Source organism: Diplotaxodon limnothrissa, linkage group LG13, assembly GCF_057381915.1.
Source record: "Diplotaxodon limnothrissa isolate DT_005_m linkage group LG13, D_limnothrissa_male_GT1.1, whole genome shotgun sequence".
In the NCBI taxonomy this organism is placed as follows: Eukaryota; Metazoa; Chordata; class Actinopteri; order Cichliformes; family Cichlidae; genus Diplotaxodon; species Diplotaxodon limnothrissa.
In genome coordinates this window covers 855764-916711 of record NC_140608.1, presented here as the reverse complement: position 1 = coordinate 916711, position 60948 = coordinate 855764, and the positions used below count along the sequence as shown (strand labels likewise).

Below are 60948 nucleotides of genomic sequence, written 5' to 3'. Positions count from 1 at the left end.
GAGAAATCCTACCAAGGGCTGGAAAAAGCTGAACTGAAAGACAGCACAGAGGCACTAATCATAGCAGCAATGGAACACGCTCTGAGTATAAGGTCAATAGAGGCTGGAGTCTACAACACCAGGAAAGACCATGGGGTCTTGCCTGGTGGGGTCCTGCCTGGTGTTAGGACATGTTTGCAACTGTGCAACGTCCACTTGTTCATGTCCACTTGCCTGAACTTGAATTAATGTCTAGTAATGTGACTCACTGATTATTGTGTGTGTGATAAAACCATTTCTTTTTCTTCTTCTTCTTCTTATTATCATTATTATTAGTAGTAGCGGTATTTCATCAGATTTTGTACTGCTATAATGGAGGGATTTTCCAAATATAGAATCTATAAGTATAAGAGCATAAAGTATAAGATTGATTGATTTATTTTCAAAGGAACAATCTTTATAATATTTAATGTCAATATCATGATATCAAATGTCAAATTTAATTTAAAATAACTGAATAAGCAAAACTAAAACCAAACATTTTAAGGACACAATAAAAGTAATGACTCCTGACTGAAAACTATGACTACTAAAACTAAAGCTAAATATACTGAACTACAAATACAAATTAAAGTTTAACAACAACAAAAAAAAAACTAATTAAAAAATGTTGCAACAATGTCACAATTATAATGAGCTAAGTCAGTCATTCAGACTCTTTGTCCTGACAGAAACTAGCCTCGTTAGGTTAGATGGTCTGCTAGCTAACTGTTTATTGACCCAGCTACTAAGCCAAAATGAGTTTGGACACACTTTTTCAACAAATTCTTTTAACTGAGCAACAGTTAGCAGAACAGACACAAAAAATCAAGGATGGTAAGTTTTGTTTATTTCTCTGAATCTGTTTTTTTTTTTGCTTAATTATCACTCTTCAGCTAGCAAATAAGCTAACAGCTAAACGCTAGTGACAATGCTAAATATGTATCTATACAGGCTACTGTATTTTAATGTTTAATGTTGCATCATGTGATGTTTTTTCAAAAATGTTTTTTAGTCAAAATAGCCATCATCAGATGCAATGAGAAGATAAAGAGTGTCACTGAGCAGTATGGAAAGAGCAAAGAGGAACTTGATGAAAAGGTGAAACTGTTGCTAGTTGATGCTAACGAGTGAATTATATATATTTTGTGACCAGAGGCAAAGCCATAGCACTGTTTTTAAGATGCTCACATTTATTAGATTTTAGATATAAACCATTTGGTTCTTCAAATAACCCTTTGTGTGATGGTAGCCGTAGTTTACTGAGCTTAAATTCATCATATATAATGTCTTAAATGATCTTGAACTGTGTTTATTAAATATTTACACACTAGCTGTAAAATCATGTCACAGGGTGATGGAAAGTGTTCACTTGTTGCACTGTATTTTAGAAGGAGCCCCTGTAAATTGGTCTGTTTCATGGTACTGTGATTTATTACATAACAGCTTTATGTTTACACAGCTCAGTGCAAATTTCAGAGGTCCCATATTATTAATTTTCTAATAAAAATTAGTAAAATGTTGTTCCTGGAATGTTTTACCTGGGATGTAACATAACACATGTGTATGTATAACAAAAATAATTAATATTTAATTTGTTGTGGTTTCCAAAAGGAAAGAGGCCATTCTACTCATCATCACCTTTATAAAACTGAAAAAATACACACATTGTAAAATATGAATAGAAACTGATTAATTAAAAAAAAGCAGACATTGAACTATCAAAGCAGCACAATGCCATATTGAGGAGCTGATCTAGTTTATGATTTAGAACACTTAATCTCTACATTCAATGGCTAATTTCCCCAAATAACATTACTGAGACCTTTAGTTTGTGAGATATAATGCCCCATTAAAAATAATTTAAAAAAAAGAGGCTCTTTGGTTTTTTCACAAATATTGCAAGGATCACACCATGCCCTACTGATGATTTGAAACACATGGCAGTGGTATCTTTTTTTTTTTTTTTTTACTATTGAGACTGTTTACATTATGCAGATATGCAGGCTGTGTTTACTGCACAGTGTGTTTACAGCTCTCATGATGTAAGGTCTTATGGTTTATGAGAGCTGTCTTAAGATAATTACAGTGTTTATAGGACTTGGAAGCTGATTGTGCTCACTGAAACATGCTGCACTTTAGTATTACAGCAGAAGAAAAGCAAAGCTACTTTCTCCTCTTTAGCTCAAGAAACAGACTGAAATTACACCAAAAGTTATGCCCAAGGCAAGAATCTACCTTCCTACATAATCGCTCTTTCTTTATGTTTATGATATCGATTTAAAAAGAAACCTGAATTGTTGCTGAACTAGTTAACGAAACAGGATGTTTTTAGTTACAGTTTCAAAATAACTCCAGTTATTATGTCTGTCTCTAATAATCAGGTATAGAGTATATACTGATTGTTCCAAACTAGAACTTTGATCTCATTTCACCCCGTCTGGTATCAAGTGATATTGCTCACATACGAAGCATCACCAATCCATCTCCCTCGCTGTACATCTGTCTGTCAGCATGTGTGTCTTGATCATCTCCTGTATTTATGCTTCAGGCTCAGCAGTTGTCTGCAATGAGGCTGCGGTGTGACCTGGCAAAGAAATATGAGAACCAGATGTTAAAGCAAATTGAAGAGCTGCTCTGTCAGAAGAACCACCTCAGGGATCATCTAGTAGGTTGAAGCCTGGATCAATACTTATCTCTCAAATTAGACAGGTTGTATCCAATATGGATACCTCTTCAGCTTTAATAGCTTTAACTTCTTGATTGAATCACAGTACTATATAGAATGACCCGATCAATTAATCAGTGAAAACACAGATCAAAAAAGTGGTACCCTTCAGAGATGTTTGCATCTTCGTAGAAACTGAGTTTGACATTTTAGAATTGCTTGTTTAAAATTCCACAGGTATTAAACTAGGTTATGTAAAAAATAATGTAAAATCAGAGCCTCATTTTAGAAGCAGAATCCCACCAAAAATGGTGGGATTCTGCATTCTACACAATAAGCTCTTAGAGCAAAGATTTTCTTTTTTTTCCAAATGTTATCATAATTATACAGTAACATTAAGTCTGTAGTACCACAAGGTCTGTTAATATTGTTGTTAGAAGTATTTCCCATGATCCTCCTTTTCATACCAGACCAAGATAAAGATGGTGGCTAAAGAAGAGGAGGAAAACTTCCTTCAAGAGATCTCAAGGTTTAACAGTGACTTCAGTCTTAAGGCGAACAGAGAAACAGTCTTCAAGAGCCAAACTCACACTGTGCTCCTGGATCTGGAGAAGGAGGTGGAATCGATACACAAAGGTTGTAAAACACTTTACTGTAGTGTTTTCAGGGAAGACAGAGGTTACATGAAACAGATGTGGCCCTGAATGCTGCTCTAGAAATTATTAGTTATTTTAGAAATGGGCAAAATAGATCTCCAATGCCTATAATTCATGAAAAAGAACGTTTTCAAGGACTCCATGCAGCACACTCTTTCTGCTTCTGTGGGAGTTAAGAGAGTGAGTAGCAGCGAGGTGCTAGTAAAGAAATGCACTTGATTCACTCATCATTAACAAGTGTGACCACCTTAATAAAAACAGAAATTTTGCCAGCTTGCTCGTTTGGAACATTTACCATAATCTTCCCAGGAATGGATGTCCCAACAAATTCACGCCAAGGTCAGATCGTGCAGCGTTTAGAGCAGCGGTCCCCAATATTTTTTGAGCCACGGACTGGTTTAGGTCTGACAATATTTTCACTGAACGGCCTTTAAGGTGTGTCGCAGATAAAAACAATAAAATAAAACCAGTACCGGTACATAAAAAAAGACGATTAATTCATAACACATGAGAAAAGACCCAGAGAAACCAAGTTAACGATAAAAACCCTTAAAACCATAAATTTCACACCCGAGCCTCAACTCTCGCAGCCCGGTGGGGACTGCTGGTTTAGTGAAACAGCTAAAATTCCTACAGCTACATCTCAGACTCACTTAGCATGTTAAATGTTAAAGTTCATGGCAGTATAATTAGAAAACGACTGAATAGCTATGCCTATTTTGGAGGGGTGTCCTGATTTATCTTAAAGACTATGGCATTGAAAAGGGCTTGAAAAGTTGAACAAACTAAAGAACTTCAGGATCAATGTCCTTTGACCAAATTGTAGATATCTGGCCATAATGCACACCACCCTATTTGGCAAAAACCAATGAAAGCATCTCAGCACGAACACTGCAAACCATCTGTCAAGGACGGTGGTGGAGGGGGGGATTATTTGGGCTTGTTTTACAGCCACCAGCTATCTGTAAATAGTCACTAACATGTCAGGTCTAGTTGAGTATTGATTTAGTCCGCAAGTAAAAAGCCCTAATTTGGCAGATCAGGTGATCTCATTGCCAGCTCACTGCTGGTTGGGAACCAAAATCTCATATCCCGATATAAGATAACGATATAAATCACAAACGATATAAATCACAAAAATTTAACATTTTTTGTAAATTCTGTGAATCTCAGGCAGCTCGACTTGCGTGAAGTGTTTCCAGCTGCGCATCCTTTACCCGGAGCCGAGTGTTTTAACCAATGCATGAAACTATACATTTTTAGACATAAGTTGTAACGGCCGCCGTTTTCTTTGTATTTATTACATGGCGTGCTGTGGGGAAAAGCCTGTTCTAACGTTTGGGTCTAAGGTTTCTTTTTTAGCACCTGGCGGCGCTTTTTTACTCTCATCCGTAAATAATCTGCTCTTTCACGTGATTCAGTTTATTTTGAAAAGTTTCAACAGGATCTTGAGCTTTATTGTGAAAGGTTTAAGTGGAACATAAACAAGCGGACACGCGAAGGTGTTACCGTCGCTGTTGCTAATGACAACGCATAAAAACAGGTGCTTGTCCATCAGTAATGTGGTTATATTACATTTAAGAGAAAGAGAGAACTTTAAGAAATTAATATAGCCACTACAGTGACCATCAGAACGATGAACAAATATTGTCGTAAACAGTTTATTTTGCGACACCACGAAACAAACAATAGTGTAAAATGAAACGCTAGATGTTTTTATATCGTCATCCGATATATATCGTTATATCGAACAGCCCTATACCCTTCTACATATTCTGTTTGCAGATCAATGTCCTGTAAGATTTTCAGGATACTATATAAGCTGTTGCCACACAGCTGCAAGCTGCTTTGCATCCCACCTCCTGCCCAGCTTATCATTTTATAAGATAAGATAAGATAAGATAAGATAAGATAAGACTTTATTGATCCCACAACGGGGAAATTTTTGCGTCACCTCAGCTCAGGTACAGATATATTCTTTTGACTGAAGTGGTCCTGAATGAAATGAATAATTGCTACATCTACTGTGTATGAGCCCAGACATCTCATAGTAGTATAACAGTTGCCTGCTAAATATAGAAATGCAAGAAACTATATCTGTTTAAACACCCAAGATTCCAGTATAATCTGTGTTAAGTTGGTTAGTGAGCTCAGGACTTATAATAATTATATAAGCTCACACTCAAACACCTGGCGTTTGCTGCACTATTAATACTTGTGCTGTGAACATATATATCTATTAAAGTGTGGTTAGATATTTAACCACACAAAGGTAAAGTAAAGGTTAAATATCAAAAAAGGTTTTAGAAAACAAGTTTAATGTAACAAAGGTTTTCTTGACAGCCAAACAAAAACACTGTGTTCATGTTTTTAATGTAATCGTTAGGATAACTAACAGCTCTTATACAGGCCTAATATGAAGTGATTTAAACTCAGGTTGTGGCCCCTATGACAACCTTTGCATTATGTATTTGTATTTTTGTCCAGCAGTATACATTCATTATAGAGTTTCTGGTGATTATTACTCAATCCATGAGAACCTTTGCAGATTTATCTTTTCCTCTTCTATAATTTAGAGAAGGAGTTGATGAGCTGCACAAACAGTCACATGAGCTCCATTGCAGAAGAGAAGAGAGCACTCCTGCTTGAACTACAGAGTCTGAATGATATCGACGAAGGTGAGCAGCGAAGGTTCATTTTATGCAAAACAGACCATAGCCATATTTTTAAAAGGACCTCTGTAAGCTCCTTTAATTTTTCCACATGCATTCACACAGCCTTTAACCCAGACCAGCAGTTATTTTATAATTCAGCTGGTCTGCCAAGGCAGTTTAATCTTGAGCCCAGATGTTAGATCTTCTACAACATATTTCTGGCTCCATGAACAGGTTGAGCGGGTGTGCTTGCCGTGTTTTTTAAATCTGAGTTAAGGAGGCTGTACACACACATACTGTAATAAGTCCTTTCTAAGAAGAGGAGCCAAACATTCCATGTCAAAGTAAATCCAAAAGTCCACAACTTTGTTTCTGTCCAGGGTTTTACCACATAAAATCCAAAAGGTGAGGCAGAACAAAGTCCAAAAACCAGTCTGTACATGAAGATAATAAAAATGAAATAAAGACACTGGCAAAACAAAGCAAGAAGAAAAGCTTATACTAGAATTATAAGAAAGGGCTGGAAGTCTTGACTGCCAACAAGACAATCTGGCATGGAACCAATGGGAAAGTGAACACACACGAATACACAGGTGAGTAATTGGCTGATGTAGAACAGGTGTGAAAGAAAACTGGCAGCAGACTGAAAAAAGTTAGCAATTAAATAAAATGTAAGAAAACGGACAACAAATTAAAACAGGAAGTGAGAGAAAGAACGTAACAAAATTCAACGTACCATCAAAAGATTAAGAGTGGAAAGGTAGTTGGTACAGATGACATACCTGTGGAGGCATGGAGCTGAGCTACATGAGAGATTGTGTGAGCTCTCCAGAACCTCACAAAGTCTTAGAGAGTGAGAGGATGTCTGAGGAAAGAAAAGTGGTGTCAGAATTAATCATTTAAGATTGTCATTTATCCTTAGAAATATATATCCATTCGTATGCTGATAAAAATCATATCCTTATTAGGTCTGATAAGATTCTGTGTGCACTTGTGTACCATGAGATGAGAGGAAGCAGTCTCGATGTTATAATTCTATTATAGCTTTTGAAACCAGACTGTCCTGTTCTGTTTAAAAGTGCCAGAGTTCACACCTTTAAATGTGAGTTTGAGAGTTTGAGATATGACCTATTGCAAGTTCCTGTTTTTATAGTTTAGCAAGATGCTTACTTCTGCATACAATTTAAGTTCACTGAAAGGTCATATGTCTATGTATAGAATGGCTGGAAACACACACACACACACACACATACACCTGCACACACACACAGAATACAGACACTGATGTTGCTCAGATATGCCTGTTTTAAGAATGTCACGTGTATTTGTAATTGCATATTCATGAATGATTGCTTGCTGACAATAAAAATAACTGTAGCGAAGGAATCAGTTGAAGTTGGTCGAGTTCAGGTGAAGGAATCTTTTCCTCAACTTTGATTGACTTCCCTCGCGAGCCACAAACACAGAGAGTGCCTTCTTGCCTTGTTTTGTCGTGCAGTTGTTGGTCTCGTGTTCCAGCGGGGTTTGTGCCTAGATAAACCCAACAAGTGGTGTACTGGTTCAGGCTTTCAAGAACAAGGGTGCTGTAGCTGTAGCTACTACAGAGGAATAAAATTGATGAGCCATATCATGACGATATAGAATACAGATATAGAATATAGTTATGATATGGTCTCAAGACAGGAACTGTGTTACTCCATGAGTAAGTCATGTATGTATGAGAGAATGAGAAGCACAGACTGGCTGCAGTGGACAGTTTTTGTTGTTTTTAACATTTAGTTTCACTTCACTACAGAGAACTTCTTTGTCTTTCATGACTTTGGTCTTCTTTGTGGCAGGAGCTTAACTAAAAGATCGACAAACACAGAAGCGTAGCCCACATAGCTGTTTTTGGCACTGCCCTCTTGGTGAGGGTACACAGCTGCATGACAGTCTGCAAGCTCTGTGTAGGACCAACACACAACCATACCAGTCCCTTTAGAATAAGAAACTTTAACAGTTGTAGTGTTGTATAATCCAAACCTTGTTCTGTTGTTTTAACCGTGTAGCTACAGCATGTGTCTGTCTTCCCTGAGTGACGTCGTCTTATGTTTGATTTATTACTCCTGACTGCAGACCTGGATCGGCAGCTGAGTGAGGCTGAAGCAATGACAGAATCTCTGAGATCGGAGAGCCAGCTTGTCAGTCAGAAACCTCTCACTGACAGCTCCTGTCTGAGGTGAGTGCTGGATAACTGTCTGGATGCTGAGGCAGGTTTATGCATTTGGACACATAGATGGAATCTACAGTACCAGATTTACTTGCAGTTACATCATGTCACAGAATAATCTTTGGGAGGTCCAACACAGTAAATATTACAGATAAATAAGACATAAAAGAGCAGAATTACATAAAAACACAGCATTAGGCTTCTCAGCATTTCATTAACAATATTTCCACAGATTCCTGGCGTTTTAAACATTCCTTGCTGAGCAGCTGTGATTTTTAATTAGTTGAGAATTTTGTTTTGTGAATGCTGTCGGAGGACTCGGTGTTCAGAAGCACAACCGCTGTCCCCTCTCTGCAGGACCCTGTGGTTTTCTTTAGTGTAACTGCAAAAAATTCCATCTCAGTAGTGGTATTATCAGCTTTGGTCATTCTTACAACGGTAAATGTACTTAAGAAAAAGACAGACGAAAGAAATGCTGCAGAGCCAAGCATTCTGGCTTTTAAATTAAACTGTTTACAAATGGGAGATCTGGATCATACCAAGAAGGGCTGAATAGACCAGTAAACCCAGTTCTTGTCTTGCCTTTTTCTCCGTCTTGATCCTGCTGGGGAGAGTCCAAACATAGAAGTGTAAATAACAGCACATTAAGGCCATTTGGTTTAATTAAGGCTTTGATCTGGAGTTTATTTCATTTTGTCAGCAACTGGAGAAAAACAACCAACTGAGGCTATTGTGATTGATATATTTATTAATGATGACAGTGTAAAGCTTAGCATTCAAGCTAAGTGTTTAATCAGCTTTGGTTTTAGTGGAATAATAAATCATGCTTTAACCACAGACTGTATATAAACGATGGGCATAGTAATGCATCATGTTCATTTAGTAAATTGCTGCATTTACAGTAAAATAGATGTTAAATCAGGGTATGATGGATATTTTGAAATCTACAAGTAGGAGCCTGCAGTTTCCCATCGATCTCTGCTCACCGCATTTCACAAAGTGCTTAGCTCGAGGTGCCAAAATGGAGTCTGATCTCGTGTCTGCTGTCTGTGGCTTTAACTGGAATAATCTATAAAGGAATTCAAACACACTCATACATGTCACATGTAGAAAACCATGTTACACAGAAGTCTGTTTTTTTTAGGTCACTTCAGTAGTTTGGATTTCTCTAACAGTAGTTCTTTGACTTTCAAAGCAAATGAAAAGTATTGAATCTGTTACCATTAAGGCTCCTCAAAGTCAAGTCAAGTCAAGTCAAGTTGGCTTTATTGTCACTTCAACCATATACAGTTTAACAGTACACAGTGAGGCGAAACAACGTTCCTCCAGGAACCAAGGTGCTACATGCAACATAAATTTACAACATAAATTAACAGAAAACACTAAACTAGCTAACTAAGAGGCCTAGTTAGCTGGCTAGCAGAGACAAGACAGACTGACCTAACATAAATTACAACATAAATTAACAAAAAAAAAACAAAAAAAAAAACTAACTATCTAACTATCTAAGGAAGACTTTTTTTTGTTATCAGACAGCAGACAATAAAGCGCACGTGCAAATGTGCAAACAGAGCAGCAAAGTGACAGAATGATAGAAAAACACAACGTAACTTAATAATAAGGTTTTGTGATGATGAGTTGAGGTAGTGGAGGAACAGTAAACATTCCTTAGTGTAGCAGCAAAAATTAGGAAGTACAGAAGTTAGTGCAAAAAGTCCAGTAATAATATTGTGCAAAAGAGCATTTACAGGTTGGTGTGTACGATGGTTTGGTGGTGTAGGTCAGTGTGTTTGCGCTTGTGTTGATTAGTCAGTCCAGTCTCAATGTTTTGAGGTAGTTGAGTTAACCTGAGTGATAGTGTGTGTGTGTGTGTGTGTGTGTGTGTGTGTGTGTGTGTGTGTGTGTGTGTGTGTGTGTGTGTGTGTGTGTGTGTGTGTATCAGTCAGTCCCTTTTTGCTGAGGAGACGGATGGCTTGTTGCACAGTCTGGATGTGTGTGCCCGAATGCTTCGGTACCTTTTTTCAGATGGCAGGAGTGTGAAGAGTGTGTGAGAGGCCCAACAGGCTCAGCTTTCCGATCAGTTGTTGGGGGATGATCGTGTTGAATGCTGAGCTGAAATCTATGTACAGCATTCGGACGTGTGAGTCCTTCTTGTCCAAGTGTGTCAGGGCAAGATGGAGTGCAGTGGAGATGGCGTCGTCCGTTGAGCGGTTATGGCGGTATGCAAATTGCAGTGGGTCCAGTGAGGGGGGCAGCAGGGTCTTGATGTGTCTCATGACGAGCCGCTCGAAGCACTTCATGATGGTGGGTGTAAGTGCAACGGACGGTAGTCGTTGAGACAGGACACAGAAGACTTCTTGGGCACGGGGACGATGGTGGTGGCCTTGAAGCACGTGGGAACGACGGCACTGCTCAGAGAGATGTTGAAGATGTCGGAAACTTTAGGGAGACTGCTTTGTCAGATACAGTTATTTCATCATTCTTTTATCTTCTAGTGGGTATGAGCTTTATTGTCATGACTCGTGCTGTGGCAGGCAGAATGTAGGACCCAGATGCAGGACTTGAAACGAAAGGTTTAACTGAAGGAGGCAGCTTTAATGGCTGTGCAAAACTCAATACAAGAAAACATAAATAAAAATAGAAATATATAAATATAAAAATAGAAACTTTGGAACTACAAACTAAAACTAGAAACTCAGAAGAACCATTTAGTGATAAGGACCAAAAAGGCACAGCAAGACACACAGCAACATAAGGTAATGACAACACACGGACAGACGAAAACACAGGGCTTAAATACACCAGGAAGTGACGAGGGAATTGGAAACAGGAGGGAGACACAGCTGTGACTAATCTGACCAAACGAGACAGGGTGGAAGCTAAACTCAAAACAGTGAACACAGGACACGAGACCGTCAAAGTAAAACAGGAAATACAAAACAGGCAATCCAGACGCAGACTTGACAAGGAGACACGGATGACAGAGAAGACCGAGGAGATGCACGAACATAGAAACCAGGAAAGAACAGACAAGAAAACATAACTGACTTGACACAGAGAACACAAGGGAGGCACAGTAACAAAACCTAAGATCTAAAAATCACTAAAGTATAACCAGAAATCACTGAATCAAATAATATTAATAAACAAAAACATAAACACTGAGTCACCAGACTCAGGACCGTGACATTTATAGCATGACATATTGAACTCTGTTAGTATCATCAAATGTTATCAGGGCCTAAATAACAACAAAAGGAGGCACTGATCATAGTAATTTTCACAGCCAGAGAAAACAGTCAACAGCACAATATAAAATTGAGGGCTGACGAGTTGCTTGAGAACATTAGATGACTGTTTTAGTATCCTGTGTTCAGTTGGTGTTAAAAAGCTAACATTAGCTACTTGTTAACAAGTTGCTACAGTTAGCCAAGTCACTTGGACACTTTCAGTGTAAAATGACCTGAACACTCTCAGAAAGCTTCTGAGCTTAGCTTCCATGAATATAGCAGCTTAAAAGTGACATTTCCCATATGGAAAAGATATATATAAATCTTATAAAGTTTGTATCTGTCTTGTGTGAGACTTGTATGAAAAGCATATAAGAGTGAAAACAGATATAAGATCCCGTGAAAATTTATATAATGAAACTTGTATGTTTTGGATACTTACTAAAAAAATATATGAAAGTAATGAGAAAGTGGCCACTTTCATGAGTAAATCATGTAAGCCTTATATGATTTACTCATGAAAGTGGCCACTTTCATGAGTAATCACATATAAGTTTTTACTATCTCTTTTCCATATGGGTTGTTTGAAAGAGGACCAAACTCGTGCTTCACATGTAGGAAAGCTAAGCATCAAGATCCCTCTGTGCTCACTGTTTTCTCTGTCCGTTATATTACATTGTTAATAGTTGTTAATCGGTGCAGTTCAGTATTCAATTATAAATATGTGGGTGTCACAGCCCTGGGTTCTCTGTTTTTGAACTCCTAAGTTGTGTTGACGAATAATCGTCTTTAGCTTGATTCTTTGTTTATTTATTGCGTTGTCACTTTGGTGCTTCTGTTCCAGTTACTTTGGTGTTTATAGTATTTGTTCTGTCAGTTAAACGTGCCTCCCCTGTGCTCCCCATGTGTAGTAAAGTCTCTGTCACTTTGTTAGTGCTCCCCTTTTAGTTATTTCCCGTATTACTTTGATAGTCGTTTGCTTTAATTTTAGTTTACTTTTCGTGTCTCATTGAGCCATGAGCAGTTCCACGTCACCTCCTGTGGATTTAGTTCCTTGATATGTCATACTGTTTCCCATAGTTCCTGCTGTTTCTGATTTTTCGGATTAACCTCTAGTGTGTCAGATGGTTATTCATGGAGTTCCTGTCTGGACATTTTGTACCAACACATCCTTCTCCATTGAATAATCAGTCTGTGTTCATCCTGCTAAGATATTTAAACTGAAATCCATAGCCTTTGATCCATGTGGTTTTCATTTAGCCTGTCTTTGCTTTTCAGTTTCTTTATTCTATTTTTCATTCATATTTTCATTCAAATCTTTCTAACGATGTTGTTGTTGTAATTTAAATCTGTTTTTACTTTGTGCTGTAGCCGTAAAGCTACATGTCTTAATGTTTCTTATTTCTCAGTAAGTACAAGAAAAATATATACATGGATTTTTTTCCCCTGTTCTGTCTGACAGTGTAACAATCAGAATTGCTGTCTGAAGGCCAAAGAAAGGCCAACAGTGGTCTGCGTCATAGTTATATTTTATTAGAATTTTATTAGGATTTCTTTATTTTGGATTATTACGACCATAACTGACAAGACTGGGGATGGAAAAGAAAAAAAAAAGAAAGAAAGTGAAGTTGGAGAGAGAGTTAACATAAAGACTGAGAAAAAAATAGCAGGGAAGAAAAGAAAAGAGGAAAAAAAAATGACAGCATGCCATGCCAAGCGGCTGCCAGGAAGCAAACCAGTACACACCCGAGCACCCAGCCCCGGACACCGGGAACCACCAATGCAATGGCGGGTTGGGGCACTGGGGTAACCTGAGATGTGCTTAGAAGAGAAAGAGTCTTAGACCTGACCTGACACATAGGCATAGACAAACAGGCACCCACAGACACAAACACGCATTCCCTTCCTTACGCACACAAATACAAGAATTGTGAATACTTAAATATAAAACTAAACACTAAAAAGAAGCGGCAGAAAGCACCCGGAACGACATTTAGGACAGAGATGTGCTCCCATTGCAGTACAGATTGACAGTATACAGTATAGATGCATGGCATAAATTACATTCTTTCCTACAGAAACGTATTGAAACAGGTTCACCCTGTTGCTACATTGAGAGACGTCCTTTATTTAATTAAAGGTTGGAGATCAATAGTGTTCCAGGAAGGAAGGGTCATTGTTGTTGCTGATGCTGCCACTTTGGATAATGTCCTCTCCACAATACCACGGATCAGTTTTGTTTCAGGTTTTGAAATAAAGATATTAAAGAGGAAAGGAATAAGGGCATGTAAAAAAACATTTGCTTCCCTTTGGTGTGCTTTATTTATATTTCTCTATATATTAATCTTCATGTGCGCTTCCTTTTTTTGTTAGCCCACCTTTTGTCTCTCGCTCTCTCTCACTCTCTCTGTCTTAGTATCATCTTAAATCATGCATGTGCGTGGCATGTCCTGTTCATCCATCAGCCTCATTAAACATACTAGGTCCTTCATTACCGCTGGGCTTATTAGCCCCGGGAAGTGCTGAGGATGTAGCTTTGGCGGAGACACCCCCTCCTGTCGTAGCCATTCTTATGATCATCCATTCTGAACTGAAACCATCAATCCTGTCTTTAGCCACTGCAGCGTCTCTTTAAAACGCATATTTAACTCTCCGCTTATTGATTGTTGGAAATTGAATGCATGTCAATTTGAAAGAGTGCAAGAGTCATTTAAAAAGTGTTCAGTGTGCAAAACAGTGGCTGCTGGTGCAGACTGGACACTGTCACAATAGAAAGATACTTGAAATATGCACCTATGTGATTGGAATCGATTATATAAGAGCTGTATGTATTTTATTATGTGTCGGATTTTCTTCACTGACATATTACTGGCAAATTATTTATGAGTGTTCATTTAAAGATGTCATAGCTCTGTAGAGTTCCAGTAAAAGCCAGCAGAGACCACCAACAGCCAAAATGCCAAATGAGTATTGCTTTAGGGACATTATTGCGTCGATTGAAGCACAGCCTGGTCGCCTTAAAAATCGGATTTGTAAGTTCCAGAGAGAAGTATAAAGTTTAAAACGCGTCTGTTGGTTTTCAAACTGTGAAAATGCAATTTTAGGCAGGCTGTTTTATTGTTTCATTAACTTCCAATAAAAGCAGAAACGGTTCGTTCGTCTTCAATTCAGGTGTAGCTCAGTATGGATCCTCCACAACTGCCATAACAGTTCAATCACAGCCAAGGCGTCACGCTGCGTGGATCAAAGTCCAATGGTTTATCAGAGACAAACTGAACTGAGTAACACAATTGTATGTTTATGAAATTATAGTGTGAAATATTAACTCTGCTGCCATAAGCGCAGACTGCTTTTAAAGGCACAAGAAGAAGTTTGTTTCAGTCTGTAACTGAGGAGCAGCAGTCCATAAAGTTCACATATGTGATTACGTTCAAGTGCATTTTTGATCTGTCTTTATCTGATATACTTTATGTGATTGCTTTGTTTAAAACTTGTCATTGTTATTACATTTCTTCCAAGATATTGTTGCAAAAGTGCTAATTTTTAAAACTTTACAGTAGTAACAGCTTCTTTCTCCCTTTTATTCTAATCTTAGGTTTAATTAAGCAAACACTAGCAGAGCACGTTAAAACTTTCAGTTTACACATATCACAGTGAAACTTGCCCAGTTTTAATGATATTAAGGCAATAAAATCATCATCACAACTTCCATTCATTATATTTTTGTAAATGCATTTTTTACACATGATTAGGACTTAATATTATGTCCCCAATAGCAAAAAATGGTTCATCATCATCATCATCATCATTTATTTATTTATATAGCACTTTAAAAACACACCTGGTAGACCAAAGTGCTGTACAATACTAATATGCACATAGTAATAAAACCAGACATAGCAATAAAGTTAAAAAACAATAAAAAATTTAAAAAATTTAAAATTTAAAAATTAAAAAAAAAAAAAAATATATATATATATAAAATAAAATAAAAATGTCAGTTACCCACAGAGTTAAAAGCCAGGAAATAAAAATAGGTTTTTAATAAAGACTTAAAAACTGGCACTGATGCAGCCTGTCTAATATGGAGAGGAAGGTTATTCCAAAGCATCGGCGCGGCAACAGAGAACGCTCGGTCTCCTCTAAGTTTCAGCCGTGACTTTGGGACCGAAAGCAGCAACTGCTCAGCTGACCGAAGGGAACGAGTGGGGACGTGGGGCTTCAACAAATCAGACAAATAAACAGGTGCCAGACCATTTAGAGATTTAAAAGCCAATAAAAGGACTTTAAAACGGATCCTGAATTCAATTGGAAGCCAGTGTAAAGAGGCCAAAATCGGAGTGATGTGATCAAATTTTCTTCTACCAGTTAAAAATCGTGCCGCAGCATTTTGCACTAATTGCAAGCGTGACAAAGTGCCCTGCCCAACCCCTGTTAAAAGAGAATTACAATAATCTAAACGTGAGGTAATAAAGGCATGAATAACGCTTTCCAAGTCACGCTTGGAAAGAAAGGGCTTAACCTTTGATAAACGTCTGAGGTGATAAAATGCTGATTTTACCACCCCGTTTACATGGTCATCAAAGGTGAGTGCAGAATCAATTTTAACTCCGAGATTTGTGATCGAACTCTTTAGTTGGGAAGTCAAAGCTGCAAGATCAACATCCAGAGTATGAGAAGAACGATTTGGGCCAAATAAAATTGCTTCTGTCTTCCGATCATTAAAATTTAAAAAGTTGTTTGCCATCCATGCTTTGACATCAGTAAGGCAGTCAAGCAGAGGTCCAGTTGGGAGACTATCAGAATGACTAAGAGGTAAGTAGAGCTGGCAGTCATCTGCGTATAGATGGAATGGCACTTTATGCTTTCGGAAAATCGCGCCAAGAGGCAAGAGGTACAATGAAAACAATAACGGCCCAAGAATAGATCCCTGTGGAACACCCCAAAGCAGAGGGGCCACAGAGGATGAAGCCGACCCCAACTTAACACAAAATGTCCTATTTAAAAGATAGGACTTTAACCACAAAAGTGCCGAACCAGTAATTCCCACACCGTGCTGTAAGCGGGAGATCAGCAAATCGTGATCCACAGTGTCAAATGCAGCTGTCATGTCCAACAAGACCAGCACTGCATATTTACCACGGTCTGTCGTTATCAGGATGTCATTCATAACTTTTACGAGGGCTGTCTCCGTGCTGTGGAATGGCTTAAAGCCGGACTGAAAGATTTCTGACAATTTAGAGTCATTCAAGTAGTCCATCAACTGAGTATAAACAATCCTTTCCAGAATCTTACTAAGAAAGGGAAGCTTAGAGATGGGTCTAAAATTTGATATGACTGAACTGTCTAAGCCTGGTTTCTTAAGTAAAGGATGTATGACTGCATGCTTAAATTCCCTAGGTACTTGACCAGACAAAAGACTAGTATTAATAATGTTCAGAATATGTGGTCCGATGATAGGAAATACCTTTTTAAGAAAACGGGGAGGAACAACGTCATTTGGAGAGCCACACGGTTTAGCATTCAACACAAGTTTCTCTAAATCAGATAAAACAATTGGTAGAAAAGCAGAGAACAGACTTGAGCAAGAACCATGCATGGCTGGGTCAGCAATAGGTAGAGTCGGAGGTCTCAAACTAGCAACCTTTTCCACAAAATAATTAAGAAACTTATTGCACATAACCGCAGAAGAGTGCAAAAGAATATAGCCTTCCGGATTAAGTACAGAATTTATAGTGTTATATAGAACACGAGGGTTATGCGAGCTGGCAGCAATAAGTTGAGAAAAATAGGAGTGCTTGGCAGCCTTTACTGCTCTCTGATAGACTTTCCAGCTAGTCTTAAGAGCTTCCATAGAGACGCACAGCCTATCTTTTTTCCACCGTCTTTCACATCTTCTACATTCTTTTCTAGCGGCTCTGGTAAAATCAGTTAGCCAAGGACTAGCCTTTGGCTTGCATTGTCTGAATATAAAAGGAGCGACAGCGTCGAGGACAGATTTACAAGCAGAATCCAAAAAAGAAACTAATCCATCTGAGATGGACAACTCAGGAGGATAAGAAATAAATTGGTCAAACAATATGGAAAACCGCTCGGCAGTATCTGAGCCAAAAGCACGATAACATCGAGCAGGTACAGCACGCTTAAGAACAGGATTAAAAAGAACAATATCACATAAAATAGGCATATGGTCAGAGAACACCGCATCCTCGACAAGTACGTTTTGGACAGATAAACCATGTGATAAAACCAAGTCCAGTGTGTGACCACGTTCTTGAGTGGCACCTTTAACAGACTGAATAAAGTTAAAAGAGTTCACTAAGTCCAGAAAGTCCTTAGCCAGGGGCTTCCCCGGGCAGCAGACGTGTATATTAAAATCACCAAGTAAAAGGATCTGGTCATACCGTGATGCACAGTCAGCAAGAAACTCTGAGAACTCGGATAAAAACTCCTTGTTATATTTTGGGGGCCGATAAACAATCGCACACAACAGCGAAGACGAATGGCCCAGTTCACACAAACAGAGTTCAAAACTGGTGTGGCGTGTTGATGGGGATAGCTGCTTAAAGTCAAGATGTGCCTTAAAAACAACAGCTAGCCCTCCTCCGCGACCAGAAACTCTCGGAACACTAAAAAAGGCACAACCAGCCGGCAGTAATTCAGAAAAGGCACTTAACTCACCGGGTGGAATCCAAGTTTCAGTCAAGCAAAGAAAATCCAGTGCATGGGAAGCGAAAAATTCCTTCAAAATGAATGTCTTATTTGCCACCGATCTGGCGTTAATTAATCCCAACCTGAGAGGAATTGGCTCGGGAGCTTCCGAGGCAGCAACAACCAGATCCACAGGTCGGAGGTTTGTTTGGTCCACTCCACGCCAACGCAGATGTCGGAGAGGAGAGGGTTTTGCAGAACCCTTCTCGAGAGATCCCACAACAGGAACCAAGCAGGAGTCCACCGGGTCCAAAGCACGCAACGGCACCAAGAGTAGCGGGCAGGATCGACAAATTGAGCGAAGCTCATGAGGAAAACAAGAGATCCTGAGTCTCAGTTTGACAAGGCGACCTCCACGGTTACCTCGTCTCCTGCGTCGCTTCCGCACATCCAGTGGCAATGGTAAGGAGCGCCAGTGAGGTGGTGTTACTTCCAAATCGGGAGGCAGAAAGCCTTGGTTGTCATTTCCAAACCAAGCTAAAGCTTGGGTAGATGAGCCTATTTCCAATAATGTCTGGCGATCATAAAACAATGCAGGGCTGACATGTTGCACAAAATTGACTAAAAACAATAAAATAAAACAAATAGAAGAGAGCGATAGACGGCATGCCAAACACACAGGCGCCATCTTTCCATCCATTTCTCCATTTTTTCCCGTTCATGGTCGCAGGGGGCTCGGGCTGGAGAGACAGACAACCACTTACACTCACATTCAGACATATGGTCAATTTAGCAGAGATTCAGATCATTGGTTCACCTGACATGCATGTCTTTGGACTGTGGGAGGAAGCTCACACAGCCACAGGGAGAACATGCAAACTACGCACTGAGAGGCCAGTTAAAACCCAGAACCTTGTTACTGTGCCAAAGGTGCTAACCACTGGACTAGGTCACCTACTAACTGGAAGGTTGGCAGTTCGATTCCAGTTTGCATGCCAAATATCCTTGGGTAAGACACTAACCCCATGTTGCTCTCCGATGCATCTATTAGACTGTGAATGTTAGATAGAAAGTGTTTAGAAGAAGTTGTGTAAAGTGCTCAGATTGAGTAGAAAAGCGATATTTAAGAACCAGTCCATTTACTAAAAAATATAAAAAATAGTCCCATGAAAATCTCTATATCGTTGTTGTTTTATGTGTTCAAACTTTTCTTAAATGTTCTGATTTTTCTTCGGCCTTCACCACATTTAACCTCCATGTTTTAATCAGCAGACTTTTAAAAACAGTTTGACATGAACAAAAATCTTTTGGGCTGGATTCCTGACTTTGCCCCTGGACTGGCGTCACACTGGGTTGCGTGCTTTCACTCCTACCCTTTGTGTCCTGTATCAGAGTGGGTGTGGAAGCAGGACCATTTAAAAGTATGCAGATGACTCTGTTAATGTTAGACTTTACCTGACCACGCATATCCTTTGCATTATGAGCTTCAGTTTCTTCTGGATAAACACAGTAAAACCAGCTTTGTTCCTGTGACCATCACTCAGATGAACAAATGATAGTTTTTGATATCCTACATAAAGCAGTGATTTTGGATTTATCTTCTAATTATATTTTATTCTTTATATTTGTCGTCTGTGTTTGTTTTGAAAATGTGCATGTGTGGATGGATGACTCACCTGCTGCAGACGAAATCTGCCTACGAGTACAAAGTAATATGACCCTGGCTGAATATGCAGATAAGGCGTCATCTGTCTAATTCCTCTCTTTTTATCATTTAGAAAATGTTGTCCAAAAAAATCTGCTCTTGCAACATTTTTAGGAATAGAAAGTTCTATAAATCAGAACATAGATGGGACTAAAACGTCAACTCTGAGTCTGAGGAAAACTACTTTTTAAGAAAACGTGACCTTTAAATATGTGGAGTGAAAAATTCTGCATATTTCTTCTGGGGTAAAAAAATATCATGTGTGTGTAGCAGCTATGATTTCCTAGAAAAAGAGAACTAAGCAGTGCGTATACATATTTGAGCTAAATAAAAAGTCTGGATTTCCAATTACTAATTGAATTTGCACATCAGTAGTTCGGCTTTAACCAGACTAAAAAGCTTTCTGCTGGTCTCAAAATGTTTCTTTCTTTCATTGACGCATTCCTTCTGCATCTGTGTGTCCTCATCTTTTATGTCTCTTCTCACCTGCAGCCTAGCACTTTAAAGCACCCAACCCGCCTTTAAAAATTTCCATTTGAATGATTTTGGTGTGAGAGAAATTGCTACACTTGATTTATTGCTGTCACTTCATTTTATACTTAGAAATTCGTCCCTCGTGGTCTTCTGTTCATCCTTATATCTGTGGAACAAGCTCCAGGAGACATTACTAAATACACAAAACAGGGAGAATGCAGTGTTGACTGCAGCTTTGTGGAGGAGCCGCAGAGTCTAACATTTTAGGCTGTGAGTGTTTGTGCTTGTCTCTACACTCCTCCTCTTCAGCTGTGACATTTGTCATACATGGTGTACATTTTGAATTAACAGCGCACAATTATGCCTCATGCGGTTTAGTCACTTTTATCAAGTACTGCAGTCCCTCGGTCTGGCTTCATTTTCTTAGTGTGCCACAAAGGTTACATCATGCAGGATCTGCTGATCACAGAATGATCTGTTACCGGTTTTGGCAACAAGGCGTTGGACTTCTGAGGCTTCCACCTCTGAACGCTGCCTGATACATAGAGCACCAGAGCGAGGGTTACCCCAGTGACTCATTGTAGCTGAGCCAGTAGATGCTTACTGGCAAAAGCCTCCCCAAGGCCAGTGTGGGGCCTGGTAACCCTGTCCTGGGTGAGGTATCATGGACGATTTTTCTCCTCATCATAGCTCTGAATCTAAGATGGGTGAGGCGTTCAGTCATTTGGAACAGGGTTAGGTTACAGAAGGCAAGGCAAGGCAAGGCAAGGCAAATTTATTTGTATAGCACAATTCAACAACAAGGTGATTCAAAGTGCTTTACAGAGACATTAGAAACAAAAACAAATAAAAAGCATGATTTAAAATTGATTAAAACAAGCAAACAAACAAACTAACTAAACACACACATTTCACACCTGTTCGCGCGATCTGAACCCTTATCGTAAGGGGAGCTACCAGTCCTTCTGTGGACGAGCTACTTTCTATTTTAAATTCCCTGAATTTAAAATACTCTCTAGACCCAGTCTAGACCCAGTTGGGGAGCTACCCAGAGCTCTAAACCCACTTAACAAACAAACAAACAAACAAACAAACAAACAAACAAACAAAACAGTATATAAAATCAAAACAGATAAAATCAGAACAGTAGATAAAATCAGTTTTGAAATTTAAGCTTAACAAACAAACAAAACAGTATATAAAATCAAAACAGATAAAATCAGAAATAGATAAGATCAGTAGTTAGTGTAAGTTTTGAAATTTAAGCTTAAAAGTGTGGATTTGGTGCTTTATTTAAATGCAGCTGAGTCAGTCATTTGGAACAGGGTTAGGTTACAGAAGCTACTCCTCTACATCAAAAAGAGCCGTTTTAGGTATGCGTCTGATCAACATGCCTCCTGTGTGAGGTGTTTTGTGCATATCCAACTAGAAGGAGGCCCAAGAGCAGACGCACGGGAGAGATTATGCCTCTTAGCTGGCTTGGGAATGCCTCTGTGTCCCCCTAGGAGGTGGCTGGGGAGCAGGAGGTTGGGCATCTCTGCTCAGACTGCCCACACTTTTCCCTGCTGACCCAGATAAATGGCAGAAAATGGATTGGTAGGATCTTTTTCAAGATAATTCATCAGTTTTTAACTCATGTAAATGTATTGTCAGTGGATGCTGGGATACAGTAAATTGTAAATTCCTTAGTTGAACCATAGTCCTAATCCAGTAGTGAAATTGTTTTTGTGCAAACAAACAGTCACCGAGTCAAACGCTGTGATTTATGTTGCACATATAGTTACAACACCTCGCTCTGAACATTCATCTGAAATGTCAAACAGTCAAGTAAACTCAGACTTCAGGGGAAATCTGTTTAACAGATGGCAGCTATTGTGTTCATTTTGTTGTTTTTCAGAAAGCATTTGAAATATTTTGTGCATGTGGATTCGGTGTTCCCACCATTATAAATACTAGAGGGAAAATTGTATTATGTTATGTATTTCTTTTATTTTGGACACAATAACAAAGCAAAAGTAAATATAATGATAAAAACAATATACCAGAAAAAAATAAGCAGTTTAAACTCTACATGCAAAAATGAAGTTTATCCAAATGTTATGTTTTGTTACTGACGTGGTTTTATTTACTTGCCAGGCTGAGGAAGGAGCTGGAGATGCACAAAGAAGGACAACTTGAGCATCTGCGAGAGGAACTAAGCTCAGAAATTCAAGTTGGTGGCTTTTATTTAAATTATTCCATTTATTTTTTTCCCTTTTTTAGCATGACAGTCATACACAGATGCTGTCAAATTTGCTTAGATGTTTTGAAAGGTAGTTGTGGGCAAACTTCCAAATGTAACACATGAGCTAAAATGCATATCTTTATTCATTTGCAAAACATTTGTCATTGTCACATTTGTTCTTTGTAAACCTATTTTTTTTCCTTTCTTTTTTAATTGCAGAAGCTGGACAGCAGCCAAGGGGCTGAGAAGTGTTAGGTTAGGCACGCTGATAATTTGCAAAGTTTATCTTGTTTGTCTTATGTTCAAAAACAAAGATGCTGATTTACAGACGGTTAGTTTCTGCTTCCCTGCTGTCTTTATTCTTCTTTATCTCCTAAGAGTCTTAACTAAGCCCTGGATAATATTTGTTTTTCTATGTGTGGATTGAATATTTTCTTTCTGTTGGTCTTTACACTTTTGTGCCCATTTCTGAGAAAAAAAAAAACAAGTTTATTAAAATGTATGAATCCTTTTTTCCATGTGTCTAATCCTTGCTTATAACACCAACAAGTTATATAAAAAAATATGATTCTTATTAATGTAACTACTCACAAACACGTGCAAAAAAGGTATTCAAAGTTTTGTCCCAAAAGTGATTTTATATTGCCCTCTAGTGTATAGAATATGGTATTGCTACATTCCAGTCCAATCAGATCATGCCTACTGAAACAGCGGTGAACAGACATTGCATGATTGTTGCATGCATTTTATTTTATTTTTATTATTTATAACATTCATCATATCCTGTTCCCTGGATACCTACCTATCTAATGCTGCCTTTTTCAGCTTAAGTATGCTCTTTACCACCAGACTGAAACAAATACATTTTTTGATTAAAAAAAAATGGCTGCAGTTTTCTCCCAGTTAGCTATAGGATTGTTAGAGAGGACAGCCACTCATCACTGGTCCAACAGTAAAGTCACAATCATAATAAGGGTTCATAGACGAGGTCTGTTCAACACAAAGATTAGATAAGCTGAGGGTTAGGGCTTTGAGCAAGGTTGCCATGCTCTTCCATTTCTAGCTGGGTAATTAAACTTACTGATCAATAATAAATTTGGAGTACATGGGTAAATAAAAGTTTTACTGAGTGAGTTACCAGCCAGAAAACACAGAAGCTTAAGATGCAATATTTAGGCTTTTGCCACCCAATGGAAGCTCTGTGCAATTACAATTTACCACCATTAATCATTCAGTCCACAGACAGTTATTTTCCTTAATTGATAATTAGATGGTCTGCCAGCTTACACCAGAGGGTCGTGCTGTGGGGCATTTTCTCTCTGATTAAAGTGACTCCTACTAGAATGATGTGGAATGTCAATGGCTACCTAATGAGATCCTGCAATCTCATTTTGACTTTTTAACCTCGACCCCGGTGAGCTACATCTGGATGCGTCTGCAAAAACTGAGAGCAGACAGAACAGCAGACAAAGCAGTCCATTTGACAGGGTGGTTAACCTCATTTTAATGGCTGCTCTCATCAATATATGGCTGTCAAGCACATGAATATTGAGTGTCTGTTAGTCAAATGAAGTCAGATGGAAGAACAGTGAAGATGGTGGTAAGACATCTGCTTTTGTTAATGTAAATGGAAGAGATGCAGCCATTTATTTATTGATATTTAAGCGGCTGCATTGACACAGATGCATTTGCATTGTTTAGGTTCACCTCATTTTCCACCAAAGATGAAGACCTAGATGAATTCCAGAGGGTGGTTGAAAAGCTTGTCTTGAATATAGTTCCAGTTGCAGAGGTAATAACCAATATACTCTGCTGTGTACACCAGTTTTTCTTTTAACTTTAAAAATCTAAGTTTAAATTACTTATTATAGGAGTAGTCAACAGATAAATTATTAATGTCAAAAAGGGGCAGAGGATGGCAAACTCTTTTGGCATGTTTGCATCAGCGACGTGTTTAACTTTATGTTTTTTGCAGTGCCACCTGTAAAGGGATGTGACATAAGGTAGCATTTGAACTATGATAGCTCGGTATCACTAGAGTAACATAGGAAATCTTGTCTTGTCAAATGTATAGTACCTACATTACCAAAAGGTGTCCCTGTAAGGACGTATTTTGAGCCAGAGAAGGGAAGAATAGTCGATTAGAGTTCAATGATGCTGTAATCTCAATACGTGCAGCTTTTGGGTGCTTGTTTAGCTCAGTGTGTCAAGCAGGCCACCACATGCCATACAGCTGAGAGCGGCCGGCCCGGGTTTGAGTCCATCCCATTCGCCGCATGTCTTTCCCTCTTGCTCTGTTTTAGAAAAGGCTAAAATAACAGCATCTTTTACACATATAGTTAAAAACCTTAATACTGGTTGTGAGAGAAATATGTGAGACTTTGCAACTGCTTTGCCTACTCTGTCTTTTATTAGTTTACTACCTAAAATTCCATAAGCACCTTTAACAGCTGCACAATAATATTTACATACTAATCACAGAGCGCGACAAATGTGAAAATAGAGTTTCAACGTGCGTTGTATGCCCTTACAATATATTTCGACATCCAATGAAGAACAGTTTGGAGACAAACACACTCCGAACTTTAAAGAGTGTATAGTTAAGACTGGCTCATGTGACCCGAACCCTCCTTTAGTTACACGGCAATGGGCCTAGGCTGTTGGGAGCTTCCCATGATGCACTTCTTTACTCATCTCTTTTCACACTCTGTTTTTAATCATTCGTTATCATTAATCTGTCTTTTTTTTACACAGTATGTTTTTTGTCCTGTCTTTCTGCCTTCACCCTCAGCCGTTTGTGGCAGCTGGCTGCCTCTCCCTCAGCCTGATTCTGCCAGAGGTTTCGTCCTACTGTCACCAAGTGCTTGCATGCAGGGGGTCTTCACTTTGTTCAGGTTTTCTCAGTGGTATTGCAGCATCTTGGCAGAATAAAGCACCTTGAGGTGACTGATGTTGAAATTTGGCCCATATCAATAAAACTATATTAAAACGAACTGTTCCTTTGATCTGACAGCATGAGGGGCCAGTATAATATTAGTATTAAACTGTTTCATTATGATACATGATACACCGCCAGTGTGTAAACTTTAATCTGGATTTTGTCCTAATAACAGGTGAAAAATATTGAGATATTTTCAGGCTTTAAGTGCACACGGGTTATGAAAAATAACTGCTACAGTGGTGAGCCACTGTGAAAATGCAGGGTCTGTAGAGTGTGAAACTATGCAAACATATTTATGTCCATATGCACAAATGCCAGAAAAAAAACACTCCATGTTCAAGTATTTATTAAAATGTTTTTACTGCAGCAGGAGGTCCTTTTATACCCATTTTCATGACACGGTTCTCTGTCATGTTTAACCGCATACAAGACAGGCATACTTCAGCTCTCCTTGTATGCCTTTACCCTTCAGCTCAGCAGTAAAATCTTCAAGGATGCGATTCTGCATTTGACTGCTGCTCTTGGTTGTTATGCAGTCCTGATCTTTTGGAAAATATGCAGTTGTTGCTCCTGAGACTTGAATAGATGCTTCTAGAAAGCAAGAGCAAGACATAAGTTCAACCTCATATCTTAAAATTTACATACAGTTTCTGGTATTTAAACTCTCTGTTTAGGGCCACTAAGATTACACTTATTAAAATGCAATGAAAAAGAACTTTGCAGAGAAAATTGCAAGCACATTTGGATATGACTGAGTCGTTGGGAGCGACTCCCTGCTTTTCCCTCAGCTGCAGATTCATAGTAATAAGAGATGAATAAACTGCTGCCTTACCGATGCACTCAGCCAGCTTGTTTCCTCCTACGTACTGGCTCTGCCACTGATATCCTGTTTGCCCACTACATTCATCAAAAACACGTCTTTTTCTCAGAAAACCAAAATCATAACCCTGTGAAAAAAGACTCGTATTACTCATCCCACTTTCCACTATATGAATCATGAAAAACTGAAAAATATATGACAGATGCTGGTACATGCATGTACCACTTACATAGTTGCACATGGGTTTGCAGTAACGTTTGTTGGCAACAGTGGCACATGCTAGCCCCCCGTTTTTTGGCACTTCAGCTTCCTTGCATTGTGTTGGCTCAGATCCTTGGCATTCTGTAAATCAATGAATCGTGAACATTTATATATTAGATGTCTATTTCTTCTGTCTTTCCTGTTTCTTTAGTTCTGCATTATACCAGAGCTTCTGTTCAAAAACAGGGAAAGTAACCTTATTTTAAATGTAAATGTTATTTTCAGAGGGATTGTGTTCCTCAGTAAAGTTAAGGGTGACATGAAAAGCCACTTGGCAGTTACTACTTTCAAGGGTCCTTCTGTGCATAGTAGACTACAGTTCATCTTAATAAAGCTTCAGTTCCAAACCAACCACTCGTGTGCCAGTGATTCCACTTCATCAAGTATTCCTCAAGGAATGTGCTCATTTTCTTGTACTCTAGAGCACTTCTGAAACCAGTTGTTTCCAAACCTTTTTTGCTAGGCCCCCTTTGTTTTACATGAACATCTTTGCGCGCTCCTCCAGCCACATACACCTATATTTTGTTTTCAAACTCCATTGTAGTTTATTTCACACCTCAAACCTTTTGTAAACAATTAATCAAATAAAAATGAACAGCAATAAATTAAAGGTAGCAATAAAATAAACTACTAACTCTTTTATGCTACGTCCACACCTACACAGGCAATTTAAAAAATGCAGCTTTTTATATGCTTCTGGGCCTTTTGTCCACATGTAAAAACGGCATTTTGGGTCACTGAAAATGGAGATTTTTAAAAACTGCTCCCAGGGTGAAGTTTTCAAAAAGTTGGTTTTTGCTTTTAAGTGTGAATGAGGAAAACAGAGATTTAGTCACACAACGTCAAAGGTGTGCACCTTTTTTGACGTCACTAACCTTCCGATCAGTAGATGACGTGCTCTCCTCCTGCACTACAGCCATGAGGTGGAGTAGTGAAGGTTAGTAATAAAGAACTATAGCAGCTAGGACGGGCTATGAATGGATGGATGGATCTAGCCTTAAACTCAACTACACACCCCAACATAACCAGCCTCTGGATGTGGTTCCCAATTATGTTTCAGACTCAGTAACATGAGGAGGGTCCAGTGGGAGCTCTAATGTGATCCTTACTCATCTGGATAAACATAAATTTCAGTTTGGGGGATCATTTTAATCGCAAACTAAAGTAAATATTAGTCATCTAGTTGTTAATGACATTCTGCTTCTTGTTCGGTGGTACTTTATTAGTGCGTCTTGTTTCTAATGAATATATTCAAGAACTTTCACGCCTCAAAATGGGCTTTTGGGAAGAGACTTGTTTTTTTTTCTTTTTAATGGCCCTTAAATATACAAAAATACATTTTATGCTTGAGTGAATGAAACTCCATTAAAAATGGTTGAAAATTGACATTCAAGTCGTGGCAGTTCTCCTTTGCATGAAGGCCAAAATGCCATTGCTGAGCACCAATATTTATTTTATGCAGAAAAAAAATGCATTTATGTATTTGCACTGCCGCTTATGAATCTATTAAACGTTATGATCTTGCTTAGTGCTTCTTTTTTGTTGACAACTGAGTTACAATTATTTTAAGATGGCTAAAATTGGATTACTAAGCTATGAATGTCATGAAACGTCTGTGTGCAGGCAGGATAGGACCCAAACGGGAGTATTAAATACACGGGGAAGGACACAGGGAAATGCATACTGACACAAATACACAGAAGGATTACTAGGAAATGAGAACACACGGGGAACACAGCTGATACGAATTAACAAGACGCCACAGGGGAACTACACCGAACATGAAAACACAAAGCTTTCAAAATAAAACAGGAAACTGTCGAATATCACAAAGGAGTGGGAGAAAGATAAGAGTGAGGAAGGGAGAGAGACATTACACAAAGGGAGACAATACACCATAACATGACCTGGGGACTGGGAGGACACAACATTCGGGGAAATGAGAAGGTCTAAGGAGATAAACATAGATGGGAAACATGGAATGACACACACAAGGAAGAGAAGATGGGCACAGAAAAGGGAGATAAGGGACAAGGACTGACACACCTAAACACTAGGGGTGCAACGATACACAAAATTCACGGTTCGGTTCGGTTCGATACTTTGGTGTCACGGTTCGATATTTTTTCGATACAAAAAATGTTCAAGCATTTTTAATTTGTCATTTATTAAAATTATAAATATATATTTTAACTCAAAAGTACAGTTTTTAAATTTAACCCCAACCCTTGTGCGTGTTTTTTATTTTGACAGCGAATGCGCACCTGCGGACCACTTATGTGCAGCCCTGGTTATTTAGCTCATCATATCGCAGCCACAGAAATTCTTTTGTCCATGAAACCATAAAGCTGCACTTTCTTTTTGCCTTATAGTCTGATTTGTCATAACTTCTCCGTTTTGTGGTAAGCTTTTCTTTGGCTGTCACTTCTTCACCCTGACATGTCTTATTTGGCTCAGCAGAACTGAAATGCTTTTACACGCTCACTCACATAAGCTCAGCGATTCTCTGCGCGACCAACCTCTCACATGTTTAAGCTGCGGGAGATTTCACTTGTCATGTTTGCATAGTAAGCTAACGATTAATAAGACGATGTCAGAGGAATTGGTGCACAAATTATCATCACTCACAGATCAGTGCTGTCGCTCTCTATACACAGTTCGCACGATTGCAAAGTGAAAGCAAAAAAACAAGCGCAAATTCAAACGCGATTTCAATATGTCACATATTGACAGTGGCTCACCGATGCCAATGACATAATTACCCAGCTACATTTCTGAAAGAATGCAAAAGCATTGACATATATTTTTCCTACAATAGCCCGACGGGCAGGGAAGAGATAGAATTTTGGTAGCCCGACTGAAAAAAATCGCTAGCTCCGGGACGTCGGGCTAGCGATATTGCGAGCCCTGTATCTGATTGAGGAATCACTCATCTTTGGAAAAGAGAGTTTATTACAGAGAAATGGCTCTTTCCAAAATAAAAGCTATACTATCCGCTTCTTCTGGGCTATATTCTCAGCAGCATGAGGAGAATCATGTGCTAACAGCTGTCTAAATGACTCGGCTAAAGTTAGTAGCATGCTTGTTGTTTTGGTCTTTGCACTAGGATGATGTAAATGTGCAGTCATATTCGTTGTGTTCCCACTAGTGCTTTCAGGTTAATCTCGTTGAAATGACCTTAACGCCACAACACGGCAAATCTCCGTTAACGAGCTACCGCCGATCGCTCTGTGCATGGGGCTAGACGGCCAACACGTTAACGAGCTAACTGCGCTAACACACTAGTTCCCACCCATGTAATTGAGCATTGCATGGCACATCCAACATACTGTTTTACTTTAGTCCATGACTCGCTTACCTTCAGGGTCATACGTCACATGAAAACCAAAATAATTCCAAACGCCAGATCTGAATGAGGGTGGGGGAGGTCCATGTTAAAAGGAGAGCTTAACTTCTGTCTCGCTAGCTTGCCCTGCGCTCTTCCTTCTGACTATGCTGTCTGTGTTGAGCGCTCAGTGGATCTGCGCTGGACAGTGCAGCCTAGGCGGAGTAGTCGAACACAGATTCACTGAGCGCTCAACACAGACAGCATCGTCAGAAGGAAAATTGATAAAATAAATTACAAATGTTGTATTGTTCGATACATATGCGTACCGAACCGAAAGCACTGTATCGAACGGTTCAATATCGATACGAATATCGTTGCACCCCTACTAAACACATACAGAAGCGGACACAGACATGACGGGAGCCTAAATGTACAAAGGTTAACATAGAATAAACTCAGGATTACTAAGATAATAAACCATAACACCAAAGGTCAAGAAAACACAATATATATTCTTTTTGACACTGGTTCACCCTCATCCCAGTTACAGTTAAACACTAAATAAATAAAAATATACTTTAGTCAACTTTTAAATGTATCTTCCACTAATTTAATGAAAGGGTGAAATACTTTGAGTGGACTCAAGTGGATGCGATGTGCAGTTAAGAAATGGTCGCGTCTAAGACATTTCAGCAAACCTGAGGTTGTGAGATCAGCAGTACTAGTCAATGTTTCTAATCAAACTGCTAACACCGTGATCAATAACTTCTTCATGTATAGCAGCAGGTTGTGTAACTGAAACAGAACCACACATTTCTGGCGTTTTTGACAGAACTGGCTTCTTTTTAAGGTCCAATGCACAAAACTGAGATGAGAACAAATGTGGAATTATAGACTGTAAACATCAGTCGTTAGGTTATATTTACATTCATATCAGCCTTTATTTTTAAACATTGATCATTTTATATTTATGTTGCAACGGTAACTAAAGCCTAACACTTATAGTTGTTCTAACAGAATTGAAGTGAAATGCAGAAACAACACAAACAGTCGCACATGTCGCTGGCTCATCCTCCTACCTTTCAGCTGGTGTTTGTGCAGAGTATCTGTCAGATTCCTCATGTAGAGCTCCAGTGCAGCTGTCTGCTGTGCAGTCCAAGAAGATGGTGGGTTTTCGCCACACTCTACTGCCACCTATTGGTTAATATCAATTTAGTTTATATGGAAAGCAAATGGAGAATATTGTCAAGTTATTTATTTTCCTTTCCTTTCTTTACCGTCACTTAATTTTAAGTAAGTAAATGACGTGAGTTGTATTTATATGCATGTATGTGGAAAGACAAATTAATAACTTGCACTGAGATCAGCTGACAAACGTTCCCAGAGTTCAGCTTGTGAGCTGCAGTTGAGCGGAATAGTTTCATGAGCCACACAGGAGGACAAGACTGCAACCAGGCACACAAACATAAAGAAAACCCCAATGTAATATTCATCTTCTCTTTTACACCTTACATTTTAATCTTCCTTTAGCTGCATATTTGTATTCCTCATGTACACTCTGCCTGTGATCTCACATTAAGATAAACATATGTAAATATGAGTTTACCTGCAAGTGAGCAAAGCCAAGTCAGTGTTGCCTTTAAAGCCATGGCCACTAAATGAGGGTTTTCTGCCCCAGAACTGAGAACTCAAAGCTATGACAGGTGAATTTATTGACTCAGTCTGTCAGGGCAAAGTTTACAGAATTGGTAAATACTGTTGTTTTCAGCTGTGATTGGAGTCAGCATCTGCCAGCATTTCCTTGACTATGACGTAACATGAAAGTGAAAAAGATTAATTATTGAGCACCTTTACAAAAAAAACCAAAAAACAAAACAAAACAGTGTCACTTATACATACAGTATACAGGAACTCCAGAAATTGTTCTTCTCTTAGTAAGAGAGTTGTTTTCAGTATGCATGTCCCTGCTTTGTGCTGATGGGGGAGCTGGAAGCACACACTTACTGCTCCAATTAGGGCTTTGTGCTGTTCTGCTTCAAACTGGATGTCACTACTACTTCTTAGCTGCGAGACCATTATGGAGCCAAATGTCAGAATGTGATTCAGACACACACCCTCTCACATACATGTGCGCACACCAGCCCATCAGACACACTGGGTGACTTGGTGTCAGCCAGTAGTTGTGCCACGAAGGATGACTGTGTAAATAATTCACGGTGGATGTTATTCATTATGGATGTCTGATGATCTGCGAGAAAATGAATTATTGAAGCTTTTAGGAAGAGTGATTGAGCTCATTAACATGGAGGGTTGCCTTCTTTGTTTGATTTGACTAAAAAAAAGAAGAGTTCCTCCCTGTCTTCTTACCGACTTGTCCTCTACATCCTTCTATTCCTTGTCCTTCTTAAGAAAATCCTTATTTTGTGAATGCCGCCTGGAATTCTTTCTATAAAAAAATTTAACAATAATACATTTCTTAAAGTGTGAACCTATGATTTTCTTCATGTTGCAATGGTTTGCACAACAAAGGGCAGTTACTGTCGGGGAAACCTGTGTTGAAGCTTGCTATTTACTTGCATCAGCCTTTGTAGAAGTTTGAACAGAGAGAGCAAAAGAGAGAAAAAAACAACAATCATCTGGTGAATTATGAAACTGCAAGGTCAGACGTACAGTTTTATCCATTTTATAAAAATGTCTGACTGAAAATATAAAAGTATAAAATATAAAGGTCTTCTGGTACAGCAGTAAGAGTAAAGTCATTTTTCATCAGCTTGTTCTGGCATACAGTCCTTCATGTAATTCTACAAATCCCCCAGAAATGAATCATTTTAAGTTATTCAGTAGCATTGAAGCAACAACATAGCCCTTTGATGCTGTGATTAAGCATTTGGTAAAGGACATTTCGAGTACCTATATCTTTTTGAAACATGCACTGGAGTTAACCTAACTCAACCATCTCTACCACTTGCTTTTGGCTTTTTTATTCTCAAAAACTCCACTGAATGATGATCTGCACTTTTCATTTAGCTTCCTTTTCTCATTGCTAACTTCCTCAGCTAAGTATAATTTAAGTATATTGTTTAACATGATATAGTGTCATAGGGTTAACTGAGCAGAATTAACTAGCATGTTAAGACCTTTAGACCAAATGCCTTTTTCATACACACATTTGTAATGTAACGTATATATACGTACCCAAAGGACTGTGATTTAGCAAAAAAATGTTTCCCCAAAAAATACATTATGAAAAAAATTTAATTGCCATCAAGCAATCCAAGCTTGTCCTGATGTTTCTAAAAAAGAAAATGAAGAAATAGAGGTTCTGAGTTCATCCAGATTCCAATTCCTAAGAGATGGCAGCAACAGGAACAATTTCATGATTTGATCCAGAATTTGAAGCGGTATGACAGCTTTTTGGGACCACTTCTGATGAAGGCAGAGAAATAATTTCAGAAAGCCAACTGATCCAGTGTCTAGCTGTGTGTCTGAGGTAAAATAGTCATATTTGATCATTTCCACATCTGCATTTGTTCTGCACCGGCACGTTTTCAACTACTGAGAGCACACTTGCTGCCACTTGTTGCAGTGGTCTGATTGGTCATATCTGCATGTGAAAAATAAAGCTTGACCCAAAAAAAGCTGCCGAGCCGCTGCTGAACTGCTAGCTCGGCAGTGGTATCCTTTGCTCCAACTGGTTTTAACTTCGGTTGCTCACATTGTAATTGTGAATCATTTAACTTGCCCATTGTCTTCTCAACGTTAATGATTATTTTGTTTAAAATCCCTTTTTAACAGTAACCCTATGTGTTCTAAAGAAATGCTTGTCCAGTGTTTAAATGTGATACCAATGGATTTCTTTTTATTTTTTACAAGCATCCATATGTGGTGAGTTGGGAGTGAGACCTATTTCAGTATTGCCATCACTTGGCATGCCAAAAACATCAGTTAAACGAGGCGGCAGTGGCTTTTACAAAATTAGGGAATCAGTACAGACTGTCATCTCTGTTTAAAGATGTTCCAACATAAATGTCTCATTTGATGTCTGTGATGACTTTAACCCATTTTCAGGCAGACCTCTAATATAAGACATTAAGAGTAAAAGTTCACTCATTTCTAAACCCTGGTTAAAGGTGTAGGACCTGTTCTCCTGCAGTAGAAAAGGCTACACTTCTGAAGAGACTGAGTTTTAATTTGATACAATCAAATAGAGACATTTTGAAAACTGTAAAGGACTTTAAAATTCATTCTTTTGCAGTATAAACTGTTTATCTAGAAATATGGTAGAGGTGTGTTGTGTTTAAAGATGGGGTTTAAAAAAAGTAATCTATTACACTTCATCCCTTCCTGAGCACCAGCAGGCCTCATTACCAAGTAATGCAGTATTACATACTGATCAGAGAAAGAAATTTGTTACACTACTTATTGGTTTACTTTCACATTACTATGTGAAATAAACTGAAATGCATTGTCATATAATCAGTTAACTATATAAACCTATTATTACTACTACTCATTAGAAGGTTCGGTGTTCGATCGCTGGCTGCTTCAGTCTGCAGTTATCCTTGGGCAAGATGCTAACCCCAGGTTCTCTCCAACTCTTCCATTGGAGTGTGAATGTTAGATAGAAAGCACAGAAAAGGTGCTGGTATGAATGAGTAAATGAGGCAAGTTGTATGAGCTGCTTTGAATGCTATAAAAGAGTATAAAAGAGCTATTTAAGAACCATTTCATATATATATATAAAACACAAAACTGACAACAAAAAGTAAAGATCAAAACCAGCACAAAAAGAGTTTAAAGCAATGATTACTCCAATTCTGTTTATGGGTTCTTGGTTAGCGTTAGCACACTGTCTGTGCAGATGTTTGCCAAGAGCCAAAGTTAGCATAATGGACGCAGCTTGTCTTTTGTGCATATTGTATAATGTGCATAATGTCCATATCTCCACTCCATAAAAGCTGGAGGCCCCTCCACCATTTCCCTTCTCCTGGTATGCAGACATTTGAAGATCCTTTGCAACACAAGTAACAATTTTATTTTAACAGTGATGTAATTACTGAATTTTATAGAGCAATGTGTTACTTTAGCACATTACTAGAAAATGCAATTTGATCACAATAACACATTCCAAACATTGCTTGTGTTTATAAAAAAACTTTCTCTTTATCCGAGACTGGTTTGCAGGGGCGTGTCCCCAGCCACCGCCTACAGGTTATCCAAGGCATTCCTGAACCTCTTCCTAGACATGCCAAGAACACCTCACCCAGGACACTAAGGAAGCAGATCCCCAAACCACCTCAACTGGCTCCTTTCATATGGAGAAGTGGCTCTACTCCGATTTCCTCTCAAATGACTGAACTCCTCATCCTATTTCTAATGGAGAGGCCAGCCACCCTTCAAAAAGAAGCTCATTTCTGCTGCTAGTATCCTCAGTCTCATTTTTTTTGTCACTACTCAAAGCTTGTGACCATAGCTCATGGTATGAGGAATTAGGTCAACTAGTAAATTGATAATTTGGCTTTTATGCCCTCACCATGAATTGCTACCTTACATGGAATATGGCCCCGTCCACCTGGAGAAGGTGCTATAGGGGATGACTGTCCAGGCCCCAGCTATCTGGAACAAAATTACACACCACAGAATTATTCTTTAGTGTTATTCTTTACTATTGTTGTCACTGTGGTGACCTCATAGCTGGTTATGGCCATGTTTCCAGGGAAAATGATTGGCAGATTTAAATGAACTGTTTGCTATAATAGGAAAGAGAAGCTCATTTGAACCTTGGATCCACTCCCCAAGCATTCTCCTTCTTCTCCTGGATTTATAAGTGCCTGCTTGCTCCACACGTCATGTCGTTCTCATTTCCGTGTCCTACCCTGCTGCCAGGACTGGCCTGTCGTGAAACCGCAGCCTTGGACCCAGCTGTTGCTTTATATCAATAAACATTTTTCATTCCCATTTAAGGTTGTGGTCCTTCTTATTGGAAGAGAAAGGATGGTACTTATCTTTATACTTCCTTTATTTAGATACATCTGGAAAGCTTTTTAGTAAACTTAAATAAATATGGAAACAATAAAAACTAAAAATCCACACGTTAATCTAATATTTTGTCAATCTTTTTTATTTATTTTCTTTATAGCATTCAGAAGGACACACACAGTTTCCTGTTATTGCACAGAAAATCTAGAAATAACGCTCTAAATACATTCTGCTTGGGAACATTGACGTCCAATATTTAGCCCTAGGGAGCTTCACTGGTGTCGGTCACTGTAGTGACAGAAGCTGCAGCCAGCATCTGGTTTTCTTTGCAAAGCATCGAGATTCAATGCAGGATTAGCCTTGCTGTCCGTGATAATGAAATCGGTGCAACAACCATCCAAAGATCAATACTAACACTTCATTTTTCAAATATTTTTGCACAGCCCTCTGTTGTAGAAGGGGATAATTATGGTTATTTAAACAGTAGACAAAGCTTGTGAATGCAGTATATTGTGTGAAACAATGACCACCGGTGCTGTCATTGTTTATTCACACAAACAAAAAGTCACCTGTCAGGAAAATATAACCATGAGTCATTTTAAATATTTGAACAAACCAAAGCTGCTGTTGAGGACTTTGACTTTATGTACAAAAGCGCTCGCGCACACACACACACACACACACACACACACACACACACATACACACACACACACACACACACACACACACACACAGCTTAAACAAACAGACAGTGTGCCAATCCAGCCTGATTCCCTGCACACTCGCTTACATCAGTATAGAGCCATACTCACACCTACAGACACCCTGCGTTACTGTGTGCTATCAAAGCGATGACGAATGGCGTGTATGATAGCAACATGCTCTCCTCTCTGTCTAACCTTTCTGAAATACTCGTGACATTCTCCCTGCAGCGCACCTTGTCTGCCTCCCTCACAGGCATTGTGCTGAATTAGCCAGCCATGGAAAACGGCTACTCTGTTGTCAAATGATTCACACGGATGAGCTGCAAAAAAACAAAAAAGTCTGGGCTAATTGGTATTCAAGAAGACGCCGTGCTACCTGTTTCAGAGAGTCTTCCTGTTTGAGAGGCTCACAGTGCCTCCGGGGAAAATTTGAATGCAGTTGCAGCTGATGAATAGCTAATAACTTCTACTAGCTCATTTAATTACCTCTTTGCTTTTATCACAAGGCTGATTTATTTTCTCAACACACACACGGGCTGCAGCAATTGCGCATCATTTTAAAGCTGCAGCACACGGCCCTGTAAGAGATTTTGGAAGATTAAATGCGTAAATGCCTTCGGAAGCGAGGGTTTAACACGGATGTTTGACTCTGAGCTCGCGAAGAGACAACCAAACTGATCTTGTCAGTTGAAAAAGGGCTTTTCTTTCTAAACAAAAATCAAAGCAAAAGACTGAGAGAGAGAGACACGTAGGGAACAGGCCAGTTAAAAGTGGGCCTGATAACTCCAGCTGTGCAGCATCACACATTTGAAGCACCAAAAAAGAGGCTTTCTTCTCCCTGTCTCGTCTAACCTTGCACACTAATTAACAAACTATTATAGTGACAGAAACGTCTGCTGAGCGCTTTCAATGAAAATGTCTAAAAACAGTTGACTGGCAGCTCCAATCACCACTCATCTCCCACTGTTTTTTCCTCTCTCTATTGTTTAGTGTACACAAATTAGAAGGAAATCACAGTGGTACCATTTTGGGGGAAAAGTGCAGCAGGAGAGAACGTTTTAAATGAAAGACTCTCTCTGCCAGATAAATGGATCCCACTGAGTGAGCCTGTTCACACAGTCACTTAGTCACCCAGTCAGTCAAATGAACATGCAGATTGTTCAACACCTACCGGAATGAAGAGAACATCCACGTACTGAAGCAACAGCCCAGAACACACACCAGATGGGGGAACCTATTAATTGATCAAATATTTATAAGATGCAAATGTGGGGGGAAAGAAAATGATGCCGTCGCTGTCCCTGAACACCTGTTTCCCGGCCGGCTTACTGAGCTCTTGTTTACCACCTGTCTTTGTACATACTTCCTCCCTTCCTGAGCACCAGCAGGCCTGTGACTTTGCCTCATGTCTCACTGCTTAAAGATTCTACAGCTTGTTGGCTAGCAGTGTTGTGCGCTACAATTATCCAGTAAACAGGTATGTTTACCCTTTCCTTTACCATCTGTATTCATTTAATCACCTACATATTACATCCCTGTTCACTGCTCCGTGTCTTTTTGCATACCTTGGTCCACTAATGTCCAAAGATTATGCTCTAATTGGCTTTTTGTATGCTAATGGCTATAATGGACTGTATATAACAGTGAATGTAGGCTCGCTTTTAGCATGTGGACTGACCGTATTTGCATGACAAGTTGGAGCGCTACATTTTCATCTACATACATGTGACAGGTAACAATAATAATTAGTGCTAAGAAACAACAAAATACAAAAGAAAATTGAATTTCCCTGAGCAAAGATCTGTGCTGCACAGCATTGTTAGATAATCCAAAACAAACATGCTAAAAGGTCCAGTTTGGGGACTTGGAATCTTGTCAGATGCCTGAAATTGCTGTTACAGGCAACTGAGCTCCTCACTTCATCTCTAAAGGTGAGCCCAGACACCTCATTTCTGTTTCTGTATCCACCCAGAGCTTGTGGCCGTAGGTGAGGACAGGAACGTAAATGAACCAATAAATCGACAGCTTCACTTTCACGCTCTACCACAACAGGCCGGTACAGCATGCACACTACTGCAATCCATCCGTCAATCTCCCACGCCATTCTCAGTGGACACTCTACCTTTCCAGTGGGAGAAGTTAGTGTTTACATCATAGTGCAGTGGCAACTACTGTACTGCAGAAATCGCTTGAAGTATTTTCATAGGTGTTTGTATGTCTGTGAACAGATTTTGTCAATAACGTCACAGCTGGTGGATTTTGTGCAGCCCAGTTTTGCAGCAAAACGTGACACAGTCACAGAAAAGTCTATTATATTGAGTCCATGGACACAAATGTCCCGTTTTTTTTCTTATTTTCGGTACAAATCTCATCTCATCTCACCGCAGCAATTTCCTAATGTTGTAAACCCGCTCAACATTTGGCAATAAAACCCTTTCTGATTCTGATTCTGATCTTAGAACATATTTCTGCTTCCACCTCTAATGTCATTTGTAAGGATGCCTAAACCTAACCATATAACAGACTGAAGTGAAAAGCAATACCAAAATTATTGTAAATTATTGGTATTTAGACAACAATACTTTGTGTACATGAACAGAAATAAGTAGTTTTCATGAAAACGTGGTAATAATAAGAGAATGTTTGTGGTCACAGAGAAACACAAAAATAATGCAACAAATTACTTTCTCCTTTGTATTTAAGTACAATACCGCCTCACTCTTAGGAACATTTTGCTGTGTAAAATATGTAATATAAGTAAATTTTTTTAAATTAATGACCCCAACACTGATCACAACAAAGTGCCGAAATACCTCCACAAACACTTGACCACACAGCCTGCAGTTATTATTGCACTTGCTTAGCGATGTGAGCAGAGCCAATGAGAACCCAGTGAGACTCGATAAGAGAATTGATAAGTGATATCGATAATGGAATTGTTAAATAATTATCAGTTTCCATCTCCAATCATGTGAGACTGTGTTGCTTGGTATGAATAGCTTCAATCTGCCGAGTATGTCATGATTTTTCTTTTTTTAAAAATTCTTTCCACACAAAAGCAAAACAGGTGTAGTCGATGGAGTTCTGACAAATGCCTCACTGCCTGAGTATCTGAGAATCCTGCACCTTAATGATCTGTAATGTATGGGAAATGTAAATGAAGGAAAAACAAGGTTTTTGAGCACTTGAATTTGCAGAAAAATAATGAGCTCAGTCTGTGTTTCTAACTTGTCGCTATCAGAGAAAATGTCAGTGTACATGTTGAGTGTCACGTAAGCCGTGTGCTTATGGTTTCCTTGAAGCAGAAAGTCATATAACATAAATGAAAGTGCACCGGCTCATCCACGGGGGATCAGTGTCAGAGGTGGGGATACGCTTCACAGCTTCATGACAGAAGGGCACAAAGAAGGAGCAGGAGTTCGTTGTTCTTGTCTTTAAAGGGTTAGCGCAGCTGAGGGAGGCTGACAGGAGTGCCAAAACTTGCAAGTGTCTTTTCTTAAAGAACAAAAGCACAAGTATGAAAGGTTTTTGAATTGTGCGAGAGGAGGCTTTGTTAGCAATCAAAAGGATTTTAAGTGAGATTTCCAACCCTTTTCTTTTAATAACTTTTTGTGCTTTGAGGGAAAAAAAAACAAAAACAATAAAAATGCTCTTGACATGTTGGTGCCTGGTGGTTAATTTATTCTTTGTTGCAGACAAAGATTTAGAACCTGTGATTCAATGAGTCGCTGCTTTAATAACTACATGAACATTTTCTTTTAAACAACAGAAATGAATTATATTAGCTGAAAGTTTTTTAGAAAAAGATAGAGCTGTAGATGGCAAATTAAATTAAACAGGAATACCGAAGCAAGAAATAGAGATGGAGCTACAAACAGCAGCAGGACAAAAGCCTGGCTGTAAGAAATGAAAGAAAAAGAACGTCTTTGATTACTGCACTGCCACTAAATGTTAGGTGGCACAATTTTACATCATGTTTTCTTGACACCACATTTGGTGTCACGATGATAGTTGCTGGCATTGCTGCTGATTTGATTGGTCGTAACAGACAAAGACTACATAGGAGGGGAAATACCTTCATGGAGGTTCTACGAGACTTGGCCTGAGATATCTTGACACAGGACTGCAAGGCTGAAGGCAGTGTGCATGTTTGAATACAGCAGTGATACCAAGTGATACCAAGTGCCAATTTATTTACTTGTGCTTCCTGAAAAAGGGCTCGCGAGCCTCTGGGCTGGGCATCCTCTGTCCTCTATTCTTCATTCATCCAGAAATCAATCACAGTAAGCCAACTAGAAGGATGTCATGATCCTCTCTTATGAAGATGTGCTTTAGGAAGAAGAGGGAAAAGCCTGATGAAGGAACTATAGGATATTGTATTATTGTCGTCCTGCTATCTGGAAACCTTTCTGCAGCCATTGGAATAGGTTTAATTTGAGTAGAACTTAGATGATCATCACATGGGAAACCTTGACTAGTAACCACTTTAATTCCGACCTTTTCAGTCCTCTTTTATGTTGGTCTCACTTCAGATGTGAGAGTTTGATATCAGACTGTTTTTTGTGTATCTTTTAAAATGTTTTAACTTGGAATAGCAACTTGATTAAATGCTCTTGAAGTAAACTTTTCCGATCAGTTATTTTAATTCATAAGCTTGTGGTTTGACTGTTGCTCATTTGTGTCGCATTAATATTTCTCCTTGTTTGCTGTACTCATTCAAAAAGTCACAAATATGTTTTGGAAAGATCTTTAGGATTCATAGATTTCTTAGCTGTGTTACTGAGTCCAACTGAAAACAAGAAGTGGGTTATTTCGCACTTTTTCGAAACCTAAGAAAAAATAAAGTGAGTCACAACTTCCTTTTTGAGGAAAAAACAAAGTCTACATATGAGACCTCCTTCTTTCTGGCTCCTCTGCATTTATTAACACTGCCAGCGTGCAGCTGCTGACTGAGATCCCAACGCCGTGCGTGTACACGTGCCTGTGTAAGCTTACCACAAAAGATCCAATAGTGGTATTAACTTATAATTCATATTTTGGGAGCAGAAAGTTTGAGAAAGAAAATAGATGTTTGCTGCCCGAGGCATTTCTTGTTTAGTAGGGGAATGTCAAATGCATGTGTGCTAATTACTGGAGGACGGCTCTGTATTAACCAACTCTAGTGCATCTTTAAACTGGCAAATTTAAGATTCTTCTTAGTGCCAGCTTTGAGACTCTCCGCTGTTAGGTTTGGCTACACACACACGCACACACACACACACACACACACACACACACACACACACACACACACACACACACACACACACACACACACACACACACACACCAAGAGTTCTTATTAACTTTGAAGGCTGGGTTTGATGCTGTTGCATGTAGTAGAATAAGAAAAGCTGCCTTTTGGGGTTTCCATTTGCATGTGTTGATTTCTATATGCGACAGTGTGCCTGAATTATTAGTTTAATTCTCCCCCTTTAAGTCACTGAATGAGTGCTGTTTAAAAAGAAAAGCCCAGTAAAAGTGCAGGGTATGAAGCAGGTATGGAGGAAATCCAGGCCCCAGATATCCAGAGGCCCCAGAGTACAAGGACCCGAGGAGGACCACCAAAGGGGGGGGAACCGTGCCACCCTGCTGGTAAGAGCTGAGTAGAGCCCCAAAGGAGAGGTCACCCCGCAGCTACAGAGCAGAGGCCAGAGGGGGTTGCAGTGGCATGCCCGCGGGCTCCGACTCACTTTCTGACTCACTTTTAAAGTGGAGCGAGCTAAAGCAGAGGGACACGTAGAAGTCTGTCGGTCTGAAAACTGACCAGAGATCAGACACTACATAAAGTCAAAGTATAATGTGGGTAGAGGCCGTTCACCCACACTCATCCAATGATCCACTTCAGCCAGCTTTGCAGACAATTCATTTGATTTCTTTTTCAAACTGTGGTAGAAAAAACATTAAAGGGACTAATTTTCAAATGATACGTCATTTCTAATAAATCAGTTTTGGAAAGCCTTTGCTGTGTGACATAGATAAGCTTCTTTTTTTCCCCCCCAAATCCAGTTATTATAAAGCCAGTAAATGCCTTTAAAAATCCCATTTGAGCAGTTTTCATGAAGGCATTGTGTTGTGAATTATTCATAGGGTCTCATTCTGGGTTGTTACTGATCAAAATTTCATGGTTAACATCACAAAATCAGGTTTAATAAAAGATATATACCTATGTCATCCATCCGATTAGAGGCCATCCACAGGGATCGGTAACATTTACCTCCAGAAAAATGACTAAAAAATAATTAATGCATGAAGGGTAAATTTAAGGGCGTGAGATTCCCAATATATAGGCATTAAAACACGAAATAATAGCACGCTAGTGTTTGCACTCCTCACTCCAGTAATGATTGTGGAATCACTTTCAAAATATTTTGCAGCATCCTTTTTTTCCCCACAGCAGAAATATTGCATTAAACTAATGAAGTTTTTTTTTTTTTTTACCTTGCACTTTCATCTGCTTGATAAATTATTTTTAAAAAAATAACCTGCCATCTTTGTTGGGAGCTCAAAACTACCGGGATGGAAGTGCAGACATTTGGCTTTATTCAAACTCATATTAGTGAAGGTTTTCTAAAGAAACATTTCAGCTCTGCTTGTTGACTGCTGGCTGTTTGTCTGTTCTTTACTGTTTGGAACGGGAGACTGAATCATTTCAATGAAACTTGTTTTCTGGCAGACATTGAAACAGTCATTCCAGGTTACTGCACAAGGTTTCAAATGTTCTGCATGTTTTCACAGTTTTCGCCTCATGGAGCGTTTGCATTAGTGGCAAAGCATAGAGTATACAGAGATCCCCGAGCCGGCGAAGCTTATTGGCTCACCTGAAAGGAATAAAATAACATTTTATCTTATTCAGTGGAGCAGTATTTCAAATCTCATTGTGCAAAAGGAACCAGATTTCAAGAATAATAATTTAAACTTTTTAAAAAAACTCTGATTTTTCTTGTAGGTTGTAGCTGTCTGTGAAGAAAAACACTCAGAATATAGAATAAAAAGTCTCCAAAAATTTGATTCTGTTCATCTGGACGTAGCGTTTTGTGGGAGAAACGTTTTGTCACTCATCCAAGTGACTTCTTTCACCATCTTACATTGCTGTGATTGTGGCCATTCCCCAACTCTCTGTGAATGGTACTCATGGCCATTGATCAGTGGTCTTTGATCAGTGGTTGTTGATCAATGGTCATGAGAATTTGCATAATTAAGATTAAGGAACTGACCTCCCAGCCCATTGTTCCTTCATTGGGCTGGTTTCAGTCATTATGCAAATGTACTGTTTATAAGATTGGAAACCTGCAGTCAGCTAAGACTGAAGAAGTCACTTGGATGAGTGACGAAACATTTCTCCCACAAAACGCTACGTCCAGATGAACAGAATCAACTTTTTGGAGATTTACTTTCCTGGATGATTGAGAATGCATCAAGACATAGAATAAAAAGCTTAGTCATAAGTCAAAAACTACGCATTATTATCTACTCTTAAAGAAAAAGTTTTGACAGGGATAAATCCATCGTTGAAATAAACTGTAAGAACTCTTGCAAGTCAACAGAGCATCATATTAGTATGCTGGTGACATGACAGAGGGTGGATATTGAATACAGATTCATTAGGACAGTCCTGTTTGTGAGGTCCTGTGCAAGATTAATCATTTGCAAGACACCATCATGCGACTAGTGTTGGGTGCAACTTGTCTCACAGAAATGCATTATTGCAATCACATTACATTTTTGTTACTCTGTATTATAATGCATACGTTTATAAATTCAATAGTCACATCACAATTATCTGCATGATGGGTGGATAAAAAAATGTGCTTGATTTATGTGCACTTCCACAATACTCAATAATATAAAAAAGGTGGAGGTATTACTTATATTTTATTGCACAAAGTATGGAGGCAAAGAGCAAACTGTTCCTAGAAAAATCATTCCATCAATGCAAACTTGTCTTTAAAGCTCTTCAAACAACCTGCTGATCTCTGTTACCCACTCTGTGATGCCAAAATGAAACTAGCAGCACAGGTTATACTGCAGAGTCACACAAATGTAAAACATCACTTTGAAAAGGGAGTAACGAATGTAAGTCATTAGCTATTTTTTAGAAAGAGTAATATGTACTACGTTACTATTTTTAAGTTAACACCCAGCTTGAAGTTTCACAGCAGTTTGCATCACGCTTGCTGTTCCCATTGTTTATATACAGTCTGTGTTTGCACCATTGCTGATAGCTAATAACACAAATACATTTATCTGACAGTTTGACGATTGTGGGCCAATTACCTTGCAGTGGTTTTCCTGTCCAGTCTCTTAGCAGCTGAAAGATAAAACCATATGTTTAAATATTATCTATAAAGTCTTTGTTCTCCTACATGATCATAAAAAAAGTAAACCATGATTTGTTCATATTCCTAAATTCATCCTATATCAAAGGATGAATAAATATTTCCCTAGATAGGCACACAGATGTACTTTTGTTTTTGTCTCCTTTAGTCTGCCTTCTTACTTTTCTCTCTCGTATCATAGCACAGCAGTATTAGCATATGAGTCAATGTACAAGTGGGGCAACACCTGGGCTAACATTTAGTCTCCATGCAAAAAGAACAGCACAGAGAACGATGGCTCACTGACATGTCAGGTATCGTTTACCTCCAAATCTGCTCAGAGTGGCTTTGTAGATGTAGGGTGAAGCACCGTATGTGTCTGTTTAACCCCGGGACCTAAGCAGATGCTTCACTTAACACGCCGGTGAGCGTTGCTCCTTCCTTCATTATTTTTAAATGTCATGTTGTCTTTGTTTTTTTTTTCACATACACAACACTGTACACCGCAAATGTCACAGTCTCAGCCCAGTGTCTGTCTTCTGTTATACCCACCAGTGTTTATTTTATTTCTACACACAAATCAATAGAAAATTCAGACAGGATGGTAAATGAGCTTCTTTGTCCCTAAGCAGGTACCGCTAGGGTGCCTCTAGTCGAGAGATTCAAGCCCTTCTTTTTTGCCACTAAGCTGTTAGAAAACTGAATTGTGCAGCTCACCACAATCTAACCATGTGAAAGTGATGCCTCATGATTAGCATGAACCACATGTTTTATCCTCACTTTGGTTTTTGGTTCCCATGCACATCTCCTCACGTGCCCTACCAGTCAGTGGAGCATGTGTGTACAAAGTGCACCAGTCTTGTGTACTTAAAGGGCATGTTGCGCTTCAGTTAATATAACCTCTTCAGGGAAAATGTCTTGAATGATTAAATTAGCAGCATGTGAGCTCAAGCACACATAATTTCACCACCTGAAGCTTAGTGACTAATTGATTGTTTCTGAGCAAGTAACAGCAGCTGGTATTGGGTTCAATGTGCACACAACCTTAACCAGTGGTGGCATTATGTGACTTTGCCTGCCCTGATTTCAAATCAAAAATAGTTTATACTTTTTTATCGTGCAGGAGGCAATTTAACTACATGGATATCCCCTTTATGTCCCGATAAACGTCCAAGGAAGACAGAAGTGTAAGGGCCAAGGGGTACCACACTTTACACTCCTGTCCCACATTCTTTCCTGAGGGCACTGCATATTATTTTAAGAACCAATGGGTTTTGCACCTGAGGCTAAATTCTCACAGTTGGAAAGTTTTGCAGACAAAAAATAAATAGAAAAAAAATCCACCCACAAACATCCCTATGCTATCATTGTAAATACCGTCCACTGAATGGGCCGCCATTACGATAAGACCACTGCTGTTTTCATCCTCTCCTCTGCTGTTTGTTGCACAGTGTGTGACCAGCCCCACTGGTAGTGAAACAGAAGGTAGAGACGAGCAGAAAAACACCTGAGGAGACTTGCACTGAGCTTAAACGAAACAAGTTTGAATGGCTCAATAAAATGAATGCACTCTTTTTAACTATTTGGATTAATGGGAACTGTTTGTACTGTGTGCTCTCCGTGCAGCCAGTACCAACAAGTCAAAGTAGGATGTGAACAACAGCTCCGTTATTCAAGTGTTTAAAAGTAAAAAAAAAATTTGCACTTTCACTCTTCTCAATCAATCAATCATTATTTTGACTGACTGATGTGAAATCTACCGTGGTAGTGAGGTGAAACTGAAAAAAAAGTCTCTGGCTTGAATACACTACCCATACACTTTCCTCCTTTCTTTACCATTCTTGTGACAGAGGGGACAGATGACTTAATGCTGCAATTTTAAATTTTGCATTATTGAACGGTGACTTTGTTTCAGTTTGACTTCTAAATCAAGCAAACCAATTTAAGAGAGAAAGTTAATGTCACGTTACTTTATTTTAAGCTTTTTTTAAATGTGTCGTTTCAGTATTTTTAATCCCCATTTCAAATTTAATTACCAATACTGATAAGTAAAAATATCTTCTTGCAAACATTAGCCAGTCTTTAACTTGCCAGCTCCTTCACAAAGCCTAGGTAATAACAGACTGTGCTTTTGTGCGTTCAGAGCTACTGAGTGGGTGCGGGTACTGCCTCCTGCACACTCTATCCAGGCAGCTCCCTCGCATAAACCACTGTGTAATCCCAGGAGTGCAGAACTGTTCAACGTGGAACGCATCCTGCTGTGTGCTACCCGTGAGAAAGTGGAACATATCTAAACCTGATTCTGTCAAAATTATCTGAGGTGTGATGGCTTCAGTTTTACAAGCTTCATTTTTTAACTTAATAAAGTAGAGTTTGAAATTTCATTATTTTTACTGTCTGGTCTGTTAGAGAGTTACCACTTTTGATTTTCTACTGTTGCTATGTCTATTTTGGTGTATGGCATATGGCTAGTGGTTGGTAAAGATCGTGGTCACTAATGCATTGATGCGTACTCAATAATCCAGGTAAAGAAATCCCAGAAAGCTAATTCTGTTCATCTTCATTTTCAGTGGGACACACCTTTTGTTACTCATCCAAGTGACTTCTTCAGTCTCAGGTGACTGCAGGTTTCCCCAGCTTTAAAAACAGTACATTAGCAAAATGACCATAACTAGCACCACCTATTACCAGTGGGTCATGAGAAGAGTTTCATGTTCATTAATGTGCAATTTGTCATGACTGGTGATCAATGGCCATAAATATTATTCAAAGAGGTGGGGAACAGCTGCAATCACAGCATTGTAAGATCGTGAAAGATGAACCTTTAGGCCCCCTCCTCGATTTTCACCTAAATGGCCTCAAACCAGCGTGCGCCTCCATGTCCAGGATGTATACATTCGCAGCAGTGAAGGCGTGGTCACTGGTCTGTAAATATAAAATAACTGTGGTAGCTCTTCTGTGTTGTGCCATCTGCTTAGTCAGAGGTTGAGTTCCCTGATGTATAAATCACAACAATCATCCTGGTAATTAATAGGATACACTGTATCATTCTGTTTCTGCCAAGGGACACAATCCTTGGGGTGGACACATTTTGGGCTTAGTGTGTTTTGTTTTTTGGAAATCCACAGAGATATGGTGTTTTGAGAATACCCTGACACATAAAGATCACTAAACGTTTTCACCTAGGCAGCAGTTGTCCTTCTTACCTACAGTGACTGAAGCATTCTTAAGGTGCCTTACATACATCTATAAATATCAGTTTTTTAAAAAGGGAGAGCTGCAACATCGTGCTATTCAATACATCATTTTCAATAATTCATTTATGGATCTTTTGCCTTTCTGTGCTACAAATGTGCTTCTGTTGGGAATAAAAGTGGCCTGCGAAAAAAAGTTAAATACTTTGTGCAAAACACAAGTTTCTTGGACAGTTTTAGGATTATTTTATGGTTTTACTGGTTTATTGCATTTTATAGAGAAACAGTAAGATTAGCATGAGAGGTTTTAAGACATGAGACATGAATCATGAACTGCTGTCAGAGTCGTTCAGAGTTTTATAGTACTACACGTTTCTAAGGATGCTGTGCCTCATGGGACAGTTTTATATCCTCATGAGACACGTTTGTGCAAAACACCTCCCTTGATGCATTCATTTGGCATGAAACTGATGCTTAACCGTTACTCAGATTCTCTTTTTTCCTGCTTTAGTCTAAAGAGAAGTGAAGTACCTGGCAACTACTTGAAATGCATTCAGTGCATAACAAAATACATTTGGCCAATATTTGCATTTAGATTTTTTTCAAAACTCAAATGGTTTAAAAAAATATAATATAATATTTGATTGTAGCCGTTTTAGCAGCTCATTATACAGACTTAACATTATGGAATAGCGAAAGGAAGACATTTGCATTTGGTCTCAGGCTTAGCATGGTTTGACCGAGTGGTTTTCCTTCCCCAATTCTTCCTTTTTTTCTTTCCTTCACTTAACATCTCCTTTGTAGTCAGCATCCATAAGTTTGTCATACGCAGCTGTGAACTGCAGACCTCAACGCAGGATGCTGAACACAAAAATTAAGCTAAAAATCAGCCTTAAATATTGTTTGCTTTAAAGTGTTGTATGTTGGAGCAGCAGTTTATCGGCAGCTGAGAGGGAGAGGTTGGATAAACTCATTAGGACGCCAACTCTGTTCTGGGATGCACCCAGTGCAGGTGGTGGGAGACGGAAGGACTCTGGTCAAAATAACATCTCTGATGGACAGAGTCTCCCACCCCATGCATGTAAATGTTGCTGAACTGCAGAGCTCCTTCAGTGACAGACTGCTGCATCCTCGATGCATGAAGGAGCGTTTCCGCAGGTCCTTCCTCCCTGCAGCTGCCAGACTGTACAATCAGAACTGCTCCCAACAAACATAGATGTTTTTTTATTTAATTTAGTTACGGTACAGTACTCTGTTTTTGGTAATCATTGTCCTTGATGTAAATATGCAAAAATTGTGTATGTTTCTGTTCTGTGTCTTGTGTACTGTTTGTTTGTATATGTGTCTTTCTTGCTGCTGTTACACCCAAATTTCCCCTTGTGGGACAATTAAAGAATTATTCTATTCTATTCTTTATCTATATTAATTGATACTATATGCAGTGATACATACATTTCTGTTTCAGTGGTCATTTTTAGATGCTTTTAAAATGTCATTAAGATTTTCATGAATCGAGATCTGAATGGATCAGGAGTTTCCATAAGGTTAGTATCACTTTCAAGTTGAAGTCATTGCTAAGGTATATGTAGCTTCACAAATAGATAGTGTCCCTCCAGATGGTTCACAAGTAAGAGCGAATGGTCAACAGCTTTAGTATTATTGGAGTTAAATGATGCAGCAAGATGATATAGCTGCTCTCCATTTTTAAAGATGATCAGAGATGCTCATTTTATGGAACATTTAGTTCTGTACAGTTGCTCTAACTGCACTAACTGACCAGTGGATAGCTGGAATTTGCAGTATCACAGTATGCATAGTATTTAGGCGTTTCTCAGATTTGTGTAAAATAGTCAAATGAAAAGGTAAAGAATTACAGTCTTGGGCTACACTTTAAATGAAAACAATGTGGCAAACACTAGGTATGTGAGAGTCATCAAATAAACAAAGAGCTAAAGACATCAACATTTATTTAGCCTTATATTAGCTAATATTAGCAACCATAATATTGCGACTTCACCAGACTGAGTGTCTGAGGAAGAAAAAATGCATTTCGTCTCTTATGTCACTGATACCTTAAAATGGAAGAAGTGGAATGTGTTTCTTCTTTTAAAAAATAAGCACTTTAATATCTCAAAGAAACTTATATAAAATGTTTTGCAAACTGTTCATAGGCAGCGGATAGCTTTATGATGGGATTTCACAGGCATTCTTTTTATGCCATTCAATCACAAGCATTTTGTTGGACTGACAGCTGAATTCCTATTTAATCTCATCCCAGCTTTCTATCTAGCAGGAAGGCAGGCGCAGTTCTGAAATGTGTTTATTGGTTTCTTTAGCTCGCAACAAAGTTACACTTTCATGTGTATTCTGTTGCTTTCCACGAGTGGGATAACACTGATAGGATAACATTTATGTAATCATAGCATGCAAAACGGAAAATACCAAACATGCATGAAGGTAAAATTGTGCATCTGTGAAAAGAATCTCCCGAAGTCTCTGGAAAATGTGCATCTTTTGCCTTTTGAAGGCTAGGCTTATTTTTTATTATTTCAAAATGAAACTTAAACTAAGAATTTAAAAAAGAATCCTTCTATGAGGAAAATTCTGTGGGAATGGTAGCAGTTGTCACTGTCTATACCAGAAAGAAAAGAAAGAAAAAGGCCCATTTACCTGGAAATAACTACAGTTAAGTCCTATCAGTGAATCCTGTGGCAGATCCAGTGATTTGCCTGCAACTGGCCCTCAGATGGACCATCTGTCCACACAGACATACAGGTGGCCAGATGGTCTAACATATTTGCTGGCCCCTGGGCCCCACAGACAGAGACAAGAGGAGGCTTTCCACATCAGCCTTCTGCAAAATAAAACATATAAACAGACTCTCTCCGTCACAGATGTGCACACAGAAGCGAGAATATAGAATGAAATGTGACTCTTTGACCACACGGAGGTATCATCAAAAACAAATGCTTGTAAAGAAGTGTCTTCAGAAAAACCACACAGTGTATGTGTGTTTTAAGTTGTGACTGTAGACTGAATGATATTGTGAATTTAGTCTGCATGAATTGAAAGGAAATGGTATGCAAGTTATTATTACTCCCCAAAACTGCCCTGAATGCTTACATTTCTCTAGACAAGTGTGCTGTAACCCAACAAAGGTACAAAGGTAATCTAACGATTTCTACTCAGCATCTGAAAACAATCCAGAGCTTACAGGAACTGTAGTTTTGTACATTTGGTCGGGACCATGGAAGAGAAAATGATACGTTGACTACACATAGACAAAATATGTCTAATGAAGGAAAGGGGAAAAAAACCCAACAAAATTTAAATAAATAACAGGTGGCATTATGTTAATGAATCATGAGGCAAACGACTAATAATTCTGTACTGCTGTTTAACACAGTTCCAACAGAGGGCCTTCACTTATGTGTGCTATGTCGGTCTCATTATTTATTATTAATGGATTCATGCATAAGATAATGTGTTAAATAAATAGCAAAAATGAGCAAGTTGTCCATTTTCCTAAAAGGTATATATGTCTGAACTCACTGGTCAAATGTATTAAAGGCATTTCTTTATATTTTGTTAGAAACATTGAAAACATGTTGTGGTGGGGCGTGGTCTGCGGTGCCGTGCAGAGAGGGCAGACGCACCTGCACGGCATCCGTAATCACGCCCGCCGAGTTAAAACACCGGGACTCAGGTGTGTGTTGTGTTGTGGTGAGTGTAAATAAAGATGGCTCTGAATGATGATCTGTGGTCCCGTCGTGCCTTATTCTCACCACACATGTACGACAATTTATTGAAAAATATGAGCACATTCATGGAAATACTACTACCTCAATTCTTCAACACATCCTAAATTCTCAGCCAAACTTTTTTTTTTAACGTCTTCAGAAATAGTTCTCCAGGCTTCTCGAAGGATATTCAAACTCTTCTTTGGATTTTGGCTGCCTTTTATTTGTTTCAAAAATGTTGAGATCCAGGTTCTGGGGAGGCCAATCCATGACTGATAGTGCTCCATTGGTATTGCAGATGGTACTCCAGAATATTGCACGGTAGATAAAAATAGCGCAAGACTCTTGCACAGCACTATATGTTCAGGAATAAATAACAAAAAGACTGTATGGTTTAAAAAAATGGTTTGTGAAATGTGAAGTATCGGCAAATGTATAGTAATGTGTATATAGTGAAGTATAAAAGCAGTATTGCATTGAAACTAATTTCATATGTTAACCCATTTTCTAGAAATAAAAGTCCAGAGCAACACTTTGGCTTGGTTTTAGTATTGAAAAAAATCACCTCCCAAAAAATAGATTGTCTGAAGATTGCACTTGCACTAGAAAACCAATTTAACAGAACAATTTCATGTCTCATTTTGTTTTGTGCTTTTGACATAGGCTCACTGCCGTACATCCCTCTGCTCAAGCTGGCCTCCTCTCAGTCCTCTGGCCTTTGCTCTGTCTGCTTCACTTTCTTTTTAAAGCTCCTGAACTCCACTCTACTTATCTCCCAAGTCATTTTACTTTCGGTGATTTTGTAATCAGCTCCTCATCATGACTGTCTGCAGCTTACTTCTAATAGGTTTTCCTGTGGCTAATATCAGCTCCTTGTCTCTGTATGCTATTAGCCTCTTTAATGAAAGCATGACCCCTATCTGTGGCCCTGCCTCAGTCTTCCTCTCAGCCCATCCAGAGCTTTAGACGTCGCAACAGTGAAGTGATGGAAAATGTCACTTCTTGTCCATATTCAATTTGATCTTAGCTATTATGGCTCTGTGGGGCTCAAACACAGCTAAGGCTACAGCTCGAGGCTGAAAAGGGAGTTTGTTGGTTCTTTGTGATATTTGTCCACATGATGGGATCATTGAGGAAGCTCAACATAGCATGCAGAGCCCAGATTTTGATCTCAGCAGCTGTTTCTGCAGCCATGTTCTTGAAGTAGTTGTACAACAAAGACAGACAAAGGAGATATGAACAGCAGAGAAAGCGCTTCTCACAGTAAGACAAACCTTTCTCTGGTTTGAACTTCAGCAGGTTCTCGCGACAATGCCTGCATGCCTAAATGCATTGAGATGCATGCAATGTGATGTCATTTGTGTTCGCAAGCACTTGAAAAGATGTCCCTAATGAAGTGGATGAATGTGGTACGTTCAGTATAAATGTGGCTTATAGTGTAGAATGTTTTCAGTTGTTTCTTGGACTAGAACAGTAACTATACAAATGCAGTCCATACGAGGAGTGAGAAGAAAAATAGCAGAAACTCTGAATGAGAGGTACAGACAGAACAGTGTGTTATATTAAAGTACATTGATAGACAGCATGTTGGACCGGTTTTCTTTCCACCTTACTCATAGTAATAACTGTGATAAGTGTGATATATTAACAGTAAACAACGTCAAAAAAGCCAATACATTGCCAGCTGGGTAGCTTTAAGAATCTAATTTTATTCATAAAACACCATTTCACAACAACAATTTCTTTCAGGGTACCTGTTGTTATAAGGTAACCATCGCGTGTGAGCAGGATTTGCTGACAGTGAGGAAGAAGAACTCCCTTTGAACAGGAAGAGACCTCATGCAGAATAAGCAAAACGCAAGCTAACCAAACAAAAACAAAGGTTAATGCCAGGCACTTATATAAATAGCAAACTAGCTATTAATCAAATTATTGGTTTAAATATCCACAAACTAACAGGCTGAAATACACAAAGTGTAAGCCCTGACGGTGGTGGCTTTACAAATCTACCAAGAGGCAGCATAGCTATATGAGCAGGACCTTGGCAAGTGTTAAAGACAGTAAGATATGTCTGGGAGCTGCTAACAACAGCAGCTGAGCTATGTTAGGTTGTGTCAGGGGGACAGGTTAGCAGTATGTTAAATGATCTCAACAGAAAGAATGAAGGACAACTTCTTAGCCGCCACATGCGCTGCTAAAGAGCAAGCTAAACTTTGTGAGGTTGTGATGTTTCCTTTTCTAAGGCTGGCAGTTTGTGTGATGTTACATAAATGATGTGTAGGCAGGAGAAGGTGAGAGAGCTTTTGTCGGTGTCAGATTCAAGAGTGTGAAGCTGCAACTGCTTCCTAGAATCTTTGCAGACCCAAAATCAAAAACTGAGTAAGTTTTTCTTTTTTGCTCAAATCTCCATAAGAGACCTATGGTCACATTCCCATCTGAGCAGTTTGCATTGAAATTGCACTGCTGTTAAATCAAAGAAAGAACAGTTATATCTGCTTGAAGCTCTTAAGGCACATTTTAACACTTCCTGGGAACCAGTAAGGTTTTATCCGAGTCAGGAAATTTTGCACACGTGATAAGACAAAGGCAGATTTTCTGCATATACACGAGTGCCCTGTTACTACTGAAGAGTCGTTTTTCCTCCCTTTAACAAAGAGGAAACGTTGAGTGGGCTATTGACATGAGAACAAACATGTTGGTTAGATTTTTATTCCGGTGGATCCTTGAATAATTGAACATACCTGCTTCAGTTTGGCTCAAGGGGTAACTAGAAGTGAAGGATATGTAACTCATTTCATTACTGGTACTAAAACTGACAAGCCAGATGATGCTGTAAAAGGACAGTGAAGGAAATTGCCGTCCCGGGTTTCCTCCGTGGCGTGAGCGATAAGCAGAGTTTTGTCCTTTCCTTCTAAGATTCCTAATTATTTAAAGTAACACTCAGGTATGCCATTCAGCGTGTTAGTACGAGCTCGGGAGCAGCTTGGGAGAACAAGAAAACAGAGACTGCTTTAGGTTGCCTTCCCAATCGACTCAAAGGTTTATTTGATACACAGCAGTTTATATAGAGGAAAAAAAGGTTCGTGTGTCAGCTTTCCCAGTTCAAACCGGTACAGACCAAATAAGGAAACGTCTTCCTGCCTTGTGAGCAAAGAAGTATCCTGTGTGTAGTTTATCAGTTCAGCTACAATTTATGATCATCCCAGCAAAATACACAGAATACAGAGTTCTTTCATTAGTGAATTCTGAAACAAACCACCTGGCCTTTAACGAGCCTTTTTCTAAGAGATAAGGAAGGGAGGATGGGAGTAAGGAAGTGGTCTCGTCTCTGTGGTGTTTTCGACCTTGGGGTACCAGCCTGTGAGTCTTACACCTTAATTCTTGGGTCACAGAGAAAGAGAAAAACAACTAGTAGATGGGCCATATTGAGTAACAGTTTTCCTGTATAAAACAATCTTCTGTAAATGCTAACCGTGGTATCAAAATATCATAACAGTTCTCCCCTTTTATCATGAAATGATAACATAATATAAAGACAAATCATAAATGTGAAACAAATCATAAATGTAACTAGTCCTTCGAGTGAGCTTAATATCAAAAATTCTGAGAGCGTATACATGGTATCACACAACAGACAATAATCATCGAAAACATGCTGCAACGGTTACAAAGGCTACAATTAGTTCCTTCCATCTCCCAAACGTGTCCTGCAGCCACTTATGTAGCCACTGACCGTGACCTGCATTGGCAATTAGTTCTATCTGCAATGCTTCAAGTTTATTCATAGCTTGTGTGAATGAACCGTTAGGAGCGGTGTTATTGGGAATGAAAGTACAGCATACATCAACGGTTACTAGACCACAGGTACCGGTCCAATTAACAGGTAAAGCTAATCTAAGGGTATTATTGCACATCCAATAAGCATGTGGGATTGCTCTAGTTAGGCGCGTGACCATGTGTGATTTAACTAACTCCCCCCAGTCAGTATCATTTAAGACACCGTCTGGGGGAACAATGATCGAGTCTCTGCTCGAACTTGAACTGTGTGTGTGTTCCTCCAGATATGATAAAACTTCAGCCATAGAGACAGCTAGCCATGTCTCATTACAGCGTGCACCTGGGGAGTCAGAGAAGAATCTATAGTTATCCTTTGTATAATCTATGTGTGTGTCTGGGCCAGTTAACTTTAGTCTGCGCAGACATATCATACTAGTATTAAAATGGAGAGGGATCTGTCCTAAGGGCAGTGAGGGTTTTAACCTATTCTTGGGGCGTTTCATTGGGGCGCAGGTCCCTGCGGTGTCATTAGATAACTTCAATAATTCGCCTAATGGAGTCTCAGGGTTAGTTGGTGTGTGTGTGTGTCTAAGTAGGCAGTCGAGAGGGCTCAGAGTCAACTGTAAAGCGTCTTTAAAGAGAGCATTATTTCCGCTGATTTCCTCTAGTCCCTCAGTGAGGGGGAAACCGGATATGGGGTATCCTACTATTACCTGTTCTGGATTAGCCTTTGAACAGACATAACAGTTACTGTTTCCTAAATCACGAGCGGCTGTTCTGGCATTTTCATACCAGGCGTTAGCTCCTGCTCTAGAGGGTGCATAAAATGGTTCATTAGTGGCGTCTATGTTGCTATTTACTAATTTTAGGGAACGTGAGGAGTGCATTAAGTAGGTGTCTTGCAAAATAGAGCATGAGGTATAGTCAGCAAAATATGACCTGCAGAAATATGAACATGGTTGCAGTGTACAATACAAAATAGCAAAGAGAAATCCTAAGGTTAATGCGATAGATATGATAAATAACCTAAATATATAAGACAATATATAAGAAAAACAGTTCTTCAGTCGTCTCCTGGCCTGGTCCCAGGTTCGAGAGACATTGAATAAGCGTCGTATGATGACAATGGGCATTTCATTTTCTCCATTATCAGGATGGAATGAGTCTAGCTTTATCAGGTTAGACATCATGTGGTACTTTTGGCTTTCTGTTCCTGCTGGATGTTTGAGTACCTTGTTGTTGTTCTTTCAGGCGTTGTGTGTTAATCAGTGATTGTGTGTGTATGTACATTGGATCCTGGCGCTGGCTCGCCGGAGATGTCATCTACCCGTGTGTGTTTATTTGCTCTAGTTCCGGGCGCTGGCTCGCCGGAGATGTCGTCTGCTTGATCCGACGCCTGAGATGGTCCGATTGGGCTGGTCTTAACCCTGCTGGCATGAATCCACTGAGGTTGTCCGTCTGTGAGGATGCTGGTTCTTCGTCACTGCCAGTACAGTCTGGGGCTGGAACACGCGCGGCCTCCCAGAGAGTCCTTGGTTTTAGTGGCTTCTCCAACATGCATCTCCTTGTCTCCACTGGTGGAACTGTGGAGGGGAAAGGCTGAGAGAGACAAACTTTCTGATAGTTATTATTCAGTTTTTCTACCAGGTTGTGAACATCAGTGGACAATGCAATATACATCACCTTCTACTAGCGGTGCCCCTCTGGAAGCTGACCATGGTGTTGGAAATAGTCTTATTTCAAATGGAAATAATTTGGTTACTGTAGATTGAGTCATTCTAATCTCACACAGGACTTGAGTAAGTAATTTGACCCAGGTCATTAAAGTTTTAGCACACTTTTGAATTACTTCTAATGTGAATGAAGATCCTCTATCACTGTTAATCTGGTGAGGTATTCCGAATCTGGGTATTATTTCATTGCTCAACTTTTGACAGACTACTTCTGCAGTTTCTTTTGAGGTTGGATAAGCTTCTACTCATTTACTAAATTGATCCACTATTACCAGTAAGTACTTGATGCTTCCTTGCGCTGGCATATGTGTAAAATCAATTTGTAATGTATGAAATGGAAAATCTGGTTGTGGTAAATGCTGATGTTTTGCTTTTGATTTTCCTACATTAGTTCGTGCACATGTTAAACAGGTTGCTAATATGCTTTTTACTGCATGTGATGTTTTCTCAATTACAAATCTTGATTTTATTGCCCCTATTACCCCTCTTTGTCCGACATGACTCACACAGTGAAAATGTCGGGCAAGGACTGGCATCAGGGAATATGGGAGGGCAATCAAACCCTTAAGATTTTGTATAAGCCATCTCTGTCATCTAAGGTACAGTCATTATTCTCCCAATAGGTGTAATCACATGCAGAGGCTTGCTCTTGTATGAATTTTAAATCAACATTTGTTCCTAAATAGTCTGGGAGTTTAACAAGTGACAGCTGTAGGGGCACAGATAATACTTCCTGCGGAGGTGGGAGCTGTGATGCAGCTGCAGCCTTGGCTGTCACGTCTGCTAAGGCATTACCTGTTGCTTCGTCTGTGTCAGCTGTACTGTGTCCTTTCGTTTTTACAACTGCAACGGCCGATGGTAGCTGTATAGCCTGAAAAAGTCTTTGCACAAAATCAGAATTTAGCAATTTATTTTCCATCAGCAGATCTAAATCCTCTCTGTCTCCACAATGTGCCAAAGTCATGCACAACGCCAAATGCATAGCGGCTGTCTGTGTAAATCGTCACATGCTTATCCAAATGTAGCTCACAGGCGCGTATTAAAGCCATGAGCTCTGCTTTTTGTGCTGAGTGAAATGGTAATGAGTGAGCCTCTAGTATGATGTCAGGCAATGTCACCACTGAATAGCCACAAAGAAATGAGTTGTCACTCGGCCTTGAACAGGACCCGTCCACATAAACCGTGGCTGAGTCTGGGATAGGTGTCTGCTCTAAATCTGGACGTGGTGCTGTGGATTCCTGTATACGTGTCATGCAGTCATGATCGTCAAGCCTGTCTGAGCCATCCTGTCGGTCAGAAGAACACAGCATAGGATCAATAAATGTGCTGGCGAATCAGGTGTGCTGCTCGCTTTTATAGTGAGATTTGCATATGTTGTGTAGTTATGTTTGCTAGAATGGTCGTGACCTGGTGATTGGTGTGTAGAATAGTGTCATGTGAGAGTGTGAGCTTCTCGCAGTCCCTTATCATGATAGAGCAAGCTGCTACTGCCCTCAGGCAGGCCGGCATTCCTGAACAATTCAGGCAGCACCTTTGAGTGGCGGAGGTCAGCACTCCCTGTAATGCATTGAAAGAGGCAGTCATTTCTGTGGACCACAGTATTCGAGGAGGCTTGTCTTTTTTACAACAGTCACGCAGAATGTGGTCATGAAAAGAACAGTCTGGTATCCACTGTCTGCAATAGTTCACCATGCCCAGGAAGGACAACATTTCCTTCTGTGTAGTGGGACGAGGGACAGAGGTCACAGCTTTGACCCTGTCTGCAGTCATGGAACGTTTTCCGTGAGACAGTGTGAATCCCAAATATTGAACAGAAGTCTGACAGTACTGCATTTTCTTTGCAGATGCTTTGTGGCCAGTCTTTTGGAGGTGCTGGAGAAGCATGTGTGTAGCAGTTTGACATAGTTTTTCACTCGGAGCACAGAGGAGGAGGTCATCCACATGTGGATCAGGGTGCAGCCCTGGAGGAGTGAAGCACCATTGAGAAAGCAGCAGAGCTGTCTATCATGCCTTGGGGCAAACGAGTCCAAGTGTACTGCTTATTTCTATGTGTGAATGCAAATAACGGCTGTGTGTCTTACTGAGAAAAAGGAGCGGAGCATAAATCCACCACGGTAAAGTGTGTATGCAATGCATGTCAATATGCTGTGAACATCTGAAACGAGAGGTGGCAGAGGAATGTTGACTGCATTAATTTGCCTTAAGTCTTGTATGAAACGCCATACGCCAGGTTTGTTAGGCTTTGGCACAGGATTGACAGGAGTATTATATGGAGATACTGTAGGCTTTATTACTCCTGTAGTCTCTAAATCTCCTGTCATGACATCTAGGGCTGCGGCTTTTTCGGCAGAAATGGGATGTTGCTTGACATATACTGGCTTGTTGTGTTTTAATAGGTGTACGTGATAAAGTGTACAGTCAATAAATCCTATATCATTCTCACTTTTAGACCACAATGTCATATTCTGGTATTCAGCTGGCAATGTAACTGCAGAAATAGTACAGTGGATAGGTTAGGTTAGATCTATGTGACGACATGGTGTAGTTATGTCATAACCTATGTCTGAGTTATGTGACAAAATCACTGTTTGACCTTCACTTGTGTGAGCAGTTATCATGTTGTTGAAAAGTGTGAGAGAAACAAAAGTGTGGCTCCCAGTCATGGGATTACCTGTTAGTGGCGTCTGTACACGTTTTTTTGGCACAGTGTGTGACATAGAGTACCGGACAAAAAGGATGTTGAGTTCATTCTCTGCTGAGGGTCCAGCTGACACAGAGGATGTTCCTTCTCCATCATGTCGGTACATAGGGCAGAGAAAACATAAGCTGTTATCAGTGTCAGCAAACATTTCACACTTTGTGTTAAATGAAATACACAAATTCATTTTTGCTCTGGGTGTCTGCGGCTGCTGGAAAACTGAGCCACAATAAAAACACATATCTCTACTTTTATCCTTCCGTCCTCTGAAACTTCCTTGCTGTGCTGGAGCGGGTAATCCTGCATACAGTTTCTCACTTTCCTCTGAGCCTTCTACATCAAAATTCAACATTATCTTAACACTTTTAGCTTTCGTGGTAGTATCTGCACTGGCCTTCAGTTTTACTGACCTGTTTTCTGGCGATAATCGTTCGGGATAGGGCTCCGGAAATAAATTAGAATGCATTGAACTTATAGTCCGTAAGTTGTAAACAAAGTCAGTCACATAAGCACTTCCGCATGTTCTGGATACGTAATCATGGAAGTCTTCGCCGATTCGTGGACGTGGGTTACACGTAACTGGAAATGGGAGTCGTACTGAGCTGTTGTTTGAGACTTTAAATTTAATTTTTTTTGGTTTTACAGGTAATTTTGATTTTTTATCGGACCTGTCTGTGGTCTTTGAATTATTCTGACCCATGTTCAGTGATTTCCAGAGGGGTTTACACGCTTGAAGGATTTATGTTAGTATTTCGCTGCGGCACAGCTGAGGTTACTTTAAATTTATTGCTAGCAATTTTTGTTTGCGTGAGCAACTCTCACTTAGCGAGCAACTTCTCGCTTAACGAGCAACTTCTCGTAAAACAACAGGCAACTTCCTGTGTCTTTCTGCTTTTAATTTACTGCTTTTAACCCTTGTATGGT

General features: G+C 39.4%; 2 protein-coding genes across 2 annotated transcripts; one reads left to right on the top strand and one right to left on the bottom strand.

Moving 5' to 3' along the window:
- The first annotated feature begins 776 nt into the window (after positions 1–776).
- Positions 777–22744, top strand: LOC146619641 (coiled-coil domain-containing protein 172-like). Its single transcript, XM_085369680.1, has 8 exons — positions 777–855; positions 1034–1119; positions 2570–2686; positions 3157–3322; positions 5919–6020; positions 8112–8214; positions 22402–22477; positions 22709–22744. The coding sequence occupies exons 1-8, from the start codon at positions 777–779 to the stop codon at positions 22742–22744; spliced, it is 765 nt and encodes a 254-aa protein (XP_085225806.1).
- A 3020-nt stretch (positions 22745–25764) lies between these two features.
- Positions 25765–31537, bottom strand: LOC146619640 (uncharacterized). The gene is made up of 6 exons (XM_085369259.1): positions 31446–31537; positions 31196–31284; positions 30919–31033; positions 26480–26592; positions 26263–26377; positions 25765–26021 (listed from the first exon to the last, which is right to left on the bottom strand). The coding sequence occupies exons 1-6, from the start codon at positions 31486–31488 to the stop codon at positions 25846–25848; spliced, it is 651 nt and encodes a 216-aa protein (XP_085225385.1). The 5' UTR covers positions 31489–31537; the 3' UTR covers positions 25765–25845.
- Between the last annotated feature and the right edge of the window lie 29411 nt (positions 31538–60948).

Bases quoted from the DNA above. Each gene is read 5' to 3' on its own strand.
- LOC146619641 (XM_085369680.1), top strand. From the start codon at position 777: ATGAGTTTGGACACACTTTTTCAACAAATTCTTTTAACTGAGCAACAG. The intron at 1,120-2,569 runs GTGAAACTGTTG...TTTATGCTTCAG, and splicing joins AAGAGGAACTTGATGAAAAG to GCTCAGCAGTTGTCTGCAAT. The intron at 8,215-22,401 runs GTGAGTGCTGGA...TTTACTTGCCAG, and splicing joins ACTGACAGCTCCTGTCTGAG to GCTGAGGAAGGAGCTGGAGA.
- LOC146619640 (XM_085369259.1), bottom strand. From the start codon at position 31,488: ATGGCTTTAAAGGCAACACTGACTTGGCTTTGCTCACTTGCAG. The intron at 31,285-31,445 runs GTAAACTCATAT...GCCTGGTTGCAG, and splicing joins TTGGCTTTGCTCACTTGCAG to TCTTGTCCTCCTGTGTGGCT. The intron at 26,022-26,262 runs GTAAGGCAGCAG...CTTGCTTTCTAG, and splicing joins CAAGCTGGCTGAGTGCATCG to AAGCATCTATTCAAGTCTCA.